At 46.3% G+C, this 72089-nt stretch overlaps 1 protein-coding gene across 2 annotated transcripts; it reads left to right on the top strand.

Moving 5' to 3' along the window:
- Window positions 1–2366: 2366 nt before the first annotated feature.
- LOC138652941 (ubiquitin carboxyl-terminal hydrolase CYLD-like) lies at window positions 2367–42696 on the top strand. 2 transcript variants are annotated; one of them, XM_069743161.1, is made up of 15 exons: window positions 2367–2445; window positions 5067–5555; window positions 21375–21644; window positions 23602–23668; window positions 24305–24498; window positions 24802–24964; window positions 25112–25247; window positions 25690–25800; window positions 26302–26393; window positions 32520–32586; window positions 33101–33233; window positions 33310–33418; window positions 39927–40045; window positions 41080–41287; window positions 41709–42696. In XM_069743161.1, exons 2-15 carry the CDS (start codon window positions 5109–5111, stop codon window positions 41891–41893), a joined length of 2301 nt encoding a protein of 766 aa, XP_069599262.1. In that variant the 5' UTR covers window positions 2367–2445; window positions 5067–5108; the 3' UTR covers window positions 41894–42696. The 2 variants fall into 2 exon arrangements, with proteins under 2 accessions (XP_069599262.1, XP_069599263.1); XM_069743162.1 differs by lacking the exon at window positions 2367–2445 and having other exon boundaries at window positions 4736–5555.
- The last annotated feature ends 29393 nt before the right edge of the window (window positions 42697–72089 follow it).

Consider the following 72089-nt stretch of genomic DNA (forward strand, 5'->3'; position numbering starts at 1 on the left):
GTCAGTATCACACAGGAGAGGATTAGATACACGGCTCAGCAGTCAGTATCACACAGGAGAGGATTAGATACACAGCTCAGCAGTCAGTATCACACAGGATAGGATTAGATACACGGCTCAGCAGTCAGTATCACACAGGAGAGGATTAGATACACGGCTCAGCAGTCAGTATCACACAGGAGAGGATTAGATACACAGCTCAGCAGTCAGTATCACACAGGAGAGGATTAGATACACGGCTCAGCAGTCAGTATCACACAGGAGAGGATTAGATACACGGCTCAGCAGTCAGTATCACACAGGAGAGGATTAGATACACGGCTCAGCAGTCAGTATCACACAGGAGAGGATTAGATACACGGCTCAGCAGTCAGTATCACACAGGACAGGATTAGATACACGGCTCAGCAGTCAGTATCACACAGGAGAGGATTAGATACACAGCTCAGCAGTCAGTATCACACAGGAGAGGATTAGATACACAGCTCAGCAGTCAGTATCACACAGGACAGGATTAGATACACGGCTCAGCAGTCAGTATCACACAGGAGAGGATTAGATACACGGCTCAGCAGTCAGTATCACACAGGATAGGATTAGATACACGGCTCAGCAGTCAGTATCACACAGGAGAGGATTAGATACACGGCTCAGCAGTCAGTATCACACAGGAGAGGATTAGATACACAGCTCAGCAGTCAGTATCACACAGGAGAGGATTAGATACACGGCTCAGCAGTCAGTATCACACAGGAGAGGATTAGATACACGGCTCAGCAGTCAGTATCACACAGGAGAGGATTAGATACACGGCTCAGCAGTCAGTATCACACAGGATAGGATTAGATACACGGCTCAGCAGTCAGTATCACACAGGAGAGGATTAGATACACGGCTCAGCAGTCAGTATCACACAGGATAGGATTAGATACACAGCTCAGCAGTCAGTATCACACAGGATAGGATTAGATACACGGCTCAGCAGTCAGTATCACACAGGAGAGGATTAGATACACGGCTCAGCAGTCAGTATCACACAGGACAGGATTAGATACACGGCTCAGCAGTCAGTATCACACAGGAGAGGATTAGATACACGGCTCAGCAGTCAGTATCACACAGGATAGGATTAGATACACGGCTCAGCAGTCAGTATCACACAGGAGAGGATTAGATACACGGCTCAGCAGTCAGTATCACACAGGAGAGGATTAGATACACAGCTCAGCAGTCAGTATCACACAGGAGAGGATTAGATACACGGCTCAGCAGTCAGTATCACACAGGAGAGGATTAGATACACGGCTCAGCAGTCAGTATCACACAGGATAGGATTAGATACACGGCTCAGCAGTCAGTATCACACAGGAGAGGATTAGATACACAGCTCAGCAGACAGTATCACACAGGATAGGATTAGATACACAGCTCAGCAGTCAGTATCACACAGGATAGGATTAGATACACGGCTCAGCAGACAGTATCACACAGGAGAGGATTAGATACACGGCTCAGCAGTCAGTATCACACAGGATAGGATTAGATACACGGCTCAGCAGTCAGTATCACACAGGAGAGGATTAGATACACGGCTCAGCAGTCAGTATCACACAGGAGAGGATTAGATACACAGCTCAGCAGTCAGTATCACACAGGATAGGATTAGATACACGGCTCAGCAGTCAGTATCACACAGGAGAGGATTAGATACACGGCTCAGCAGTCAGTATCACACAGGAGAGGATTAGATACACAGCTCAGCAGTCAGTATCACACAGGAGAGGATTAGATACACGGCTCAGCAGTCAGTATCACACAGGACAGGATTAGATACACGGCTCAGCAGTCAGTATCACACAGGAGAGGATTAGATACACGGCTCAGCAGTCAGTATCACACAGGAGAGGATTAGATACACAGCTCAGCAGTCAGTATCACACAGGACAGGATTAGATACACGGCTCAGCAGTCAGTATCACACAGGAGAGGATTAGATACACAGCTCAGCAGTCAGTATCACACAGGAGAGGATTAGATACACAGCTCAGCAGTCAGTATCACACAGGACAGGATTAGATACACGGCTCAGCAGTCAGTATCACACAGGAGAGGATTAGATACACGGCTCAGCAGTCAGTATCACACAGGATAGGATTAGATACACGGCTCAGCAGTCAGTATCACACAGGAGAGGATTAGATACACGGCTCAGCAGTCAGTATCACACAGGAGAGGATTAGATACACAGCTCAGCAGTCAGTATCACACAGGAGAGGATTAGATACACGGCTCAGCAGTCAGTATCACACAGGATAGGATTAGATACACGGCTCAGCTGCGGTTCCGTCTCCTCCTCTCTCCGCCCCGGTCGCTGCTGATTGGACGGAGCCTCTTCCTGCTGCCGGAGCTGCGGCCCTGATATCGGGGTCTCCTCCACCGCTAACTGTGAGTACAGGACCCCAATGTACAGAGGTGTCAGGAGCGAACACCCCCCACTGCTGAGACTTGTAGTTCTGGAGCCGCTGATTGGTCTGTGGATTTGGTGGTTACATTGTTTACAAATATTGTCACAAAGTATCAACACAACAACAACAAAGGAGGAGGAAGAGGAGGAGAGGGCGGGGACTGCTGACATACTCTGTGCTGCTGAGTAATGTGCTGAGAATGGAGATGTCACCTGCAGTCCCATGTAACACTACGTATAACACATTGATAAGTCCTTGATACGTTAGATGTCACCTGCAGTCCCATGTAACACCATGTATAACACCTTGATAAGTCCTTGATACGTTAGATTTTCCCTGCAGTCCCATGTAACACAACGTATAACACATTGATAAGTCCTTGATACGTTAGATGTCCCCTGCAGTCCCATGTAACACCATGTATAACACATTGATAAGTCCTTGATGCCTTAGATGTCCCCTGCAGTCCCATGTAACACCACGTATAACACATTGATAAAATGCTTGATGCGTTAGATGTCCCCTGCAGTCCCATGTAACACCACGTATAACACATTGATAAAGTCCTTGATGCGTTAGATGTCCCCTGCAGTCCCATGTAACACAACATATAACACATTGATAAGTCCTTGATGCATTCGATGTCCCCTGCAGTCCCATGTAACACCACGTATAACACATTGATAAGTCCTTGATACGTTAGATGCCCCCTGCAGTCCCATGTAACACCATGTATAACACCTTGATAAGTCCTTGATACGTTAGATGTCCCCTGCAGTCCCATGTAACACCATGTATAACACATTGATAAGTCCTTGATGCGTTAGATGTCCCCTGCAGTCCCATGTAACACCATGTATAACACATTGATAAGTCCTTGATACGTTAGATGTCCCCTGCAGTCCCATGTAACACCACGTATAACACATTGATAAGTCCTTGATGTGTTAGATGTCCCCCGCAGTCCCATGTAACACCACGTATAACACATTGATAAGTCCTTGATGCGTTAGATGTCCCCTGCAGTCCCATGTAACACCACGTATAACACATTGATAAGTCCTTGATGCGTTAGATGTCCCCTGCAGTCCCATGTAACACCACGTATAACACATTGATAATTCCTTGATGCGTTAGATGTCCCCTGCAGTCCCATGTAACACCACGTATAACACATTGATAAGTCCTTGATACGTTAGATGTCCCCTGCAGTCCCATGTAACACCACGTATAACACATTGATAAAATGCTTGATGCGTTAGATGTCCCCTGCAGTCCCATGTAACACAACGTATAACACATTGATAAAGTCTTTGATGCGTTAGATGTCCCCTGCAGTCCCATGTAACACAACATATAACACATTGATAAGTCCTTGATGCATTCGATGTCCCCTGCAGTCCCATGTAACACAACGTATAACACATTGATAAGTCCTTGATACGTTAGCTTGCCCCTGCAGTCCCATGTAACACCATGTATAACACCTTGATAAGTCCTTGATGCGTTAGATGTCCCCTGCAGTCCCATGTAACACCATGTATAACACCTTGATAAGTCCTTGATACGTTAGATGTCCCCTGCAGTCCCATGTAACACCACGTACAACACATTGATAAGTCCTTGATACGTTAGATGTCCCCTGCAGTCCCATGTAACACCACGTATAACACATTGATAAGTCCTTGATGCGTTAGATGTCCCCTGCAGTCCCATGTAACACCACGTATAACACATTGATAAGTCCTTGATACGTTAGATGTCCCCTGCAGTCCCATGTAACACCACGTATAACACATGGATAAGTCCTTGATACGTTAGATGTCCCCTGCAGTCCCATGTAACACCACGTATAACACATTGATAAGTCCTTGATGCGTTAGATGTCCCCTGCAGTCCCATGTAACGCCACGTATAACACCTTGATAAGTCCTTGATACGTTAGATGTCCCCTGCAGTCCCATGTAACACCACGTATAACACATTGATAAGTCCTTGATGCGTTAGATGTCCCCTGCAGTCCCATGTAACACCACGTATAACACCTTGATAAGTCCTTGATACGTTAGATGTCCCCTGCAGTCCCATGTAACACCACGTATAACACATTGATAAGTCCTTCATGCGTTAGATGTCCCCTGCAGTCCCATGTAATACCATGTATAACACATTGATAAGTCCTTGATGCGTTAGATGTCCCCTGCAGTCCCATGTAACACCACGTATAACACCTTGATAAGTCCTTGATACGTTATATGTCCCCTGCAGTCCCATGTAACACCACGTATAACACATTGATAAGTCCTTCATGCGTTAGATGTCCCCTGCAGTCCCATGTAACACCACGTATAACACATTGATAAGTCCTTGATGCGTTAGATGTCCCCTGCAGTCCCATGTAACACACTCGCCGTGTGCATGCCTGTGGTTGGTGCCGTGGGGTGTCTCCGCTCCCCACCATCGGGGACCCGCGGTCTTCTCCTCTCGTCCTGTATGGATCTTGGCCCAGGGATTACTTGGTGCTCAGAGCTGTCGGGGATTATGGCAGCCTTGCTGGGATTATGGGAATTACTGACACAGGAAATCTCTTTATCTCTGCAGGTGAGACCTGAGTGTCCGCGTCTCCTCCATCTGTAGGACATCATGGCCGAGGTCAGGGAGGTGGACGACTTCCTGATGTATTTCATCTTGTTGGAGAAGGTCCCGGTGGGCGCTCGGACGGTGGAGTCCGGTAGATTGTGCTGCATGAGTGAGGAGTCCTATATCCAGAAAGTGACCGAGGATCAGAGCATGGCCCACTCCCTCAGTGTCACGGTCATCGAGGAGAACGTCATGATAGATGTGGATGTCAATGTTCTTCAGCCTCTGAGCCAGAAAAAAGCCGCCCTCCTCCTGGCCATCCGCAACCCAACAGAGAGGCTGAACTGCTTCCTGGACAGGGGGCTCCTGGAGGATGTCCATGCCAAGGTCGGTCAGAGGGTCCTGGTGGAGCATGAGCAGAAGCTTTATCCAGCACTGGTTCATTACGTGGGCAACACCCTGGACACCAGCACCTTACTGCCCCCCGTCTATATTGGAGTGGAGCTGGAGGTGGGTGACATTCTGAGATGCCAGTGGTGTCGGGCCGGCCAAAGACTTCTCTGTCGTGGTCTCTACTATTGGGGGGGTGGGTGGTACTGTAAACCGAGGCGTAGGCGACCACTGGTGGATGGTCACCATAGGAGGATACGTGATGGGGCATGGGTGTCGTGGTATCAGTGAGGGGCAGCAATTCTTTGGGTTGGGCTACAGCACAGTTGGGTGTTAAGCACGGAGGATCTAGGAGGGGCTTTATGGTGCCACCATTTGTGGATGGGTTATGCTTTAAGCAGAAGTTTAGCAATGCACTTTAAGGTGGCTTCAGACTGTGGCCTATAAGTCCTTATAGAAAGAGGCACATTGGTTTCACTATGGGGGGTCATCCTCCCGAGGTCACTGAAAGCCGGCGATGGTTCTCATATCTATATATATATATATATACTAGATGGTGGCCCGATTCTTCCGCATCGGGTATTCTAGAATATGTATGTATGTATGTATATAGCAGCCACATAGTATATAGCACAGCCACGTAGTATATAGCACAGCTACGTAATATATAGCACAGCCACGTAGTATATAACACTGCCCACGCAGTATATAACACAGCCCACGCAGTATATAGCGCTGCCCACGCAGTATATAACACTGCCCACGCAGTATATAACACTGCCCACGCAGTATATAACACTGCTCACGCAGTATATAACACTGCCCACGCAGTATATAACACTGCCCACGCAGTATATAACACTGCCCACGCAGTATATAACACAGCCCACGCAGTATATAGCGCTGCCCACGCAGTATATAGCGCTGCCCACGCAGTATATAGCGCTGCCCACGCAGTATATAACTCTGCCCACGCAGTATATAACACTGCTCACGCAGTATATAACACTGCCCACGCAGTATATAACACTGCCCACGCAGTATATAACACTGCCCACGCAGTACATAGCGCTGCCCACGCAGTACATAGCGCTGCCCACGCAGTATATAACGCTGCCCACGCAGTATATAGCGCTGCCCACGCAGTATATAGCGCTGCCCACGCAGTATATAGCGCTGCCCACGCAGTATATAGCGCTGCCCAGGCAGTATATAACACTGCTCACGCAGTATATAACACTGCCCACGCAGTATATAACACTGCCCACGCAGTATATAACACTGCCCACGCAGTATATAACACTGCCCACGCAGTATATAACACTGCACACGCAGTATATAACACTGCCCACGCAGTATATAACACTGCCCACGCAGTATATAACACTGCCCACGCAGTATATAACACAGCCCACGCAGTATATAGCGCTGCCCACGCAGTATATAACACTGCCCACGCAGTATATAACACTGCTCACGCAGTATATAACACTGCCCACGCAGTATATAACACTGCCCACGCAGTATATAACACTGCCCACGCAGTATATAACACTGCCCACGCAGTATATAACACTGCCCACGCAGTATATAACACAGCCCACGCAGTATATAGCGCTGCCCACGCAGTATATAGCGCTGCCCACGCAGTATATAGCGCTGCCCACGCAGTATATAACGCAGCCCACGCAGTATATAGCGCTGCCCACGCAGTATATAACACTGCCCACGCAGTATATAACACTGCCCACGCAGTATATAACGCAGCCCACGCAGTATATAGCGCTGCCCACGCAGTATATAGCGCTGCCCACGCAGTATATAGCGCTGCCCACGCAGTATATAACACTGCCCAGGCAGTATATAACACTGCTCACGCAGTATATAACACTGCCCACGCAGTATATAACACTGCCCACGCAGTATATAACACTGCCCACGCAGTATATAACACTGCCCACGCAGTATATAACACTGCACACGCAGTATATAACACTGCCCACGCAGTATATAACACTGCCCACGCAGTATATAACACTGCCCACGCAGTATATAACACAGCCCACGCAGTATATAGCGCTGCCCACGCAGTATATAACACTGCCCACGCAGTATATAACACTGCTCACGCAGTATATAACACTGCCCACGCAGTATATAACACTGCCCACGCAGTATATAACACTGCCCACGCAGTATATAACACTGCCCACGCAGTATATAACACAGCCCACGCAGTATATAGCGCTGCCCACGCAGTATATAGCGCTGCCCACGCAGTATATAGCGCTGCCCACGCAGTATATAGCGCTGCCCACGCAGTATATAACACTGCCCAGTCAGTATATAACACTGCCCACGCAGTATATAACACTGCCCACGCAGTACATAGCGCTGCCCACGCAGTATATAACACTGCCCACGCAGTATATAGCACTGCCCACGCAGTATATAGCGCTGCCCACGCAGTATATAGCGCTGCCCACGCAGTATATAGCACTGCCCATGCAGTATATAACACAGGCACGTAGTGTATAACATTGCCCACGTAGTATATAACACTGCCCACGCAGTATATAGCGCTGCCCACGCAGTATATAGCGCTGCCCACGCAGTATATAGCGCTGCCCACGCAGTATATAGCGCTGCCCACGCAGTATATAACACTGCCCACGCAGTATATAACACTGCCCACGCAGTATATAACACTGCCCACGCAGTATATAACACTGCCCACGCAGTATATAACACAGCCCACGCAGTATATAGCGCTGCCCACGCAGTATGTAGCGCTGCCCACGCAGTATATAGCCCTGCCCAGGCAGTATATAACACTGCCCACGCAGTATATAACACTGCCCAGGCAGTATATAACACTGCCCACGCAGTATATAACACTGCCCACGCAGTACATAGCTCTGCCCACGCAGTATATAACACTGCCCACGCAGTATATAGCGCTGCCCACGCAGTATATAGCGCTGCCCACGCAGTATATAGCGCTGCCCACGCACTATATAGCGCTGCCCACGCAGTATATAGCACTGCCCATGCAGTATATAACACAGGCACGTAGTGTATAACATTGCCCATGTAGTATATAACACAGCCCACGTAGTATATAGCAGCCTCGCAGTATATAACACAGCCCAAGTACTATATAGCACTGTGGGAACCTTATCCCTGTTAAAAAAAAGAATGAAAATAAAAAATAGTTATATACTTACTCTCAGGCGTCCAGCGAAGCTATCCCGATGCGATGCGGCCGCAAGCTTCTTTTCCCAGCGATGCGTTGCGAAATTACCCAGATGACTTAGCGGTCTCGCGAGACCGGTAAGTCATCTGGGTAATTTCGCAATGCATCGCTGGGAACAGAAGCTGGCGGTAGCCTCGCGCGCATCGGTGGACGACGGAAGGTGAGTATATAATGATTTTTTATTTTTTTAATTATTTTTAACATTAGATCTTTTTACTATTGATGCTGCATAGGCCGCATCAATAGTAAAAACTTGGTCACACAGGGTTAATAGTGGCGGTAACGGACTGTGTTACACCGCGGCATAACGCGTTCCGTTAACGCTGCCATTAACCCTGTGTGAGCGCTGACTGGAGGGGAGTATGGAGGGGAGAATTTGCGGCCGGACTGTGCCCGTCGCTGATTGGTTGCGGCCTGCCAGCTGCGACCAATCAGCGGCACGGGATTTCCGTTACAGACAGACAAACAGACGGAAGTACCCCTTAGACGATTACATTGATAGATAACTAGTGTATGTATGTGTGTGTGTATGTGTGTATCGACGATGATGTCATAATGGTTGCCAATGAAAAGATGATGTCATAATAGGTTGCAATCGTGACGGTTATTTCAATGGTTGCCATGGTGACAATGATGTCGATATGTGTGTATGACGAGGTCATAATGGTTGCCATGGCAACGATGATGTCATAAAGGTTGCCATGGCGAAGATGATATCATAATGGTTGCTATGTTGACGATGATGTCATAATAGGTTGCCATGATGACTGTTATGTCATAATGGTTGCCATGGTAACGATGATGTCATAATAGGTTGCCATGGTGACTATGATGTAAGAATGGTTGCCATGGCGAAGATGATGTCATAAAGGGGATATGGGCACGGAACTATAAGATGGAGGATGTGTGATGGGTATATGGGCACAGGACTATGGGGAGGAGGATATGTATGATGGGTATATGGGCACGAGACTATGGGATGGAGGGTGTGTATGATGGGTATATGGGCATGGGACTATGGGATGGAGGATGTATGATGGGTATATGGGCATGGGACTATTGGATGGAGGGTGTGTATGATGGGTATATGGGCATGGGACTATGGGATGGAGGATATGTATGATGGGTATATGGGCACGAGACTATGGGATGGAGGGTGTGTATGATGGGTATATGGGCATGGGACTATGGGATGGAGGATGTATGATGGGTATATGGGCATGGGACTATTGGATGGAGGATATGTATGATGGGTATATGGGCATGGGACTATTGGATGGAGGGTATGTATGATGGGTATATGGGCACGAGACTATGGGATGGAGGATGTATGATGGGTATATGGGCATGGGACTATTGGATGGAGGATGTGTATGATGGGTATATGGGCACGAGACTATGGGGAGGAGGATGTATGATGGGTATATGGGCATGGGACTATTGGATGGAGGATGTGTATGATGGGTATATGGGCACGAGACTATGGGGAGGAGGATGTATGATGGGTATATGGGCATGGGACTATTGGATGGAGGGTGTGTATGATGGGTATATGGGCACGAGACTATGGGGGGAGGATATGTATGATGGGTATATGGGCACGAGACTATGGGATGGAGGATATGTATGATGGGTATATGGGCACGAGACTATGGGGAGGAGGATGTATGATGGGTATATGGGCATGGGACTATTGGATGGAGGGTGTGTATGATGGGTATATGGGCACGGGACTATGGGATGGAGGATATGTATGATGGGTATATGGGCACGAGACTATGGGATGGAGGATATGTATGATGGGTATATGGGCACGAGACTATGGGATGGAGGGTGTGTATGATGGGTATATGGGCATGGGACTATGGGATGGAGGATATGTATGATGGGTATATGGGCATGGGACTATGGAGTGGAGGATAATCGTTATAATTTGTTATAACTAACCACAGTTACTTACAATGCCCGGGCAACTCCGGGATCTTCAGCTAGCGGGGAATGGGTATGGCGTTTGGGTATAGAGCTGCTATCAGAGAGATGGTCTTAGGTTTAGGCGGAGGCCTATTTGGGTGTGAGAATTGTTCTTGATTAAGGTGTAGTGCTCTCATAACTTAAGTTGGGGAGGAGTACTGTCAAGGTTGACTTTTGGTTGGGGAGGAGTAAAGTTAATGTTGGCATTTAAATGGGAAGGTTAGGGTTTTTGGTTGCCTTTAGGCTGTTGAGGAGTAAGTAATGGCTTTAAAATTGGAAAGTAAGAAGATTATGTTTGCCTTTAGATCAAAGAATAGAGTTACAGTCGGCTCATGGTTGTTGGAGTTAAGATTAGAATTGCCTTTAGGATGAGGAAGAGTAGGTTTAGTGTTAGCTTTAAGCTGTGGAGTAGGGTTAGTGTTGGTTTTAGGCTGGGAGCAGTAGGGATAGTGCAGGGTTTAGGTTGGGGTAGCGTAGGGTTAGAGGAGGCTTTAGGTTAGAGAGTAGAATGGTTGGTTTTAGGCTGTGGAGGTGTATGGATAGGGTTGGCTTTAGGCTGAGGAGATGCAGGGTTAGGGTTGGCTTTAGGCTGAGGAGTAGTACGGTCAGGGTTGGCTTTAGGCTGAGGAGGAGTACGGTCAGGGTTGGCTTTAGGCTGAGGAGATGCAGGGTTAGGGTTAGCTTTAGGCTGAGGAGGTGTACGGTCAGGGTTGGCTTTAGGCTGAGGAGGAGTACGGTCAGGGTTGGCTTTAGGCTGAGGAGGAGTACTGTCAGGGTTGGCTTTAGGCTGTGGAGGTGCAGAGTTAGGGTTAGCTTTAGGCTAAGGAGGAGCAGGGTTAGAGTTGGCTTTAGGCTGAGGAGGAGTACAGTCAGGGTTGGCTTTAGGCTGATAAAGAGCATATTTAGTGCTTACTTTTTGGCTGAGGAGGAGTACATTTGGGGATGTCTTTAGATTGGAGAGCAGTAGGATTAATTTTGGCTTTAGGCTCAGGAGGAGTAGAGTTATCGCTGGCTTTAGATCACGTTCAGTATTTGGTCAGTATTTCACATCAGTAGTTGTAGCCAAAACCAGGAGTAGGTGATAAATGCAGAAGTGGTGATATGTTTCTATTGTATTTTACTTTGATTGTTTTGGCTTCTAAATACTGATATAAAATACTGACCAAATACTGACAGTGTATACGTGGCCTTAGGGTGAGGAGGAATAGGATTAGCATTGTCTTTAGGCTGGGGAAGAGTAGGGTTGACTTTTGCTAGATGCTGAGCAGGAGTAGGGTTCTCACTGGCTTTAGGCTGGGGAGTTGTGGGGTTAGCATTGGTTTCAGAGTGAAGAAGAGTAGGATTAGAATTGGTTTTAGGTTGACAAGTAGTAGGGTTAGCCCTGGCCTTAGGCTGAGGAGCATAAGTGTTAGTATTGGCTTTTGGCTGAGGAGAAGAAGGGTTAGTATTGGCTTCATGGTGAGGAGGATTAGGAATAGCCCTAGCTTTAGACTGAGGATGAGTAGGGTTAGCGCTGGCTTTAGACTGAGGAGCTGTAGGGTTAGCGTTGGATTTAGGCTGAGGAGTAGTAGGGTTAGCCTTGGATTTATGCTGAGGAGGAGAAGGGTTAGCCTTGGCTTCAGGCTGACGAGCAGTAGGACTAGGATTGGCTTTATGCTGAGTAGGAGTAAGGTTTTCTTTAGGATCTGGATGTAGGTTTGGCATTAGACTGGACATAGAAGAATATACAATTACTAGATGGTGGCCCGATTCTAACACATCAGGTATTCTAGAATATGTGTGTAGTTTATTTATGAAGTTTTCAGAATAATACAATTTATACACAGGATTCGGCCATCCGGGCGCAACCAATTAGCGAAGCGTGGTTCAAATTCCGTGCCAATTCGCGGCCGGACTGCGCCTGTCGCTGATTGGTCACGCCCAGCCGCGAATAATCAGTGAAGCCAGGGCCTGCTCCAGGTTTTTAAGGGCCCTGGGTGAAAGAGTCTCAGTGTGCCCCCCTCTTTAACACATACCACGATTCATGATGCACAGATACAGCAGAGAAATATGCCACAGCCAAGTAGCATACAGCTCAAGTAGTATATAACACAGCCCACGTAGTATATAACACAGCCCACGTAGCATATAGCACAGCCCACATAGTATATAGCACAGCCCACGTAGTATATAGCACAGCCCACGTAGTATATAGCACGGCCCACATAGTATATTGCCCAGCCACGTAGTACATAGCACTGCCCCATAGTATATAGCACAGACACGTAGTATATTGCACAGCCACGTAGTATATTGCACAGCCACGTAGTATATTGCACAGCCACGTAATATATTGCACAGCCACGTATGTTATGGCCGGCAATCAGGCAACACAGCGTGCAGTAATCAGCGCACATACAGAGATCTGGCAATAACCAAAAACAATAGGACGAGCTCTGAGACGTGGAATCTCTGTAGACTGCAGTACCTGAACTATCCTCACACAACTGAAAGCAGCAGTGGATTGCGCCTATCAACTACCTATGCAACTCGGCACTGCCTGAGGAGCTGACTAGCCTGAAGATAGAAACACAAGCCTGACTTACCTCAGAGAAATACCCCAAAGGAATAGGCAGCCCCCCACATATAATGACTGTTAGCAAGATGAAAAGACAAACGTAGGAATGAAATAGATTCAGCAAAGTGAGGCCCGATATTCTAGACAGAGCGAGGATAGCAAAGAGAACTATGCAGTCTACAAAAAACCCTAAAACGAAAACCACGCAAAGGGGCAAAAAGACCCACCGTGCCGAACTAACAGCACGGCGGTGCACCCCTTTGCTTCTCAGAGCTTCCAGCAAAAGTTAATAGCAAGCTGGACAGAAAAAACAGAAAACAAACTAGAAGCACTTATCTAGCAGAGCAGCAGGCCCAAGGAAAGATGCAGTAGCTCAGATCCAACACTGGAACATTGACAAGGAGCAAGGAAGACAGACTCAGGTGGAGCTAAATAGCAAGGCAGCCAACGAGCTCACCAAAACACCTGAGGGAGGAAGCCCAGACACTGCAATACCACTTGTGACCACAGAAGTGAACTCAGCCACAGAATTCACAACAGTACCCCCCCCTTGAGGAGGGGTCACCGAACCCTCACCAGAACCCCCAGGCCGACCAGGATGAGCCACATGAAAGGCACGAACAAGATCTGGGGCATGGACATCAGAGGCAAAAACCCAGGAATTATCTTCCTGAGCATAACCCTTCCATTTGACCAGATACTGGAGTTTCCGTCTAGAGACACGAGAATCCAAAATCTTCTCCACAATATACTCCAATTCCCCCTCCACCAAAACAGGGGCAGGAGGCTCCACAGATGGAACCATAGGTGCCACGTATCTCCTCAACAACGACCTATGGAATACATTATGTATGGAAAAGGAGTCTGGGAGGGTCAGACGAAAAGACACCGGATTGAGAATCTCAGAAATCCTATACGGACCAATAAAACGAGGTTTAAATTTAGGAGAGGAAACCTTCATAGGTATATGACGAGAAGATAACCAAACCAGATCCCCAACACGAAGTCGGGGTCCCACACGGCGTCTGCGATTAGCGAAAAGCTGAGCCTTCTCCTGGGACAAGGTCAAATTGTCCACTACCTGAGTCCAGATCTGCTGCAACCTGTCCACCACATAATCCACACCAGGACAGTCCGAAGACTCAACCTGTCCTGAAGAGAAACGAGGATGGAACCCAGAATTGCAGAAAAATGGAGAGACCAAGGTAGCCGAGCTGGCCCGATTATTAAGGGCGAACTCAGCCAACGGCAAAAATGACACCCAATCATCCTGGTCAGCGGAAACAAAACATCTCAGATATGTTTCCAAGGTCTGATTGGTTCGTTCGGTCTGGCCATTAGTCTGAGGATGGAAGGCCGAAGAAAAAGATAGGTCAATGCCCATCCTACCACAAAAGGCTCGCCAGAACCTCGAGACAAACTGGGAACCTCTGTCAGAAACAATATTCTCAGGAATGCCATGTAAACGAACCACATGCTGGAAGAACAAAGGCACCAAATCAGAGGAGGAAGGCAATTTAACCAAGGGCACCAGATGGACCATTTTAGAAAAGCGATCACAGACCACCCAAATGACCGACATTTTTTGAGAAACGGGAAGGTCAGAAATGAAATCCATCGAAATATGTGTCCAAGGCCTCTTCGGGACCGGCAAGGGCAAAAGCAACCCACTGGCACGTGAACAGCAGGGCTTAGCCCTAGCACAAATTCCACAGGACTGCACAAAAGCACGCACATCCCGTGACAGAGATGGCCACCAGAAGGATCTAGCAACCAACTCCCTGGTACCAAAGATTCCTGGATGACCGGCCAGCACCGAACAATGAAGTTCAGAGATAACTCTACTAGTCCACCTATCAGGGACGAACAGTTTCTCGGCCGGACAACGATCAGGTTTATTAGCCTGAAATTTCTGCAACACTCTCCGCAAATCAGGGGAGATGGCAGACACAATGACTCCTTCCTTGAGGATACTCGCCGGCTCAGATAACCCCGGAGAGTCGGGCACAAAACTCCTAGACAGAGCATCCGCCTTCACATTTTTAGAGCCCGGAAGGTATGAAATCACAAAATCAAAACGAGCAAAAAATAACGACCAACGGGCCTGTCTAGGATTCAAGCGCTTGGCAGACTCAAGATAAGTAAGGTTCTTATGATCAGTCAAAACCACCACGCGATGCTTAGCACCCTCAAGCCAATGACGCCACTCCTCGAATGCCCACTTCATGGCCAGCAACTCTCGGTTGCCCACATCATAATTACGCTCAGCAGCAGAAAATTTCCTGGAAAAGAAAGCACATGGTTTGAACACTGAGCAACCAGAACCTCTCTGTGACAAAACCGCCCCTGCACCAATCTCAGAAGCATCAACCTCGACCTGGAACGGAAGAGAAACATCAGGTTGACACAACACAGGGGCACAGCAAAAACGACGCTTCAACTCCTGAAAAGCTTCCACGGCAGCAGAAGACCAATTAACCAAATCAGCACCCTTCTTGGTCAAATCGGTCAATGGTCTGGCAATGCTAGAAAAATTACAGATGAAGCGACGATAAAAATTAGCAAAGCCCAGGAATTTCTGCAGACTTTTTAGAGATGTCGGCTGAGTCCAATCCTGGATGGCCCGAACCTTAACCGGATCCATCTCGATAGTAGAAGGGGAAAAGATGAACCCCAAAAATGAAACTTTCTGCACACCGAAGAGACACTTTGATCCCTTCACGAACAAGGAATTAGCACGCAGTACCTGGAAAACCATTCTGACTTGCTTCACATGAGACTCCCAATCATCTGAGAAGATCAAAATGTCATCCAAGTAAACAATCAAGAATTTATCCAGATACTCACGGAAAATGTCATGCATAAAAGACTGAAAAACAGATGGAGCATTGGCAAGTCCGAACGGCATCACCAGATACTCAAAATGACCCTCGGGCGTATTAAATGCCGTTTTCCATTCATCTCCCTGCCTGATTCTCACCAGATTATACGCACCACGAAGATCAATCTTAGTAAACCAACTAGCCCCCTTAATCCGAGCAAACAAGTCAGAAATCAATGGCAAGGGATACTGAAACTTAACAGTGATCTTATTAAGAAGGCGGTAATCAATACACGGTCTTAGCGAACCATCCTTCTTGGCTACAAAAAAGAACCCTGCTCCCAATGGTGACGACGATGGGCGAATATGTCCCTTCTCCAGGGACTCCTTCACATAACTGCGCATAGCGGTGTGTTCAGGTACGGACAAATTAAATAAACGACCCTTAGGGAATTTACTACCAGGAATCAAATCGATAGCACAATCACAATTCCTATGCGGAGGTAGGGCATCAGACTTGGACTCTTCAAATACATCCTGAAAGTCCGACAAGAACTCTGGGATGTCAGAAGGAATGGATGACGAAATAGACAAAAATGGAACATCACCATGTACTCCCTGACAACCCCAGCTGGTTACCGACATAGAGTTCCAATCCAATACTGGATTATGGGTTTGTAGCCATGGCAACCCCAACACGACCACATCATGCAAATTATGCAGTACCAGAAAGCGAATAACTTCCTGATGTGCAGGAGCCATGCACATGGTCAGCTGGGCCCAGTACTGAGGCTTATTCTTGGCCAAAGGTGTAGCATCAATTCCTCTCAACGGAATAGGACACCGCAAAGGCTCCAAGAAAAATCCACAACGTTTAGCATAATCCAAATCCATCAGATTCAGGGCAGCGCCTGAATCCACAAACGCCATGACAGAATATGATGACAAAGAGCACACTAAGGTAATGGACAAAAGGAATTTGGACTGTACAGTACCAATAACGGCAGAGCTATCGAACCGCCTAGTGCGTTTAGGACAATTAGAAATAGCATGAGTAGAATCACCACAATAGAAACACAGTCTGTTCAGACGTCTGTGTTCGTGCCGTTCTACTTTAGTCATAGTCCTGTCGCACTGCATAGGCTCAGGCTTACTCTCAGACAATACCGCCAGATGGTGCACAGATTTACGCTCGCGCAAGCGACGACCGATCTGAATGGCCAAGGACATAGACTCATTCAAACCAGCAGGCATAGGAAATCCCACCATTACATCCTTAAGAGCTTCAGAGAGACCCTTTCTGAACAAAGCCGCTAGTGCAGATTCATTCCACAGAGTGAGTACTGACCACTTTCTAAATTTCTGACAATATACTTCTACATCATCCTGACCCTGGCATAAAGCCAGCAGATTTTTCTCAGCTTGATCCACTGAATTAGGCTCATCGTAAAGCAATCCCAGCGCCTGGAAAAATGCATCAACATTACTCAATGCAGAATCTCCTGGTGCAAGAGAAAACGCCCAGTCCTGTGGGTCGCCGCGCAAAAAAGAAATAATAATCAAAACCTGTTGAATAGGATTACCAGAAGAATGAGGTTTCAAGGCCAAAAATAGCTTACAATTATTTCTGAAGCTCAGGAACTTAGTTCTGTCACCAAAAAACAAATCAGGAATCGGAATTCTTGGTTCTGGCATCGATTTCTGATCAATAGTATCTTGAATCTTTTGTACATTTACAACGAGATTATCCATTGAGGAGCACAGAGCCTGAATATCCATGTCCACAGCTGTGTCCTGAAGCACTCTAATGTCTAGGGGAAAAAAAAGACTGAAGACAGAGCTAAGAAAAAAAAATGATGTCAGGATTTCTTTTTTCCCTCTATTGGAAATCATTGGTTGGCTCCTTGTACTGTTATGGCCGGCAATCAGGCAACACAGCGTGCAGTAATCAGCGCACATACAGAGATCTGGCAATAACCAAAAACAATAGGACGAGCTCTGAGACGTGGAATCTCTGTAGACTGCAGTACCTGAACTATCCTCACACAACTGAAAGCAGCAGTGGATTGCGCCTATCAACTACCTATGCAACTCGGCACTGCCTGAGGAGCTGACTAGCCTGAAGATAGAAACACAAGCCTGACTTACCTCAGAGAAATACCCCAAAGGAATAGGCAGCCCCCCACATATAATGACTGTTAGCAAGATGAAAAGACAAACGTAGGAATGAAATAGATTCAGCAAAGTGAGACCCGATATTGTAGACAGAGCGAGGATAGCAAAGAGAACTATGCAGTCTACAAAAAACCCTAAAACGAAAACCACGCAAAGGGGCAAAAAGACCCACCGTGCCGAACTAACAGCACGGCGGTGCACCCCTTTGCTTCTCAGAGCTTCCAGCAAAAGTTAATAGCAAGCTGGACAGAAAAAACAGAAAACAAACTAGAAGCACTTATCTAGCAGAGCAGCAGGCCCAAGGAAAGATGCAGTAGCTCAGATCCAACACTGGAACATTGACAAGGAGCAAGGAAGACAGACTCAGGTGGAGCTAAATAGCAAGGCAGCCAACGAGCTCACCAAAACACCTGAGGGAGGAAGCCCAGAGACTGCAATACCACTTGTGACCACAGAAGTGAACTCAGCCACAGAATTCACAACACACGTAGTATATAGCACAGAGATGTAGTATATAACACAGCCCATGCAGTATATAACACAGGCCACGTAGTATAGAGCACAACGATGTAGTATATTGCCCAGCCGTGTAATATATACCACAGCCACGTAGTATATAGCACAGAGACGTAGTATATAACACGGCCCACACAGTATATAACACAGCCCACGTAGTATATTGCCCAGCCACGTAATATATTGCACAGCCACAATATCCAAAAAAAGAAAGAAATGTCCAGCTTCACCGAGTCCGTAAAAAAGCGATTTCTTTATTAACAAACTTTGAACATGGAGGATACAGACTTCAGCACAACCATATGGGTAAGAATCTCAACGCGTTTCTGGAGACTAGGCTCCCTTAATCATGACATTCTAAAAGACCCATGTATCCCACTTAAATAACCCTACACCGGAAAGCACACCGGTGGGATAAGTGATTGACGTAACTGATTTAAATAGTGGGCGTGAGATGAACATGTATTGAATGTTGCCCAACACAGTAATCTATCTGAACAACATACATATATAAAACAAAAAATGACAACAAAGCAAAAATATACAAATGATTGTACAAATTTAAAAAGATTTACACAATGAAATCTATAAATAATAAAATGTACATGTATAAAAAATTATTATTGTAAATTTGGACAATTATGCCTACATTTGTAGATAAACCAATAACTTTATTACAGCAGCAAATGTAAACTAGCAAAATTACAAAAGAAAAAAGAATTCAAAAAATTTAATACAAGAGGCAAGAGCAAAAATGTTCATGAGTAAGTATAATCGCAGGCTCGAGACGCAACAAGTGTGCTTGTGGCACTGAAATAATAGGTACTTGTATGTTTTGACATATACTAAGCTTACTCAGCTGGATCAATACAGAAATTATTGACAGAGAAGGAGAGAGAACCACGGACTATTCTGAAGTGCGAAGATACTCTTATTAATAATCTTTTAATAATCTTTGCTTTTTAATTTTAATAATCACAAGCTTATATTGCACAATATATTGACTACCTTTGTGCTTTTTTTCTATGGGTTTTCCACATACAAGCACACTTGTTGCGTCTCGAGCCTGCGATTATACTTACTCATGAACATTTTTGCTCTTGCCTCTTGTACTAAATTTTTTAAATTCTTTTTTCTTTTGTAATTTTGCTAGTTTACATTTGCTGCTGTAATAAAGTTATTGGTTTATCTACAAATGTAGGCATAATTGTCCAAATTTACAATAATAATTTTTTATACATGTACATTTTATTATTTATAGATTTCATTGTGTAAATCTTTTTAAATTTGTACAATCATTTGTATATTTTTGCTTTGTTGTCATTTTTTGTTTTATATATGTATGTTGTTCAGATAGATTACTGTGTTGGGCAACATTCAATACATGTTCATCTCACGCCCACTTTTTAAATCAGTTACGTCAATCACTTATCCCACCGGTGTGCTTTCCGGTGTAGGGTTATTTAAGTGGGATACATGGGTCTTTTAGAATGTCATGATTAAGGGAGCCTAGTCTCCAGAAATGCGTCGAGATTCTTACCCATATGGTTGTGCTGAAGTCTGTATCCTCCATGTTCAAAGTTTGTTAATAAAGAAATCGCTTTTTTACGGACTCGGTGAAGCTGGACATTTCTTTCTTTTTTTGGATCTTGCACGCCTGGACACAGCGGGTCCGTGCTCCCGAGGTTTGGTTGCTGAATCACGGGTGAGCTGGTTTATGTTCCTTCTTACAGCCACAAAATACATTGCACAGCTACGTAGTATATAGCACAGCAACGTACTATATAGCACAGCCACGTAGTGTATAGCACAGCCCGTGCAGTATATAACACAGGCCACATAGTACAGAGCACAGTGATGTAGTATATTGCCCAGCCATGTAAGATATAGCACATAGACGTAGTATATAGCACATAGACGTAGTATATAGCACAGAGACGTAGTATATAACACAGCCCATGTAGTATATAACAGCCCACATAGTATATAGCAATGTGGGCACCATATCCCTGTTAAAAAAAAGAATTCAAATAAAAAATAGTTATATACTCACCTTACGGCGGCCCCCAGATCCAGCCCAGGCGTTTACCGATGCTCCTCGCGACACTCTGGTCCCAAGAATGCATTGCGGTCTCGCGAGATGTTGACGTAGCGGTCTCGAGACCGCTACGTCATCATCTTGCGAGACCGCAATGCATGGAACGGAGCCTCGCGAGTAGCAGCGGGAAAGGCGACGGAAGGTGAGAATATAATTTTTTATTTTGTTTATTATTTTTAACATTAGATCTTTTTACTATTGATGCTGCATAGGCTGCATCAATAGTAAAAAGTAGGTCACACAGGGTTAATAGCAGCATTAACGGACTGCGTTACACCGCGGCATAACGCGGTATAACGCAGCCATTAACCCTGTGTGAGCGCTGACTGGAGGGGGCACTGACAGAGAGTAGGAAGGGGCGAATTCGTGGCCGAACTGTGCCCGTCGCCTACCGGCCGCGACCAATCAGCGACGCGGGATTTCCGTGACAGACAGACAGACAGAAGTGCCCCTTAGACGATTATATATATATAGATATTGGGGGCTTCTTGTTATATGTAAAGTAATGGGTTCCTTGTATTGACATTGTATTGGTTATTCCACAGGGTGAAGGTGAAGGTCGTGGTAACATGGACGGCTCTTATAAAGGGGTGACGTTCTTCAAATGTAAGAAGAAATGTGGCCTCCTTTTACCTTTTAATAAGGTCTTGTACTCTGGGGCGCCTTCTCCAAATGATTCGGTGTCCACATATCCACAGCCTGTTACCGGTAATCCAAAGGACAATGTGTCATTCTTTGTGGAGGATTCTTTACAGCGAGGAATAGATATCACCTTAAGTAATCAGGCTGCTGCTGGCGTTGTGGAAGTCTTACCGGTAAGTATGTCACTTAGGGTTTATGTGCTCACAGATCTCGGGGCATGAAGGGTATCGGAATATGTCACTGGAAACACAAAAGAAGTCATCCACATCCCTCCTGTACCTACATCATCAACCAAGAAGACGGAATAATCCCAGGAGGAGTAACGTCATGGTTGGCTTTATACCAGGGAAGAGTAAAGATAAGGTTGGCTGCAGGATTTGCAGAGCTAGGGTTATGGCTGAGTTTAATTTGGTGAGACATATGGTTAGGGTTAGCTTTAGGGCAGATAAGATTAGGGTTACGGTTGGCTTTAAGATAGAAATGAGTAAGGTTGGGTTTGTCTTTAGGCTTGGATGGAGTATGGCTAGGTTTGACTTTAGGCCAGGTAGGTGTAAGGATAGTGTTGGCTTTAGGTTATAGAGGTGCAGGGTTAGGGTTGGCTTTTGGCTAGGGAAGAGTAAGGTTAGGGTTGGCTTTAGGATAGGGTGGAATAGCCTTGGATTTAAGGTTAAGAGTATGGTTAGGGTTGATTTTAGACACGAGGAACAGAGTTAGAGTTAGCTTTAGACTGGAGAAGCACAGCTAGAGTTAGCTTTGGCTCAGGAAGAGTGTGGTAGAATTGGCTTTGGGTTAGGCAGGGATAGGATTAGTATGGACATTAGACTGAGGAGAAGTGTTAGTGTTGGCTTTAGGCTGAGGAGATGTAAGATTACGTTTGGCTTTAGGCTGGGAAAGCACAGATTTGCTATTGGATGTAGCCTGGTGAGGAGTAGGGTTGGACTCGGGTTGGGCAGGAATAGGATTGGTGATAAGTAGGGTTAAGGTTATTGTAGTAGGCATGGCTCATATCCTGGTCTCAGAGTATAGGAATTACTTTAGACCAATCCTTTTGGAGGTGAGTTGTTGGATATGAAAGCAGCTTGAGATGATGGCCAAGTCCCCGCCGTACGCCCCGTGTAATATCTGCCGATATGGTGCCATTGCTCCTTCCTTACGATATATATTGATATTTATTATTTAGCCCTCATTGATAAGTGTGGTGCTAAGATCTAACATGGGGGTGGGGGGATGGGGATCCTGCTTGGACACTTCCTGTAGAAGTCCATCTCTGTAGGTGGAATATCTGAAGAGCCTCCACTGTCGGTGACTTCCTGTAGATTTTCGCGGAGGCTTCATGGCTAAGTGAAAGAGTTAAGCATAAAGATATGTATTACTCTGGTCCGGCTCCCAGTCCGGACTCTGCATCATTGCACTGGTACCGCGGCGCCTGCAGCTGACATAGAGGACTGGGCCGGACCGGTCACTAAAAAAGAAAAAAAAAGTGAAATGCTGAAAAAACAGAAGAGGAAGTGAAAGAAAAACGCTTTATTTAATTCTTCACTTTCTCCTGCGTGATCCCACACATTATATCAAGCGTTTACCAGAAGTATTAACCCCTTGTGTCATATTTGGTCACTGTGCACAGGGGCAATCTGAAGGACTTCCGGAGGCAGGAGATTGATCGTTGTCACCCTGTGTACTTTGAGACATTATGATTTTTATTTTCTAAACCCCCTCAAGCTATGAACACTGGGGCAAATAAGTTTTCACTTCCTGGAGCAAATTCTCCCGTGTGAATGGAAAGTTTGTGCAGGATGTCGACCCTGGTGGTCCTGTGTAGGTGTGGATTTCTGTCCAGTTGGGAAATCAGACAATTCTCCTGCAGGGTTTCAGCCATTATTTGTTCAGATTTTGCAGCTTTGTTTTACCGTCTTCCATCCTATTGATTGCTGCTGCTGCTTCCACCATATTTTACGTTGGGGATTGTGTTTTTTGTTTTTCCTTTCTGCCCAGTGTTTAGCTCTTTTTAGACCATAGACGCCGTTACCCCATCATTACACAGTATAGGCATGGTGATTGTGAGCGGGATGGATATCATGGGATTGTTTGCCACTGTTGTCACTGTATTCACCTTTCCATCATGCATGGCAGGAGGAGACCCCGGCCAATGAGTCGCTGAAGATTCCCCTGGACTCCATAGTGAAGGAGGAAACTCCAGGTACGTTACAGAAGAAAAAACTGCATTGCTGGGATATTCAGTTCCCTACCGCTCTCCTGCTGTTATAGTGACCCCAATCTCTATGTAGTCAGCTATAGATTTGAGATAAACCAGGGGCTCCGCAGGGGTGGGGCTGTCAGGACACAATGTTAGGAAGTTGCCTGAGACAATACAAAACAAAGAATAATTTCATATGTGTATTCATTATTTTGTACATTTCCTGTTGCTTGTGGGAGGGTCTTAGGTCAGGGGCTCCTCAGGGGCGGTGCTTCCCAGGGCTGAAATAGCTGTTTATATTAATAACCATATAATAAATTTATGCGACTTGGGCAATTGTCACGTGGTGTCAAGTAAGCTAAACTCTTGTGTAATAAAAGTTTTCAATCATTCCATTTTTCTTTGTTTTTTTCAATTTCTCACTTTTTCACGTTTTTGATGCATGTCTGTGAATAAAACCTTCTTATTTACATGTGTCACCCCGGGGTTATGATGATGAATGTGTCCATTCATTGACAGGAAGCAGAGATCTTATCAATCTTAATAATGAGAAATGGAAACACAACTAGGGTCAAAGCGTTTGCTTTGAGATGTTTTTGGCGTCACTTGTCGGCAGCTTCTTGTCTCTTTTGCTGGTAGATCCTCGGAGCCCGGTGCTGGACGGGAAGTCTCCCGGTAAGGAGGAGCCCGGGACGGTGAACGGTAATAAGAGGCCCCTGGAGGTGGACTCCCTGGTGCAGATTCAGTATCAGGAAGGGGAGCTGGCCTTCGGGATGATCCGGTGGTTGGGATACGTGCCGCAGATGGACGACTTCATGGCTGGAGTGGAGCTGGTAATATATCGCCTTCATCTGAAACAATGCTTCAGGGACCTGGAAAGAGGACGGCTCACTGTCCTGCACCGACACTAACACACTGAAATACTCTGTGCTGCTGAAGATCCTGCTGCCTAGAGACTGTAACTCTGTCTGTGACCCCTCATATTCTCAGTAACACCCCTCCTGAAATACTCTGTGCTGCAGGGGTCCCTGCTCCCCTCGCAGTGTGATTCTCGGTCTGTAGCCTCCTCCTTTCCCCATTTCCTGTCCATCCGCCTGCGCTGATGAATCCTGACCTTATGTTTCCTGGTCCTGCAGGAAGAAGACAGAGGCTGCACCGACGGCAGCTGGTTCGGACACCGGTATTTTTTCTGCCCACCGAAAAGAGGACTTTTTATAAAGTTAAAGGTCTGTCAGCCGGACACCCGTTTCCTGTCCGGTAAAGACTGTCCTCCAAAGAGCCTGGAGAGCCCAAAACACAGTGAGTTTACTCCTCCACCGACACATAGTAACAGAAGCCCTGCTGTACCTCCCCTGATCTGTCACTCTGGTTCTGTGGTGTCATGTAGTGTAGTGACTATGCAGCACACATACCTCGCTGGTTACAAGAATTTTTTTTCCTCCCCAGGTAGAAATGAGAGTCGCAGGATGCCGGGGAAGGTTCCTCCCCTGCAGGGCACGGCGGCCGTGGAGATATTAGAAGGAGATATGAAGGGTATTCAAGGTCATTGCAATTCCTGCTACATGGATGCCGCACTTTTCAGGTAGCTCAGAGGTAGTCAAAAGCGCATCACTTGCTTAAAGTAACTTGGGGGTGGTCCTTGGCTGGCCGGGTGCTCCTCAGGGGTGGGGCAGAAAAAATAGAAATAGTAATTTCATACTACTAAAAATATTTCTTTGCAGTTCCTTGTATATGGATGGTCTCGGGTAACTAGGGGGAGGTTCTGGATTGGTGGGTGCTCCTCAGGGGCGGGGACAGTTCTGCAGGATACAGAATCATACGAATTCCTGAGACAAGAAAAACCAAACAAACTGTTTTTTTTATGTGGATATATTTAGTTGCTATTTTAAGGCTATTTCTTTGCAAGTTTTCGGTAACTCGGGGGTGGTCCTCAGGTCAATAGATCTTTTCAGGGGGCTATAGATGTATTCTGCTTTGGTAAACGTCACGAGTTTGTTCTTTCTCTTCTTTCCTCTGTTTTGCAGTCTCTTCTCCTGTAGTTCTGTGCTGGATTCTCTACTGTTCAAGCCTTCTTCTATTCCTAATGGAAAAATCCAACAAACCCTGAGGGAAGAAATTGTTAACCCCTTGCGCAAGTGAGTGAGGAAGATAATGGTTTTTGCTTTATTTCTGTGGGCACATTAGTAGATTGAGAAGAATAGAAATTTACATTTTCATCTTTCCTTTATTTTATTCTTATTTTTAATTTTTTTTACAGATTTAAAAGTATTTTTTGGGCTAATTCATCACTTTCTGCAATTAGATAATTTGCATTGCCCCCCCCTATAGAAACATGGTATCTTCCGTGCCAATAAAGGTTTTATTCACTGCATAATAGGAAGTTCTGCGACTTTCTTCCATACTCTCCATTCTCAGTATTTTCTGTGCTCAGGATCTCTGCTTGCTGTCAGTGATCGGGAACGTACTTGTTCACATCCAGAGCCAGAAATATATGTGCAATGTGGCGATAATATACCCTGATATGTCACTGTCAGCCGGTCGGGGGCATGAGAAAGCTGTATGAATTCACCATAGAAGCCCTGACAGATGATTGTACCAGTGAGAGATTTCCCATAAAGCGGCTTCATCCCTTACAGGATCGGCTATGTGTCCGCGGACAGTGTGATGAACCTGCGCCACCAGCTGATGGAGGAGAGTCAGTGCCCGAGCTTCACCACCTCCGAGAAAGGTAGAATCACTGCCGTGCAGGGCACCATGATAAGGCGAATATAGGCACACAGTGGGTGCGGAAAGTATTCACACCCCTTTACATGTTCCACTCTTTGTTTCATTGCAGCCATTTGGTAAATTCATAAAAGTTCATTTTTTTCTCATTAATGTACAGTCTGCACCCATCTTTACTGAAAAAAACTGAAATGTAGAAATTTTTGCAAATGTAATAAAAAATAAAAACTGAAATATCACATGGTTATAAGTCTTCAGCCCCTTTGCTCAGTATTGAAGAGAAGCACCTTTTGAGCTCGTACAGCCATGAGTCTTCTTGGGAATGATACAACACGTTTTTCACCCCTGGATTTGGGGATCCTCGGCCGTTCTTCCTTGCAGATCCTCTCCAGGTCCATTAGGTTGGATGGTGAACGTTGGTGGACGCCATTTTCAGGTCTCTCCAGAGATGCTCCATTGGGTTTAGGTCAGGACTCTGGCTGGGCCGGTCAAGAATGGTCACAGAGTTGTTCTGAAGCCGCTCCTTTGTTATTTTAGCTGTGTGCTTAGGGTCATTGAACCTTCGGCCATGTCTGAGGTCCAGAGCACTCTGGAAGAGGTTTTCATCCAGGATGTCTCTGTACTTGGCCACGTTCATGTTTCCTTCAATGACAACTAGTCGTCCTGTCCCTGCAGCTGACAAACACCCCCATAGCATGATGCTGCCTCCACCATGTTTCACTGTTGGGATTGTATTGGGCAGGTGATGAGCAGTGCCTGGTTTTCTCCACACATACCGCTTAGAATTATCACCATAAAGGTCTATCTTCGTCTCATCAGACCAGAGAATCTTATTTCTCATAGTCTGGGAGTCCTTCATGTGTTTTTTAGCAAACTCTATGCGGCTTTCACATGTCTTCCACTTAGGAGAGGCTTCTGTCAGGCCATTCTGCCATAAAGCCCGACTGGTGGAAGGCTGCAGTGATAGTTGACTTTGTAGAACTTTCTCCCATCTCCCTACTGCATCTCTGGAGCTCAGCCACAGTGATCTTGGGGTTCTTCTTTACCTCTCACCAAGGCTCTTCTCCCACGATTGCTCAGTTTGGCTGGACGGCCTGGTCTAGGAAGACTTCTGGTGGTCCCAAACTTCTTCCATTTATGGATTATGGAGGCCACTGTGGTCTGAGGAACCTTGAGTGCTGCAGAAATTCTGTAACCTTGGCCAGATCTGTGCCGTGCCACAATTCTGTCTCTGAGCTCCTTGGCCAGTTCATTTGACCTCATGATTGTCATTTGGTCTGACATGCACTGTGAGCTGTGAGGTCTTATATAGACAGGTGTGCACCGCTCCAAATCAAGTCCTGTCAGTGTAATTACACACAGCTGGACTCCAAAGAAGGAGTAGAACCATCTCAGGGAGGATCACAAGGAAATGGACTTAAATATGAGGGTCTGAGCAAAAGGGTCTGAAGACTTATGACTAGTGTTGAGCATTCCGATACCGCAAGTATCGGGTATCGGCCGATACTTGCGGTATCGGAATTCCGATACCGAGATCCGATATTTTTGTGATATCGGGTATCGGTATCGGAAGTGTAAAATAAAGAATTAAAATAAAAAATATTGTTATATTCACCTCTCCGGCGGCCCCTGGACATCAGCGCGAGGATCCGGCGTCCGGCACGGCTTCTTTCTTCAAAATGCGCGCCTTTAGGACCTGTGGTATGACGTCCCGGCTTCTGATTGGTCGCGTGCCGCCCATGTGACCGCCACGCGACCAATCAGAAGCCGCGACGTCATTCCTCAGCTAAAGTCCTAGAATGAGCGCCTTTTAGGACCTGAGGAATGACGTCGCGGCTTCTGATTGGTCGCGTGGCGGTCACATGGGCGGCACGCGACCAATCAGAAGCCGGGACGTCATTCCACAGGTCCTAAAGGCGCGCATTTTGAAGAATGAAGCCGTGCCGGACGCCGGATCCTCCCGCTGATGTCCAGGGGCCGCCGGAGAGGTGAATATAACAATATTTTTTATTTTAATTCTTTATTTTACACTTTAATATGGATCCCAGGGCCTGAAGGAGAGTTTCCTCTCCTTCAGACCCTGGGATCCATGAGGATACATTCCGATACTTGATGTCCCATTGACTTGTATTGGTATCGGATATCGGTATCGGCGATATCCGATATTTTTCAGGTATCGGCCGATACTATCCGATAACGATACTTTCAAGTATCGGACGGTATCGCTCAACACTACTTATGACCATGGGATATTTCAGTTTTTCCTTTTTATTAAATTTGCAAAAATTTCTAAATTTCTATTTTTTTCAGTCACGATGGGCTGCAGAGTGTACATTAATGAGAAAAAAATGAACTTTTTTTGAATTTATCAAATGGCTGCAATGAAACAAAGAGTGAAAAATTTAAAGGGGTCAGAATACTTTCCGTACGCACTGTATATCTATAGAACTCCTGGACCATACTGAATGCTCCAAAGCTGTACTCAATATTCTACTGGTGCAGTCACTGCGTACATATATTACATTACTGATCCTGAGTTACATCCTGTATTATACCCCAGAGCTGCACTCAATATTCTGCTGGTGCAGTCACTGCGTACATATATTACATTACTGATCCTGAGTTACATCCTGTATTATACTCCAGAGCTGCACTCAATATTCTGCTGGTGCAGTCACTGTGTACATACATTACATTACTGATCCTGAGTTACATCCTGTATTATACTCCAGAGCTGCACTCACTAGTCTGCTGGTGCAGTCACTGTGTACATACATTACATTACTGATCCTGAGTTACATCCTGTATTATACCCCAGAGCTACACTCACTATTCTGCTGGTGTAGTCACTGTGTACATACATTACATTACTGATCCTGAGTTACCTCCTGTATTATACTCCAGAGCTGCACTCACTATTCTCTTGGTGCAGTCACTGTGTACATACATTACATTACTGATCCTGAGTTACATCCTGTATTATACTCCAGAGCTGCACTCACTAGTCTGCTGGTGCAGTCACTGTGTACATACATTACATTACTGATCCTGAGTTACATCCTGTATTATACTCCAGAGCTGCACTCACTATTCTGCTGGTGCAGTCACTGTGTACATACATTACATTACTGATCCTGAGTTATATCCTGTATTATACCCCAGAGCTGCACTCACTATTCTGCTGTGCAGTCACTGTGTGCATACGTTACATTACTGATCCTGAGTTACATCCTGTATTATACTCCAGAGCTGCACTCACTATTCTGCTGGTGCAGTCACAGTGTACATACATTACATTACTGATCCTGAGTTATATCCTGTATTATACCCCAGAGCTGCACTCACTATTCTGCTGGTGCAGTCACTGTGTGCATACGTTACATTACTGATCCTGAATTACCTCCTGTATTATACCCCCGAGCTGCGCTCACTATTCTGCTGGTGCAGTCACTGTGTACATACATTACATTACTGATCCTGAGTTACACCCTGTATTATACCCCAGAGCTGCACTCACTATTCTGCTGGTGCAGTCACTGTGTACATACATTACATTACTGATCCTGAGTTATATCCTGTATTATACCACAGAGCTGCACTCACTATTCTGCTGGTGCAGTCACTGTGTGCATACGTTACATTACTGATCCTGAGTTACCTCCTGTATTATACCCCCGAGCTGCGCTCACTATTCTGCTGGTGCAGTCACTGTGTACATACATTACATTACTGATCCTGAGTTACACCCTGTATTATACCCCAGAGCTGCACTCACTATTCTGCTGGTGCAGTCACTGTGTACATACATTACATTACTGATCCTGAGTTATATCCTGTATTATACCACAGAGCTGCACTCACTATTCTGCTGGTGCAGTCACTGTGTACATACATTACATTACTGATCCTGAGTTATATCCTGTATTATACTCCAGAGCTGCACTCACTATTCTGCTGGTGCAGTCACTGTGTACATACATTACATTACTGATCCTGAGTTACATCCTGCATTATACTCCAGAGCTGCACTCACTATTCTGTTGGTGTAGTCATTGTGTACATACATTACATTACTGATCCTGAGTTACATCCTGTATTATACCCCAGAGCTGCACTCACTATTCTGCTGGTGCAGTCACTGTGTACATACATTACTGATCCTGAGTTACCTCCTGTATTATACCCCAGAGCTGCACTCACTATTCTGCTGGTGCAGTCACTGTGTACATACATTACATTACTGATCCTGAGTTACACCCTGTATTATACCCCAGAGCTGCACTCACTATTCTGCTGGTGCAGTCACTGTGTACATACATTACTGATCCTGAGTTACCTCCTGTATTATACCCCCGAGCTGCGCTCACTATTCTGCTGGTGCAGTCACTGTGTACATACATTACTGATCCTGAGTTACCTCCTGTATTATACCCCAGAGCTGCACTCACTATTCTGCTGGTGCAGTCACTGTGTACATACATTACATTACTGATCCTGAGTTACATCCTGTATTATACCCCAGAGCTGCACTCACTATTCTGCTGGTGCAGTCACTGTGTACATACATTACATTACTGATCCTGAGTTACCTCCTGTATTATACTCCAGAGCTGCACTCACTATTCTGCTGGTGCAGTCACTGTGTACATGCATTACATTACTGATCCTGAGTTACATCCTGTATTATACTCCAGAGCTGCACTCACTATTCTGCTGGTGCAGTCACTGTGTACATACATACATTACTCATCCTGAGTTACATCCTATATTATACCCCAGAGCTGCACTTACTATTCTGCTGGTGCAGTCACTGTGTACATACATTACATTACTGATCCTGAGTTACCTCCTGTATTATACTCCAGAGCTGCACTCACTATTCTGCTGGTGCAGTCACTGTGTACATGCATTACATTACTGATCCTGAGTTACATCCTGTATTATACTCCAGAGCTGCACTCACTATTCTGCTGGTGCAGTAACTGTGTACATACATACATTACTCATCCTGAGTTACCTCCTGTATTATACCCCAGAGCTGCACTCACTATTCTGCTGGTGCAGTCACTGTGCACATACATTACATTACTGATCCTGAGTTGCCTCCTGTATTATACTCCAGAGCTGCACTCACTATTCTGCTGGTGCAGTCACTGTGTACATGCATTACATTACTGATCCTGAGTTACATCCTGTATTATGCTCCAGAGCTGCACTCACTATTCTGCTGGTGCAGTCACTGTGTACATACATTACATTACTGATCCTGAGTTGCCTCCTGTATTATACTCCAGAGCTGCACTCACTATTCTGCTGGTGCAGTCACTGTGTACATGCATTACATTACTGATCCTGAGTTACATCCTGTATTATGCTCCAGAGCTGCACTCACTATTCTGCTGGTGCAGTCACTGTGTACATACATTACATTACTGATCCTGAGTTACATCCTGTATTATACCCCAGAGCTGCACTCACTATTCTGCTGGTGCAGTCACTGTGTACATGCATTACATTACTGATCCTGAGTTACATCCTGTATTATGCTCCAGAGCTGCACTCACTATTCTGCTGGTGCAGTCACTGTGTACATACATTACATTACTGATCCTGAGTTACATCCTGTATTATACCCCAGAGCTGCACTCACTATTCTGCTGGTGCAGTCACTGTGTACATACATTACATTACTGATCCTGAGTTACATCCTGTATTATGCTCCAGAGCTGCACTCACTATTCTGCTGGTGCAGTCACTGTGTACATACATTACATTACTGATCCTGAGTTACATCCTGTATTATACTCCAGAGCTGCACTCACTATTCTGCTGGTGCAGTCACTGTGTACATACATTACATTACTGATCCTGAGTTACATCCTGTATTATACTCCAGAGCTGCACTCACTATTCTGCTGGTGTAGTCACTGTGTACATACATTACATTACTGATCCTGAGTTACATCCTGTATTATACCCCAGAGCTGCACTCACTATTCTGCTGGTGCAGTCACTGTGTACATACATTACATTACTGATCCTGAGTTACATCCTGTATTATACTCCAGAGCTGCACTCACTATGTATGTTATTATATTATGGAAAGTTTAGTTGCTTTCTTCCTTCTTAGATCCGGAGGAGTTCCTCACTCTCATCATGCATCGTATCTTGGGCGCAGAACCTCTCTTAAAGCTGCAGTAAGTTTTATGGTAGCATAGAACCTAAGGGGTAAGGTTTTTCCTTGTCACTTTCCATAAGGAGCGACCTTATTTCTTAAATCCCAGTCTTAACTTCTCAATTCCTGAAATCGGATCTCATACTTTGCCCTGATGAGGGGCAAAACCCTGAAACTCAGTGTCTGGCAAATTGGCTGATTTGGCTTTTATCCTAAGTCCTATTGCAAGGTGCGTTAATGGGTCGATATTGACTTCCAATAGGTGGCGCTAGAGTTCAGGTCCTCTTCTTCTGGAGGGGAGTCTGAGACCACCTTTTACCCATCAGCCCAACTATCCTCCTACAATGACCAGAATGTTGGCACAACGTGTGGTATGTTACAGTTGTATCCAGTCTGGGTGTCTGAAAGCTGATAGACTGGATACAATTGTAACAAACCCTCAGCAATGAGAAGTAAGGTCAGAACAGGTAGAGCTCTTGTACTGTGATTTCTATGGAGAAGCCCTTTAAGGGTCTCTTGGTTTCTCCTCCTGGCAGGTCTGAGGGTCAGCGGGTCCAGGAGTGTCACTGCCATCAGATCTTCATAGAGAAGCAGCAGGAGATGACGGTGCCCAACGTGCAGCAGCTCCTGGAGCAATCCTTCCATCACTCCCAGCTGAAGCTGGCGGAGGTAGGTGTGGGCGCGTCTATTACTCCCTGTTATCAGCCATGGTTAGAGGCTTTCTCTGTGATGATGTCCTCCACAGGTCCCGTCCTGCTTCATTCTCCAGATGCCGCGGTTTGGGAAGGAATACAAGATGTTCAGTAAGATCGTCCCGTCTCTGGAGCTGGACGTCACCGATCTTCTCTCTGACAGTGAGTGCGCAGCGCTGCCGTGTCCGTCCTAGAAACACATCGTCCTGGAGTCTCCTGTGTAAACACTGAGCTGATACATTGCAACAATCCGGCAGCTGTGAGAGCAGAACGAGGCCGAGAGATTCCACCTACTGCAAACAAAAACGTGACGTACAAATACACATCACAGCCCCGAGAGGAAACAGTGGTGGATGATGGAAATCACCGGACGGAGACACGGTATCAGCCCCCATTGCCCCATTCCAGACCCCATTGTTCCACTCCAGACCCCATTGCTTCATTCCAGACCCCATTGTTCAATTCCAGCCTAAATTGTTCCATTCCCGCCCCATTGTCCTATTCCAACCCCCATTGCTCCATTATAGACCCCAGTGTCCTTTCCAGCCCTGATTGTTCCATTCCTGCCCCCATTGTTCCATTCCTGCCCCCATTGTTCCATCCCAAACCCCATTGCTCCATTTGAGCCTCCATTGTTCCATTCCAGCCCCCAGTGCTCTATTCCAGTCCCCATTGTTCCATTACAGCCTCCATTACTCCATTCAAGCCCCCATTGCTCCATTCCAGCCCCTGTTGCTCCATTCCAGCCCCCATTGTTCCATTCCAGCCCCCATTGTTCCATTCCAGCCCCCATTGCTCCATTCCGGCCCCCATTGCTCCATTCCAGCCCCCGTTGCTCCATTCCAGCCCCCGTTGCTCCATTACATACCCCATTGCTCCATTACAGACCCCATTGTTCCATTCCAGCCCCCATTGTTCCATTCCAGCCCCCATTGCTCCATTCCAGCCCCCATTGCTCCATTCCAGCCCCCATTGCTCCATTACAGACCCCATTGTTCCATTCCAGCCCCCATTGCTCCATTCCAGCCCCCGTTGCTCCATTCCAGCCCCCATTGCTCCATTACAGACCCCATTGTTCCATTCCAGCCCCCATTGCTCCATTACAGACCCCATTGCTCCATTACAGACCCCATTGCTCCATTCCAGCCTCCATTGCTCCATTCCAGGCCCAATTGTCCCATTCCAGCCCCCATTGTTCCATTCTAGCCTCCATTGCTCCATTCCAGCCTCCATTGCTCCATTCCAGCCCCCTTTGTTCCATTCCAGACCACATTGTTCCATTCCAGCCCCCTTTGTTCCATTCCAGCCCCCATTGTTCTATTCTTGCCCTCATTGTTCCATTCCAGCCCCCATTGCTCCATTCCAGCCCCCTTTGTTCCATTCCAGCCTCCATTTCTCCATTCCAGCCCCCATTGCTCCATTCCAGCCTCCAGTTTTCGATTCCAGCTCCCATTGCTCTATTCCAGCCTCCATTGCTGCATTCCAGCCTCCATTGTTCCATTCCAGACCCCATTGTTCCATTCCCGCCCCCATTGTTCCATTCCAGCCCCCATTACTCCATTCCAGCCTCCATAGTCTCATTGCAGACCTCATTGTTCTATTCCAGCCTACATTGCTCCTTTCCTGTCCCCATTGCTGCTTTCCATCCTCCATTGTTCCATTCCAGCCCCATTGCTCCATTACAGACCCCATTGTTTCATTCCAGCCCCCATTGTTCCATTCCAGACCCCATTGCTCTATTACAGACCCCATTGTTTCATTCCAGCCCCCATTGTTCCATTCCAGCCCCCATTGTTCCATTCCAGACCCCATTGCTCTATTACAGACCCCATTGTTCCTTTCCAGCTCCCATTTTTCCATTCCAGCTCCCATTGCTCCATTTCAGACCCCATTGTTTCATTCCAGCCCCCATTGTTGAATTCCAGACCCCATTGTTCCATTCCTGCCCCATTGTTCCATTCCAGCCTCCATTGCTCCATTCCAGCCCCCATTGTTCCTTTCCACCCCCCATTGTTCCTTTCCAGCCCCATTGTTCCATTCCAGCTCCCATTGTTCCTTTCCACCCCCCATTGTTCCATTCCAGCCCCAATTGTTCCATTCCAGACCCCATTGTTCCATTCCAGCTCCCATTGTTCCTTTCCACCCCCCATTGTTCCTTTCCAGCCCCCATTGTTCCATTACAGCTTCCATTGTTTCATTCCAGCCCCCATTGTTCCATTACAGCTTCCATTGTTTCATTCCAGCCCCCATTGCTCCATTACAGAGCCCATTGATCCTTTCCAGCCTCCATTGCTCCATTCCAACCCCCATTGTTTCATTCCAGCTCCCATTGTTCCATTCCAGCCTCCATTGTTTCATTCCAGCTCCCATTGTTCCATTCCAGCCTCCATTGTTTCATTCCAGCTCCCATTGTTCCATTCCAGCCCCCATTGTTCCATTTCAGGCTCCATTGTTCCATTCCAGCCTCCATTGCTCCATTCCAGCCCCCATTGCTCCATTCCAGCCTCCATTGTTCTATTCCAGACCCCATTGCTCAATTCCAGCCCCCATTGTTCCATTCCAGACCCCATTGTTCCATTCCAGCCTCCAGTTCTCTATTCCAGCCCCCATTGTAACATTCCAGGCTCCATTGCTCCACTGGAACCTCCTTTGTTTCCTTCCAGTCCCATTGCTCCATTTGAGCCTCCATTGTTCTATTCCAGCCCCAATTGTTCTATTCCAGCCTCCATTATTCCATTCCAGCCCCCAGTGCTCTATTCCAGCCCCCAGTGTTCTATTCCAGCCTCCATTATTCCATTCCTGCCTCCCTTGTCCAATTCCATCCCCCATTGTTCCATTCCAGCCTCCATTGTCCTATTCCAGACCCCATTGCTCCTTTCCAGCCCTCAGTTCTCTATTCCATCCCCCATTGTTCCATTCCAGCCTCCATTGTCCTATTCCAGACCCCATTGCTCCTTTCCAGCCCTCAGTTCTCTATTCCAGCCCCCATTGTTCCTTTCCAGCCTCCATTGCTCCTTTCCAGCCTCCATTGCTTTATTCCAGCCTCCATTGTTCCTTTCCAGCCTCCATTGCTCCTTTCCAGCCTCCATTGCTCCATTCCAGCCTCCATTGCTCCATTCCAGCCTCCATTGCTTTATTCCAGCCTCCATTGTTCCTTTCCAGCCTCCATTGCTCCATTCCAGCCTCCATTGCTCTATTCCAGCCTCCATTGTTCCTTTCCAGCCTCCATTGCTCCATTCCAGCCCTCAGTTCTCTATTCCAGCCCCCATTGCTCCATTCCAGCCTCTATTGTTCCTTTCCAGCCTCCATTTCTCCTTTCCAGCCTCCATTGCTCCTTTCCAGCCTCCATTGCTTTATTCCAGCCTCCATTGTTCCTTTCCAGCCTCCATTGCTCCTTTCCAGCCTCCATTGCTCCTTTCCAGCCTCCATTGCTCCATTCCAGCCTCCATTGCTCCATTCCAGCCTCCATTGCTTTATTCCAGCCTCCATTGTTCCTTTCCAGCCTCCATTGCTCCATTCCAGCCTCCATTGCTCTATTCCAGCCTCCATTGTTCCTTTCCAGCCTCCATTGCTCCTTTCCAGCCTCCATTGCTCCTTTCCAGCCTCCATTGCTCCATTCCAGCCTCCATTGCTCCATTCCAGCCTCCATTGCTTTATTCCAGCCTCCATTGTTCCATTCCAGCCTCCATTGCTCCATTCCAGCCTCCATTGCTCTATTCCAGCCTCCATTGCTCCATTCCAGCCTCCATTGCTCTATTCCAGCCTCCATTGCTCCATTCCAGCCTCCATTGCTCTATTCCAGCCTCCATTGCTCCATAACAGTCTTCATTGCTCTATTCCAGCCTCCATTGTTCCTTTCCAGCCTCCATTGCTCCTTTCCAGCCTCCATTGCTCCTTTCCAGCCTCCATTGCTCCATTCCAGCCTCCATTGCTCCATTCCAGCCTCCATTGCTTTATTCCAGCCTCCATTGTTCCTTTCCAGCCTCCATTGCTCCATTCCAGCCTCCATTGCTCTATTCCAGCCTCCATTGTTCCTTTCCAGCCTCCATTGCTCCTTTCCAGCCTCCATTGCTCCTTTCCAGCCTCCATTGCTCCATTCCAGCCTCCATTGCTTTATTCCAGCCTCCATTGTTCCATTCCAGCCTCCATTGCTCTATTCCAGCCTCCATTGCTCCATTCCAGTCTCCATTGCTCTATTCCAGCCTCCATTGCTCCATAACAGTCTTCATTGCTCTATTCCAGCCTCCATTGTTCCTTTCCAGCCTCCATTGCTCCATAACAGTCTTCATTGCTCTATTCCAGCCTCCATTGCTCTATTCCAGCCTCCATTGCTCCATAACAGTCTTCATTGCTCTATTCCAGCCTCCATTGTTCCTTTCCAGCCTCCATTGCTCCATAACAGTCTTCATTGCTCTATTCCAGCCTCCATTGTTCCTTTCCAGCCTCCATTGCTCCATAACAGTCTTCATTGCTCTATTCCAGCCTCCATTGCTCTATTCCAGCCTCCATTGCTCCATAACAGTCTTCATTGCTCTATTCCAGCCTCCATTGCTCTATTCCAGCCTCCATTGCTCTATTCCAGCCTCCATTGCTCCATTCCAGTCTCCATTGCTCTATTCCAGCCTCCATTGCTCCATAACAGTCTTCATTGCTCTATTCCAGCCTCCATTGCTCTATTCCAGCCTCCATTGCTCCATAACAGTCTTCATTGCCGTCTTGCTCTGCACCTTCAGCTCGGTGGTGTGCGGTCAGTGGACACTTGTAGTCGGACGTCTGGCTCCATAGCCTCTGATGGTTTGTGTAGACCCTGACATCTTGGGTCAGTGAGTGACGTCCAATGTGACTTTTAACATGGAACCAGCGGTGCGGCCATTTCTCCAAAGTGTCCCAGGAGATGTCCCAACATAACAACCCCAGACCACATGCTCCTCGTGCTACTGTGAGCCGCCTGCGTGGCCTAATGGTGCCCCCATGGCCGCAGGGTCTCTTATTGAGCCCATCGGGGACGCCATGAAGCACATTCAGTGCGGCAGAACCTTCCTCAGACGACCATTAATAACCCAGTGACGTCTCCATCCTGTAGTTACCATCAATGCGTCACTTTTCCTTCTTGGTGTGGTAATCTCAGTGTTGTGGCCATGTGAGGGTCACCGCGGAATGCGGCCGTGGTGGGATCATAAACAATGCAGGTTCCCACCAGGATTCTGAGCGTCTACAGATTCCAGGACCCTCCATAAAAATAAGCCACTATTTTTATCTCATCCGTAAAATAAAAAATTGCGTCTCTGATGTTTTTTTTTTTAAGCTGGAAAGTCTTGAGATTTTTATGACTGAATTTATCGCCCATGTACAGTTCACAATGAAGGCGGCTGATGGACGTCACCGTCACTCAGGACATGTGGGCTGTAGACGCATCGCTAACAGTCCTAATGATTTATTATGGTCATCTAATGTGCCCCCTCACCCCCCCAAAAAAAAGAGACGTGCAAAGAAAACGTGTCCATTCACTGACAGCAAGCAACGAGCTATCTGATCAATCTCAACATTCGGGCCTTGTTTCCAGTACGAGCCTTAATTCTGTGTTGCCCTTAGCAACCAATCAGAGCCCAGCTTTCATGTTCTTAACAGCTCTGGTAAAATGGAAGCTGCACTGTGATTGGTTGCTATCGGCAGCAGAAACTGAAGCGCTAATGTCTGGATTTGGGGGAACGGTCAGTGTCGTCTTCCAGGAGCCATGACTTTATTTCTCCCCCGACATAACCCAGTGTGCGCTTGTGTCTTTGTGGGACGAGTTGTAGTTTTAAATGATGACATTCACTTATAATATACTGATAATATAACGCCACCTTTATTGTTTTTTTTTCACATTTAAGGTTTTAATTTTGAAGCACAAAAGCCATGGTAACACGATTCTCCACATCATTATGATTTTGTTGATTACAAACTTGTAAATATATATATATGTATATATATATATATATATATATATTATATGTTTTAGACACTTAAAAAAAAAAGAAAGAAAACAAATATAATTTAATATAATATATATATATATATATATATATATATATATATATATATATATATATATATATACCGTACTCATTTACTTTGTTTCACCATTTTCTGAGTGCCGTAACTTTTTTATTTCTCCATTTGATCTGTATGCTGAGGCGCATTTTTCGTTGGTAAAATTTTGGGGGTAAATGCGATGTTTTTTGGTTACTTTTTATGGCCTTTTTCGCATGTTCCATGTTGAGAAGGAATTTAATAAAAAATCCCCAAATGCGAATATTTCATATAAAATAGTAAAATTATAAAAATAATTCCTAAAAGTCCTCAGGATCTCAGTCACCTGCAGATTTATATTAATCTTAGTCAGTGTGAAAATTGAAGACTAAATTATAAAAAAAAATTAAATCCCATTCAGAAAATTGCTGCTTTCAATATGAGAGGGATAGAAATAAAAACAAATTATGTGTTTTGCAAAGGGGCCGTGTTACTTATGGGTTGGTGGAAACGTATGGTGCATCAGAGATCACCGGAATTTTCCGCTATACGGAGACTGCGTTACATCGGACGCGGCCGCTCCTTTCATTGTGGATTTGCCGCTTATTTTCTCTCCAGATTTGCATATATAGGTTTGTCGTCCTTTGTGTGTTGCCAGGTCCCCGGGAATGTGTGGTGTGCGGGAACCTGGCCACTCATGAATGTGCCGAGTGCTTCAAGGACGTCATCCTCTCCGACCACGGCCTCAAGCAGTACTGCCTGGTGTGCAGTAAGCAGGTACTATACGCACGCAGGCGCGACCTGTGTGTTTTCTCTCAGCTAGTGCATGGAGATGACTCTCATGTACTGTATGCATAGATATGGGGGATTACCGCTGTCCTGTCTCTATGTAACACACATTCAGAAGCAGCAGCGTTGAGGATGTTACAGAGCAAAAATGAGCAGTGTAGCTGTGAATTCAGCTCTGGAAAGAGATAAATTGGCAGCATCATGGAGTACATTATACATCAGTCCTGAGCAATGTAGCTGTAAATCCAGCTCTAGGACAAGATAAAACATTTACTAGAATGCAGTAGTAGCTTGGAGAACATAATAGATCCGTGAGAAGTGTAACAGTGAATCCAGATTTGGATTGAGATAAAACACTTACTAAAATGCAGCAGGAGCCTGGAGGAAATTTTACAGCAGTTCTGAGCAATGTAGCTGTAATCCAGCTCTAGGATAAGATAAAACACTTACTAAAAAGCAGTGTAGTCTGGAGGACTTCATATAGCTGTAATGAATAGTATACCTCTGAATCAAGCTCTGTGTACAGATAAAATTCTGCCTAGAAAGCAGTAGCAGCATAGAGGACATTATGCTGCAGTACTGAACAATGTAGCTGTGAATCAAGCTCCTCAATTAAATAAAGCACTTACTAGAATTCAGCAGAAAACTGGGGGACAATATACATCAGTGAGGATTATAGCAGTGAATCCAGCTCTCCATTGAGATAAAACTCTGACTAGAAAGCAGCAGCATTGAGGACTTGATACTGCAGTACTGAACAGTGTAGGGCGGAATTAAAACTGACTAGAAAGCAGCAACATGTGACTAACACTACAGTACTGAAGAGTGTAGCTGTGAATCCAGCTATGGGGAGAGAATAAACACTAGAAAGCAGCCATAGCATTTAGGACAGTGTTGTAGGTAGATCCCCAGTAGAGCTGTAGAGTGGAGTGGCCAAATAGTAACAGTAAGGAAGGTCACAATGTGCACCCGTGGCAGCCCACTAACGCGTATCACCAGATCTCCTACGTTTACTCCTAAAGGTCCACTCTCATCACAAGAGGAAGGATCACAGACCCGTCCCTCTGAAGATCCCAGAAAGCTTCCTGAAGGCATCAACCAAGATCCCGCGGGAGATCCTGGAGCTGTTCGCGGTGCTGTGCATAGAGACCAGTCACTACGTCTCCTTCGTGAAGTACGGGGCGGAGAAGGGCAGCTGGATGTTCTTCGACAGCATGGCCGACCGATTTGGTGAGCGGGTTGTGATCACTCGATCAATGAGAGTATCGTCGTGTTCCACTCTTAAAGGAGAACTCCTCTGAAATGTGTCGTGTCTCCGCCTGCGCTCAGTGAGTGTGAACAAGGTAATAGCCGGACGTGATCGTGTCTTGGGGTTATGAGGGTCACGGCTCGCGAGAAGAGAGTTCTGTGCGGCTGTGGGGTCATCACACTGAGAGGATGACGGTTCCCATTCACTGACATCAAGCGGAGATCTAAAAATCCCAAGAAAACAAAGGATATTATAATGTTGTCAAGCTTTTCATTAACCCCTTCCAGCACCTTCTTCTGGAAACGTTCTTCCCGTGGGAAAGTGCTTGTACATGGGGCTGCACTGTGCATTCTTATACATGTGATGGAAGCCTGAGTGCGCCACTTGTTATTGTTTCCGCAGGGAGTGAGAATGGCTACAACATCCCGCGAGTAACCCTCTGTCCAGAAGTGGCCACTTACCTGGCGGCTCCGCTGCCCGATCTCATGAAGCAGAATCCTCGCGAAATGAAAGGGGTGGCCAACCGCCTCTTCTGTGACGCCTACATGTACATATACCAGAGTAAGAGGATGGCCCTGTATAAGTGAGGGGCGGCCGGAGCATCCGAGGCCGGGCAGTGGGTGGCATCCGTCTGATGAAGGGGTCGATGGTGCCATCTCCTCCTATCATCCGCTCTGCGGTGGGATGTATCGGGGGAATATTCAGGAATCCTTCATTCTCAGGTCTCCTTCCTCCAGATGTTGGACAGTATCCAGGGCCTGGAGACCGGTCAACTGCTCCAATACTGGAATTATAGCACCACGGCCGACCCGAGGTGAAGAGGGATGGGGCAAACCGGCTGTGAGGGATGGGGCGAACCGGCTGTGAGGCATGGGGTAACCCCGGCTGTGAGGGATGGGGCGAACCGGCTGTGAGGGATGGGGTAACCCCGGCTGTGAGGGATGGGGCGAACCGGCTATGAGGGATGGGGCGAACCGGATGCGAGGGATGGGGTAACCCCGGATGCGAGGGATGGGGTAACCCCGGCTGTGAGGGATGGGGCGAACCGGCTGTGAAGGATGGGGTAACCCCGGCTGTGAGGGATGGGGCGAACCGGCTGTGAGGGATGGGGTAACCCCGGCTGTGAGGGATGGGGTAACCTCGGCTGGTCACCCACTGAGGGACGGCTCCGCTGCAGTCAGTGGGGGCCGTCGCGTAGACAGCGTCTTCTGATTTTTGATACAATGTCTCAGGGAGGTAACATATTTATTACAACGTGTCAATAATAGTAATGATGTTATTAGCGGCCGGCAGGGAACTTCCGACGTTCTTGGGGTCAGCAGAAAATGCGGTCAGAAAACTTTTCAGATTATTGAAACTTTTTTTTTAAAAATAAAATCTTCCTACACTTCTCATAGTTTTATAATAAGAGTTCAGAAGCAATCTGTGAATGCTGGGACTTGTAGTGTTTCAGCATGGGTTGTGGACATTGCGCATTCAGCGCTTCTCTCCTTTGCCCTGCGCTGTACATGTGCAACATGGGGGATTGTATCTGACTCCTATCCTGGCTGACACCTTAGATGCCACCCGTCAATAGTGACAGCAGGGTCCTGAGGGGCTGCCATGAACGAGCTGCCAGGAAGTATCATATTGACAGGCACACATGTTACATTGCACCACAAATGTAAAAAGAAAAGGCGTTAACATAAAAAAACAAGTAAAAAAACTCAAAAAAGTCACTTTCTCTGCGTCCTTACGAGAATTACTAGAAAGTGATTGCTTTTTCAGTTTTATAACTGGGATGTAATTCAGCTGTTTAACCACCAGAGGTCAGTGTTGTTACATGGGAGAAAATCCTGCAGGAAAATAATGACCCACAGCTGAGAATGATTCCTCTACCTGGTCTCTTAATATCCGCTGTGACCGGGGTTGCCCTTTAAGTGATGGCTCCAGTGCCTCAGTATAACAGCGGTCATCAGCTCATTGAAAACCTGCATTATCGGAGGCGTCGCTGAAGTCGGACTCCCGTCCCGTCTACTCTCCTTGGCCGAGTCGCCAAGACACAAATCATAAAATCTCGTCTATTTTTATTTCTATCATCGACTATTTACAGGGAGAACAGTGGACCTTAAGAGGTTAAAGATTGTGCAGCCAAGTTTCGGTACCTGCTGACTTTGGGCTCTAGACCAGTTATTACCCCTCTGTGGAGGGAAACAAGGGACGGTCCAGGGGCAGAACTTGGGGCCAAAACATGATATTGTCCCCTCCGAGTTCCTACATAGGATCCGGTAACTGGATTTAGTAACATAGTAACATAGTTAGTAAGGCCGAAAAAAGACATTTGTCCATCCAGTTCAGCCTATATTCCATCATAATAAATTCCCAGATCTACGTCCTTCTACAGAACCTAATAATTGTATGATACAATATTGTTCTGCTCCAGGAAGACATCCAGGCCTCTCTTGAACCCCTCGACTGAGTTCGCCATCACCACCTCCTCAGGCAAGCAATTCCAGATTCTCACTGCCCTAACAGTAAAGAATCCTCTTCTATGTTGGTGGAAAAACCTTCTCTCCTCCAGACGCAAAGAATGCCCCCTTGTGCCCGTCACCTTCCTTGGTATAAACAGATCCTCAGCGAGATATTTGTATTGTCCCCTTATATACTTATACATGGTTATTAGATCGCCCCTCAGTCGTCTTTTTTCTAGACTAAATAATCCTAATTTCGCTAATCTATCTGGGTATTGTAGTTCTCCCATCCCCTTTATTAATTTTGTTGCCCTCCTTTGTACTCTCTCTAGTTCCATTATATCCTTCCTGAGCACCGGTGCCCAAAACTGGACACAGTACTCCATGTGCGGTCTAACTAGGGATTTGTACAGAGGCAGTATAATGCTCTCATCATGTGTATCCAGACCTCTTTTAATGCACCCCATGATCCTGTTTGCCTTGGCAGCTGCTGCCTGGCACTGGCTGCTCCAGGTAAGTTTATCATTAACTAGGATCCCCAAGTCCTTCTCCCTGTCAGATTTACCCAGTGGTTTCCCGTTCAGTGTGTAATGGTGATATTGATTCCTTCTTCCCATGTGTATAACCTTACATTTATCATTGTTAAACCTCATCTGCCACCTTTCAGCCCAAGTTTCCAACATATCCAGATCCATCTGTAGCAGAATACTATCTTCTCTTGTATTAACTGCTTTACATAGTTTTGTATCATCTGCAAATATCGATATTTTACTGTGTAAACCTTCTACCAGATCATTAATGAATATGTTGAAGAGAACAGGTCCCAATACTGACCCCTGCGGTCCCCACTGGTCACAGCGACCCAGTTAGAGACTATACCATTTATAACCACCCTCTGCTTTCTATCACTAAGCCAGTTACTAACCCATTTACACACATTTTCCCCCAGACCAAGCATTCTCATTTTGTGTACCAACCTCTTGTGCGGCACGGTATCAAACGCTTTGGAAAAATCGAGATATACCACGTCCAATGACTCACCATGGTCCAGTCTATAGCTCACCTCTTCATAAAAACTGATTAGATTGGTTTGACAGGAGCGATTTCCCATAAACCCATGCTGATATGGAGTTAAACAGTTATTCTCATTGAGATAATCCAGAATAACATCCCTCAGAAACCCTTCAAATATTTTACCAACAATAGAGGTTAGACTTACTGGCCTATAATTTCCAGGTTCACTTTTAGAGCCCTTTTTGAATATTGGCACCACATTGGCAGGCAATTAGAAAGTTATCAGTCAGGATAACCCTAACCTCTTATACCATGGAGTTTGGTGGAGACGTAATCAATTCCAAAAAGTATGTTTTAGGCAAAGCAGACACTGCACTACCAGAAGATTACCATCCCCACAGTGAGGTATGATGTGGCAGCATTGTACAACAGCAGAAGATCACCATCCCCACAGTGAGGCATGGTGGAGGCAGCATTGTGCATTACTAGAAGATCACCATCCCACAGTGAGGCATGGTGGAGGCATCATTGTGCATTACTAGGAGATCACCTTCCCCACAGTGAGGCATGGTGGGGGCAGCATTGTTCATCACCAGAAGATCACCATCCCAACAGTGAGGCATGGTGGGGGCAGCATTGTTCATCACCAGAAAATCAACATCCCCACAGTGAGGCATGGGGGCAGCATTGTTCATCACCAGAAGATCGCCATCCTCACAGTGAGGCATGGTGGGGGAAGCATTGATCATAACCAGATCACCATCCCCACAGTGAGGCACGATGTGGCAGCATTGTTCATCACCAGAAGATCACCATCCCCACAGGCATGGTGGGGGCAGCATTGTTCATCACCAGAAGATCACCATCCCAACAGTGAGGCATGGTGGGGGCAGCATTGTTCATCACCAGAAAATCAACATCCCCACAGTGAGGCATGGTGGGGGAAGCATTGATCATAACCAGATCACCATCCCCACAGTGAGGCACGATGTGGCAGCATTGTTCATCACCAGAAGATCACCATCCCCACAGGCATGGTGGGGGCAGCATTGTTCATCACCAGAAGATCACCATCCCCAGAGTGAGGCATGGTGGGGGCAGCATTGTTACTCACCAGAAGATCACCATCCCCACAGTGAGGCATGATGGGACAGTATTGTTCATCACTAGAAGATCACCATCCCCACAGTGAGGCATGGTGGGGGCAACATTGTTCATCACCAGGTCACCATCTCCACAATAGGGCATGGTCTGGGCAGCATTGTGCATTACCAGTAGATCACCATCCCCACAGTGAGGCATGGTGGGGGCAGCATTGTTCATCACCAGAAGATAGCCATCCCCACAGTGAGGCATAGTGGGGGCAGCATTGTTCACCAGAAGTTCACCATCCCCACAGTGAGAAATGGTGGGGCAACATTGTTCATCACCAGAAGATCACCATCCCCACAGTGAGGCATGGATGGGGTGCATTGTGCATCACCAGTAGATCACCATCCCCACAGTGAGGCATGATAGGGCAGCATTGTTCATTACTAGAAGATCACCATCCCCAGAGGCATGGTGGGGCAGCATTGTTCATCGCCAGAAGATCACCATCCCCAGAGTGAAGCATGGTGGGGGCAGCATTGTCAATCACTAGAAGATAACCATCCCCACAGTGAGGCATGGTGGGGGCAGCATTGTTTATCACCAGAGGATCACATCCCTACAGTAAGGCATGATGGGGCAGCATTGTTCATCACCAGAAGATCACCATCCTCACAGTGAGGCATGGTGTGGGCAGCATTGTTCATCACCAGAAGATCACCTTCCCCACAGTGAGGAATGGTAAGGGCAGCATTATTCATCACCAGAAGATTACCATCCCCACAGTGAGGCATGGTGGGGGCAACATTGTTCATCACCAGAAGGTCACCATCCCCACAGTAAGGCACGGTCTGGGCAGCATTGTGCATTACCAGTAGATCACCATCCCCACAGTGAGGAATGGTGGGGACAGCATTGTTCATCACCAGAAGATCACCATCCCCACAGTGAGGCATGGTAGGGGCAGCATTATTCATCACCTGAAGATCACCATCCCCACAGTGAGGCATGGTAGGGGCAGCATTGTTCATCACCAGATTACCATCCCCACAGTGAAGCATGGTGGGGGCAACATTGTTCATCACCAGAAGATCACCATCCCCACAGTGAGGCATGGGGGGGAACATTGTTAATCACCAGAATATCACCATCCCCACAGTGAGGCATGGTGGGGGCAGCATTGTGCATTACCAGTAGATCACCATCCCCACAGTGAGGCATTGTTCATCACCAGAAGATCACCATTCCTACAGTGAGGCATGGTGTGGGTGCATTGTGCATCACCAGTAGATCACCAACCCCACAGTGAGGCATGAAGGGGCAGCATTATTCATTGCCAGAAGATCGCCATCCCCACAGTGAGGCATGGTGGGTCAGCATTGTTTATTGCTGGAAGATCACCATCCTCAGAGTGAGGCATGTGGGGGAAGCATTGTTCATCACTAGAAGATCATCCCCACAGTGAGGCATGGTGGGGGCAGCATTGTTTATCACCAAAAGATCACCATCTCCAAGGTGGGGCATGGTATGGGGCAGCATTGTTCATCACCCGAAGATCACCATCCCCACAGTATGGCATGGTGGGGGCAGCATTCTTCACCTGAAGATCACCATCCCCTCAGTGAGGCATGGTGGGGGCAGCATTGTGCATTACCAGTACATGACCATCTCCACAGTGAGGCATGGTGGGGGCAGCATTGTGCATTACCAGTAGATCACCATCCCCACAGTGAGGCATGGTGGGGGCAGCAATGTTCATCACCAGAATATCACCATCTCCACAGTGAGGCATAATGTGGGCAGCATTGTTCATCACCAGATCACCATCCCCACAGTGAGGCATGGTGGGGGCAGCATTGTGCACTACCAGTAGATCACCATCCCCACAGTGAGGCATGGGGGGCAGCAATGTTCATCACCAGATCACCATCCCCACAGTGAGGCATGGTGGGGGCAGCATTGTTCATTGCCAGAAGATCACCATCCCCACATTGAGGCATGGTGGGGGCAGCATTGTTCATCGCCAGAAGCTCTCCATCCCCACAGTGAGGCATGGTGGGGGCAGCATTGGTCATTGCGAGAAGATTGCCATCCCCACAGTGAGGCATGATGTGTGCAGAATAGTGCGCTGGGGATGTTTTTAAGCAGCTGGAACTGGGGCTTTAGTTAAGGTGGAAGGTATTGTCCAAATATAAGACAACTTTACACCTTCAGGTTTCTGCTAAAAGCTGAAGATGAAGAGAAATTTCACGATTGAGTGACAACTACCCTAAGCGAACTCCAAATCAGCAAATGAACGGCTTCACCGGCAGAAGATGGATTTTCTGAAATGGCCGAGCTCAGACCTGAACTCAAGGGGCAATCTGTGGTGACCTGAAGAGGGCGCTGTACACAGATGTCCCCGCAATCTATGGTGACCTGAAGAGGACGATGCACACAGGAGATGTCCCCGCAATCTGTGGTGACCTGAAGAGGATGCTGTACACAGGAGATGTCCCGCAATCTGTGGTGACCTGAAGAGGATGCTGTACACAGATGTCCACGCAATCTGTGGTGACCTGTGGTGACCTGAAGAGGACGATGCACACAGGAGATGTTACCGCAATCTGTGGGGAACTGAAGAGGGCGCTGTACACAGGAGATGCCCCCGCAATCTGTGGTGACATGAAGAGGACGCTGTACACAGATGTCCCCGCATTCTGTGGTGACCTGAAGAGGGCGCTGTACACAGGAGATGCCCCGCAATTTGTGGTGACCTGAAGAGGGCGCTGTACACAGGAGATGCCCCGCAATCTGTGGTGACCTGAAGAGGGTGCTGTACACAGGAGAGGCCCCCGCAATCTGTGGTGACCTGAAGAGGACGCTGTACACAGGAGATGCCCCACAATCTGTGGTGACCTGAAGAGGACGCTGTACACAGGAGATGCCCCACAATCTGTGGTGACCTGAAGAGGGCGCTGTACACAGGAGATGCCCCACAATCTGTGGTGACCTGAAGAGGGCGCTGTACACAGGAGATGCCCCACAATCTGTGGTGACCTGAAGAGGACGCTGTACACAGGAGATGCCCCCGCAATCTGTGGTGACCTGAAGAGGACGCTGTACACAGGAGATGTCCCCGCAATCTGTGGTGACCTGAAGAGGACGCTGTACACAGGAGATGTCCCCGCAATCTGTGGTGACCTGAAGAGGACGCTGTACACAGGAGATGTCCCCATAATCTGTGGTGACCTGAAGAGGGCGCTGTACACAGGCGATGTCCCCGCAATCTGTGGTGACCTGAAGAGGACGCTGTACACAGGAGATGTCCCCGCAATCTGTGGTGACCTGAAGAGGACGCTGTACACAGGAGATGTCCCCGCAATCTGTGGTGACCTGAAGAGGACGCTGTACACAGGAGATGTCCCCGCAATCTGTGGTGATCTGAAGAGGACGCTGTACACAGGAGATGTCCCCGCAATCTGTGGTGACCTGAGGAGGGCGCCGTACACAGGAGAGGCCCCGCAATCTGTGGTGACCTGAAGAGGACGCTATACACAGGAGATGTCCCCGCAATTTGTGGTGACCTGAAGAGGGCGCTGTACACAGGAGATGCCCCCGCAATCTGTGGTGACCTGAAGAGGATGCTGTACACAGGAGATGTCCCCGCAATCTGTGGTGACCTGAAGAGAGCGCTGTACACAGGAGATGCCCCCGCAATCTGTGGTGACCTGAAGAGGACGCTGTACACAGGAGATGCCCCGCAATCTGTGGTGACCTGAAGAGGACGCTGTACACAGGAGATGTCCCCGCAATCTGTGGTGACCTGAAGAGGACGCTGTACACAGGAGATGCCCCCGCAATCTGTGGTGACCTGAAGAGGGCGCCGTACACAGGAGAGGCCCCGCAATCTGTGGTGACCTGAAGAGGACGCTGTACACAGGAGATGTCCCCGCAATCTGTGGTGACCTGAAGAGGACGCTGTACACAGGAGATGTCCCCGCAATCTGTGGTGACCTGAAGAGGACGCTGTACACAGGAGATGTCCCCGCAATCTGTGGTGACCTGAAGAGGACGCTGTACACAGGAGATGTCCCCGCAATCTGTGGTGACCTGAAGAGGATGCTGTACACAGGAGATGTCCCCGCAATCTGTGGTGACCTGAAGAGGACGCCGTACACAGGAGATGTCCCCGCAATCTGTGGTGACCTGAGGAGGGCGCCGTACACAGGAGAGGCCCCGCAATCTGTGGTGACCTGAAGAGGACGCTATACACAGGAGATGTCCCCGCAATCTGTGGTGACCTGAAGAGGACGCTGTACACAGGAGATGTCCCCGCAATCTGTGGTGACCTGAAGAGGACGCTGTACACAGGAGATGTCCCCGCAATCTGTGGTGACCTGAAGAGGATGCTGTACACAGGAGATGTCCCCGCAATCTGTGGTGACCTGAAGAGGACGCTGTACACAGGAGATGTCCCCGCAATCTGTGGTGACCTGAAGAGGACGCTGTACACAGGAGATGTCCCCGCAATCTGTGGTGACCTGAAGAGGACGCTATACACAGGAGATGTCCCCGCAATCTGTGGTGACCTGAAGAGGACGCTATACACAGGAGATGTCCCCGCAATCTGTGGTGACCTGAAGAGGGCGCTGTACACAGGAGATGCCCCCGCAATCTGTGGTGACCTGAAGAGGACGCTATACACAGGAGATGTCCCCTCAATCTGTGGTGACCTGAAGAGGGCACTGTACACAGGAGATGCCCCCGCAATCTGTGGTGACCTGAAGAGGACGCTGTACACAGGAGATGCCCCGCAATCTGTGGTGACCTGAAGAGGACGCTGTACACAGGAGATGTCCCCGCAATCTGTGGTGACCTGAAGAGGACGCTGTACACAGGAGATGCCCCCGCAATCTGTGGTGACCTGAAGAGGGCGCCGTACACAGGAGAGGCCCCGCAATCTGTGGTGACCTGAAGAGGACGCTGTACACAGGAGATGCCCTCGCAATCTGTGGTGACCTGAAGAGGACGCTGTACACAGGAGATGCCCCGCAATCTGTGGTGACCTGAAGAGGGCGCCGTACACAGGAGAGGCCCCGCAATCTGTGGTGACCTGAAGAGGACGCTGTACACAGGAGATGCCCCCGCAATCTGTGGTGACCTGAAGAGGACGCTGTACACAGGAGATGCCCCGCAATCTGTGGTGACCTGAAGAGGGCGCTGTACACAGGAGATGTCCCCGCAATCTGTGGTGACCTGAAGAGGACGCTGTACACAGGAGATGCCCCCACAATCTGACAGATGTGGAGCTGCTGCAATGAGGAGTCGGCAAGGATCGCGTATTCTAGATGTGCCGCACTGATGGACCCCGACCCAAAAACACTGAACGCTGCCAGAAACTCACCAAAGTGTAAGGGTGTGTAGATTTATACAACCACGTTGTCTTAGGTCTTAATTTTAGTTTTTCAGCCGGTAAAGATTTCAGTTTATGTTTCAGTTGAATTGAAGGTGGGACAAGTTCTGAAATTATTTTTTTTTTTTAATATGACAAAACATAACACTGTAACAGGGGTGTGTAGACTTTTTATATCCGCTGTAAATGTAACTGGAATACCGAGACGCACAACAAATGAAATATCTGACAGGTTTGTCATCCCCTCCCCCGCTACTTCTCATTATAACGCTGCCTTTACGTAGTGAGGACGAGGTGCAAGAAATAGTGCTGTCACCCCGCGATCGAGACAAGACAATGCCCCAGCGCTGCCACGTGAGAACATTATGGCTATGGCTGCGGAGTCCAACAGTGGAGGAGTTAATCAGGTTTCCTGGCAGTTCGGCCCCCGAGCACTAGATGGCAGTGTTGCTCTGCAGTGATGGCGGCGTTTCCCCCCCCCAGCAGTTTATAGTTGAAGTAACATTGTTTCACTGACAACATATGCTTGGTCATCAATTTTTCACAAGCCTCTGGGAAGAAAGCGTCTCCTGCGCGAGACCCGATCTCCGCTTCTCTGGACAGTTCTTCCATCCGCCAGAGATTTCACTCCAGGGCTCCGGACCGCGCGCCATTTATAATACTGGTGTGATATATGACTATTATATCAGCGATGGCATCACCGGGGCGGAATGATAAGTCATTGATAAAGAATATATTTTTTTTGGGGGGGAATTTTAAAACTTCTTACACTAAAATTCACAGTAATTTTCTGAATCTGAAATAGTCCTTAGGCCATGTTCACACGTTCCTGATTTCCCTGCTGTTTTTTCTGCACTAAAAACCGCAGCTCTTGGCAGAAAACGCAGGTGCGTTTTTTGATGCGTTTTTTGATGCGGTTTTTAGTGCGGTTTTTTATGCAGTTTTCTGTGCAGAGTCTGTGTGTTTTCTAGGAAGTTTTTTTAGGGTTAAAATGGCTGAAAATACCCTAACCCTACCCCTAACCCTACCCCTAACCCTACCCCTAACCCTAACCCTACCCCTAACCCTAACCCTACCCCTAACCCTACCCCTAACCCTAGTTCTAACTGTAGTGGGGGGAGAAAAAAAAAATTCTTTATTTTATTATTGTTACTACCTATGGGGGTGATAAGGGGGGGGGAGGGGGGGGGTCATTTACTCTTTTTTTATTTTGATCACTGTGAGGTTATCGCAGTGATCAAAATGTGCCTGGAACGAATCTGCCGGCCGGCAGATTCGGCGGGCGCACTGCGAATGCACCCGCCATTTTGGAAGATGGCGGCGCCCAGGGAGAAGACCGAAGGAAGGACACCGGGAGGCCCGGTAAGTATAAGGGGGGAGATGAGGGCACGGGGGGGGGGGGCGTCGGAGCATGGGGGGTGGGATTGGGGCACGGGGGGACAGCCACACTCCGCCCACGCACTTCCTGCTGCAGCGGTTCTGCACCACAAACCGCAGAAAACCCGCAGATATTTTTTTCGTCTGCGGGTTTTACCCTCACAATGGAGGTCAATGGGTGCAGAACCGCTGCAGTTCCGCACAAAGAAGTGACATGGTACTTCTTTTTTACCGCAGCTATTCAGCGTTACTTTTTTAGTGAATTTCCGCATCATGTGCACAGTGGTTCCTGTTTTCCATAGGGTACATTGTACTGTACCCTGCATGGAAAACAGCTACGGACCCGCAGCGGCAAAATCGCGGCGGTTCCGCAGTAAAAACCGCATTGTGTGAACATGGCCTTAAAGGTCTTGCGGAGCGGAGATCCCTTTAACGTGCTCTCATCTTGTAGGACGTGTGATAAGACACCAAGAGTGTCTCTCTCTGGAGGACCCGGCTCACTTGTGCAGTCTATTGATATCAGTACACAGCATGTAATACTTCAGGTCTCCTGCGGGGGAGCTGCAGTAGAAGTGAGCACGTGATTTCAGGTTCCCCTGCGGATCACAGCTGATCGCCGAGGATTCCAGCCCTGATCAGCCTGATTTCTAACAAAAAGTGAACGTTTTATTCTTCTGTGCTCAGCACCAGGGCAATCGAACTGACCTATCACTGTGTAATGGTATTATGTAGCCACTGTATGGTGGTATTATGTAGGCTCTGTATGGTGGTATTATGTAGGCTCTGTATGGTGGTATTATGTAGGCTCTGTATGGTGGTATTATGTAGGCTCTGTATGGTGGTATTATGTAGGCACTGTATGGTGGTATTATGTAGGCTCTGTATGGTGGTATTATGTAGGCTCTGTATGGTGGTATTATGTAGGCTCTGTATGGTGGTATTATGCAGGCTCTGTATGGTGGTATTATGTTGGCTCTGTATGGTGGTGTTATGTAGGCACTGTATGGTGGTGTTATGTAGGCACTGTATGGTGATAATATGTAGGCTCTGTATGGTGATGTTATGGAAGCGCTGTATGGTGGTATTATGTTGGCTCTGTATGGTGGTATTATGTAGGCTCTGTATGGTGGTATTATGTAGGCTCTGTATGGTGGTATTATGTAGGTTCTGTATGGTGGTATTATGCAGGCTCTGTATGGTGGTATTATGTAGGCTCTGTATGGTGATAATATGTAGGCTCTGTATGGTGGTGTTATGGAAGCGCTGTATGGTGGTATTATGTTGGCTCTGTATGGTGGTATTATGTAGGCTCTGTATGGTGGTATTATGTAGGCTCTGTATGGTGATAATATGTAGGCTCTGTATGGTGGTGTTATGGAAGCGCTGTATGGTGGTATTATGCAGGCTCTATATGGTGGTATTATGTAGGCACTGTATGGTGGTATTATGTAGGCACTGTATGGTGGTATTATGTAGGCTCTGTATGGTGGTATTATGTAGGCTCTCTATGGTGGTATTATGTAGGCACTGTATGGTAATAATATGTAGGCTCTGTATGGTGGTATTATGTAGGCACTGTATGGTGGTATTATGTAGGCTCTGTATGGTGGTATTATGTAGGCTCTGTATGGTGGTATTATGTAGGCACTGTATGGTGGTATTATGTAGGCGCTGTATGCTGGTATTATGTAGGCTCTGTATGGTGGTATTATGTAGGCTCTGTATGGTGGTGTTATGTAGGCTCTGTATGGTGGTATTATGTAGACTCAGTATGGTGGTATTATGTAGGCACTGTATGGTGGTATTATGTAGGCTCTGTATGGAGGTTTTATGTAGGCTCTGTATGGTGGTGTTATGTAGGCGCTGCATGGTGGTGTTATGTAGGCTCTGCATGGTGGTATTATGTAGGCGCTGCATGGTGGTATTATGTTGGCTCTGTATGGTGGTATTATGTAGGCTCTGTATGGTGGTATTAGGTAGGCTCTGTATGGAGGTTTTATGTAGGCTCTGTATGGTGGTGTTATGTAGGCTCTGTATGGTGGTGTTATGTAGGCTCTGTATGGTGGTGTTATGTAGGCTCTGCATGGTGGTATTATGTAGGCGCTGCATGGTGGTATTATGTTGGCTCTGTATGGTGGTATTATGTAGGCTCTGTATGGTGGTATTAGGTAGGCGCTGTATGGTGGTGTTATGTAGGCACTGTATGGTGGTATTATGCAGGCTCTGTATGGTGGTATTATGTAGGCTCTGTATGCTGGTATTATGTAGGCGCTGTATGGTGGTATTATGTAGGCACTGTATGGTGGTATTATGTAAGCTCTGTATTATGTAAGCTCTGTATGGTGGTGTTATGTAGGCTCTGTATGGTGGTATTATGTAGGCTCTGTATGCTGGTATTATGTAGGCTCTGTATGCTGGTATTATGTAGGCGCTGTATGGTGGTGTTATGTAGGCACTGTATGGTGGTGTTATGTAGGCACTGTATGGTGATAATATGTAGGCTCTGTATGGTGATGTTATGGAAGCGCTGTATGGTGGTATTATGTTGGCTCTGTATGGTGGTATTATGTAGGCTCTGTATGGTGGTATTATGTAGGCTCTGTATGGTGGTATTATGTAGGTTCTGTATGGTGGTATTATGCAGGCTCTGTATGGTGGTATTATGTAGGCTCTGTATGGTGATAATATGTAGGCTCTGTATGGTGGTGTTATGGAAGCGCTGTATGGTGGTATTATGTTGGCTCTGTATGGTGGTATTATGTAGGCTCTGTATGGTGGTATTATGTAGGCTCTGTATGGTGATAATATGTAGGCTCTGTATGGTGGTGTTATGGAAGCGCTGTATGGTGGTATTATGCAGGCTCTATATGGTGGTATTATGTAGGCACTGTATGGTGGTATTATGTAGGCACTGTATGGTGGTATTATGTAGGCTCTGTATGGTGGTATTATGTAGGCTCTCTATGGTGGTATTATGTAGGCACTGTATGGTAATAATATGTAGGCTCTGTATGGTGGTATTATGTAGGCACTGTATGGTGGTATTATGTAGGCTCTGTATGGTGGTATTATGTAGGCTCTGTATGGTGGTATTATGTAGGCACTGTATGGTGGTATTATGTAGGCGCTGTATGCTGGTATTATGTAGGCTCTGTATGGTGGTATTATGTAGGCTCTGTATGGTGGTGTTATGTAGGCTCTGTATGGTGGTATTATGTAGACTCAGTATGGTGGTATTATGTAGGCACTGTATGGTGGTATTATGTAGGCTCTGTATGGAGGTTTTATGTAGGCTCTGTATGGTGGTGTTATGTAGGCGCTGCATGGTGGTGTTATGTAGGCTCTGCATGGTGGTATTATGTAGGCGCTGCATGGTGGTATTATGTTGGCTCTGTATGGTGGTATTATGTAGGCTCTGTATGGTGGTATTAGGTAGGCTCTGTATGGAGGTTTTATGTAGGCTCTGTATGGTGGTGTTATGTAGGCTCTGTATGGTGGTGTTATGTAGGCTCTGTATGGTGGTGTTATGTAGGCTCTGCATGGTGGTATTATGTAGGCGCTGCATGGTGGTATTATGTTGGCTCTGTATGGTGGTATTATGTAGGCTCTGTATGGTGGTATTAGGTAGGCGCTGTATGGTGGTGTTATGTAGGCACTGTATGGTGGTATTATGCAGGCTCTGTATGGTGGTATTATGTAGGCTCTGTATGCTGGTATTATGTAGGCGCTGTATGGTGGTATTATGTAGGCACTGTATGGTGGTATTATGTAAGCTCTGTATTATGTAAGCTCTGTATGGTGGTGTTATGTAGGCTCTGTATGGTGGTATTATGTAGGCTCTGTATGCTGGTATTATGTAGGCTCTGTATGCTGGTATTATGTAGGCGCTGTATGGTGGTGTTATGTAGGCACTGTATGGTGGTATTATGCAGGCTCTGTATGGTGGTATTATGCAGGCTCTGTATGGTGGTATTATGTAGGCTCTGTATGCTGGTATTATGTAGGCTCTGTATGGTGGTATTATGTAGGCTCTGTATGCTGGTATTATGTAGGCTCTGTATGGTGGTATTATGTAGGCTCTGTATGCTGGTATTATGTAGGCTCTGTGTGGTGGTATTATGTAGGCACTGTATGGTGGTGTTATGTAGGCACTGTATGGTGGTATTATGCAGGCTATGTATGGTGGTGTTATGTAAGCACTGTATGGTGGTATTATGTAGGCTCTGTATGGTGGTATTATGTAGGCTCTGTGTGGTGGTGGTATGTAGGCTCTGTATGGTGGTGTTATGTAGGCGCTGTATGGTGGTGTTATGTATGCGCTGTGTGGTGGTATTATGTAGGCGCTGTGTGGTGATGTTATGTAGGCTCTGTATAGTGGTATGTAGGCTCTGTATGGTGGTATTATGTAGGCTCTGTATGGTGGTATTATGTAGGCGCTGTGTGGTGGTGTTATGTAGGCTCTGTATGGTGGTATGTAGGCTCTGTATGGTGGTGTTATGTAGGCGCTGTATGGTGGTGTTATGTAGGCGCTGTGTGGTGGTATTATGTAGGCTCTGTATGGTGGTGTTATGTAGGCTCTGTATGGTGGTATGTAGGCTCTGTATGGTGGTGTTATGTAGGCGCTGTATGGCGGTGCTATGTAGGCGCTGTGTGGTGGTATTATGTAGGCTCTGTATGGTGGTATGTAGGCTCTGTATGGTGGTGTTATGTAGGCACTGTATGGTTGTGTTATGTAGGCTCTGTATGGTGGTATTATGTAGGCTCTGTATGGTGCTATTATGTAGGCTCGGTATGGTGGTATTATGTAGGCTCTGTATGGTGATAATATGTAGGCTCTGTGTGGTGGTATTATGTAGGCTCTGTATGGTGGTATTATGTAGGCTCTGTATGGTGCTATTATGTAGGCTCGGTATGGTGGTATTATGTAGGCTCTGTATGGTGATAATATGTAGGCTCTGTATGGTGGTATTATGTAGGCTCTGTATGGTGATAATATGTAGGCTCTGAGTGGAGGCTTTATGCAGGCTCTGTATGGTGGTATTATGTAGGCGCTGTATGGTGGTATTATGTAGGCGCTGTATGGTGGTATTATGTAGGCACTGTATGGTGGTATGTAGGCTCTGTATGGTGCTATTATGTAGGCTCTGTATGGTGGTATTATGCAGGCTCTGTATGGTGGTATTATGCAGGCTCTGTATGGTGGTATTATGCAGGCTCTGTATGGTGGTATGTAGGCTCTTTATGGTGGTATTATGTAGGCTCTGTATGGTGGTATTATGCAGGCTCTGTATGGTGGTATTATGCAGGCTCTGTATGGTGGTATGTAGGCTCTGTATGGTGCTATTATGTAGTCTCTGTATGGTGGTATTATGCAGGCTCTGTATGGTGGTATTATGTAGGCTCTGTATGGTGGTATTATGTAGGCTCTGTATGGTGGTATTATGCAGGCTCTGTATGGTGGTATTATGCAGGCTCTGTATGGTGGTATTATGCAGGCTCTGTATGGTGGTATGTAGGCTCTGTATGGTGGTATTATGTAGGCTCTGTATGGTGGTATTATGCAGGCTCTGTATGGTGGTATTATGCAGGCTCTGTATGGTGGTATGTAGGCTCTGTATGGTGCTATTATGTAGGCTCTGTATGGTGCTATTATGTAGGCTCTGTATGGTGGTATTATGTAGGCTCTGTATGGTGGTATTATGTAGGCACTGTATGGTGGTATTATGCAGGCTCTGTATGGTGGTATTATGTAGGCTCTGTATGGTGGTATTATGTAGGCTCTGTATGGTGGTATTATGCAGGCTCTGTATGGTGGTATTATGCAGGCTCTGTATGGTGGTATGTAGGCTCTGTATGGTGGTATTATGTAGGCTCTGTATGGTGGTATTATGCAGGCTCTGTATGGTGGTATTATGCAGGCTCTGTATGGTGGTATGTAGGCTCTGTATGGTGCTATTATGCAGGCTCTGTATGGTGGTATTATGCAGGCTCTGTATGGTGGTATGTAGGCTCTGTATGGTGCTATTATGCAGGCTCTGTATGGTGGTATTATGCAGGCTCTGTATGGTGGTATGTAGGCTCTGTATGGTGGTATTATGTAGGCTCTGTATGGTGGTATTATGTAGGCTCTGTATGGTGGTATGTAGGCTCTGTATGGTGGTATTATGCAGGCTCTGTATGGTGGTATTATGTAGGCTCTGTATGGTGGTATTATGTAGGCTCTGTATGGTGGTATTATGCAGGCTCTGTATGGTGGTATGTAGGCTCTGTATGGTGGTATTATGTAGGCTCTGTATGGTGGTATTTTGCAGGCTCTGTATGGTGGTATTATGCAGGTTCTGTATGGTGGTATGTAGGCTCTGTATGGTGCTATTATGTAGGCTCTGTATGGTGGTATTATGCAGGCTCTGTATGGTGGTATTATGCAGGCTCTGTATGGTGGTATGTAGGCTCTGTATGGTGCTATTATGTAGGCTCTGTATGGTGGTATTATGCAGGCTCTGTATGGTGGTATTATGCAGGCTCTGTATGGTGGTATGTAGGCTCTGTATGGTGCTATTATGTAGGCTCTGTATGGTGGTATTATGTAGGCTCTGTATGGTGGTATTATGCAGGCTCTGTATGGTGGTATGTAGGCTCTGTATGGTGGTATTATGCAGGCTCTGTATGGTGGTATTATGTAGGCTCTGTGTGGAGGTTTTATGCAGGCTCTGTATGGTGGTATTATGTAGACTCTGTATGGTGGTATTATGTAGACTCTGTAGAGTAGTTATTATTTGAGCACTATATGATGATGTTATATGAACACTGTATGGTGACACAGTTGAGCAGTACACAGAGTAGTTATTTCAGCACGGTATAAATGTTACATGGACACTGTATGGTTTGAGCACTGTATAGATGTTATAAGGACAGTATGTTGATATTTAGTACTGGATCTTGATATTATATGGACACTATGGTTTGAGCACTGTATGGTTGTTATGTGGACATGGTATGGTAGGATTCAGAACTAAGCTTTTACTTGAAATCAATTACAGTAAAATTATTGTACAAATATTTCTGCACACTGCAGCATAAGTCGGAATTCACACCTTCCATTTTTTTTTTTATTGTGCTTTTGGCAATTTTTCCTGCAACAATATAAAAGTACAGATGTGGTGATATTATGTTTCCAATCGCCCAAGGCGACGATCTGCTTTGTGGGTGACGTACGGCATTATTGTTTTGCCCCTGTATATTGGCATTCTTTGGGCAGAGTGAATTGTATATCTGTGCTATCCGGCATCGTGCGGCTGCATTATATCAGCATTGTATGGCGATATTTATTGCAGCACTATCTGCCATTCCACATTATTTTCTGATTGACATATATCGCTTTTGTTCTATACGGTATTATTTTTTCGCTACTGTTTATTAAGCTATTGCTTTATTTTAGCAACGTAAAATGGTAGTTTTGTCACTTTACGGCGGCATTATATTGTCATTGTGTAAGAATATTATATCAGCGCCATTGAGCAGTATTTCTTTCAGGATAGTGTAGCAGTACAATTTGTTCTGTGAATGACGGACATAACTTCGGCACTCTATGGCGGTGTTATTTGTGCACTATAATACCGTTGCAACTTTTGGATTTAACATATATTTATAAAATAAGCATCTTTTATGATTTTCTAGTGTTCAGGGTAAATACTGGGGGTTGCAGAAAACCTATTTTTGCAGCATTGACGCTTTCCTGCAGTAAATGCGGGATTGTAAGGGTTAAGTCCCAACACGACAAACTTTTTACATTATGTGTAGGCAATAACCCTGAATCTCCCCAGAGCTCTGGCGCCAGTAAACAACCCGCACTTTAATTAGAAAGAAAGCCAAACGAGAGAATGCAACCAGCGCCCCCCAGTCCACATTATAGTAACATAGTAACATAGTAACATAGTAAGGCCGAAAAAAGACATTTGTCCATCCAGTTCAGCCTATATTCCATCATAATAAATCCCCAGATCTACGTCCTTCTACAGAACCTAATAATTGTATGATACAATATTGTTCTGCTCCAGGAAGACATCCAGGCCTCTCTTGAACCCCTCGACTGAGTTCGCCATCACCACCTCCTCAGGCAAGCAATTCCAGATTCTCACTGCCCTAACAGTAAAGAATCCTCTTCTATGTTGGTGGAAAAACCTTCTCTCCTCCAGACGCAAAGAATGCCCCCTTGTGCCCGTCACCTTCCTTGGTATAAACAGATCCTCAGCGAGATATTTGTATTGTCCCCTTATATACTTATACATGGTTATTAGATCGCCCCTCAGTCGTCTTTTTTCTAGACTAAATAATCCTAATTTCGCTAATCTATCTGGGTATTGTAGTTCTCCCATCCCCTTTATTAATTTTGTTGTCCTCCTTTGTACTCTCTCTAGTTCCATTATATCCTTCCTGAGCACCGGTGACCAAAACTGGACACAGTACTCCATGTGCGGTCTAACTAGGGATTTGTACAGAGGCAGTATAATGCTCTCATCATGTGTATCCAGACCTCTTTTAATGCACCCCATGATCCTGTTTGCCTTGGCAGCTGCTGCCTGGCACTGGCTGCTCCAGGTAAGTTTATCATTAACTAGGATCCCCAAGTCCTTCTCCCTGTCAGATTTACCCAGTGGTTTCCCGTTCAGTGTGTAATGGTGATATTGATTCCCTCTTCCCATGTGTATAACCTTACATTTATCATTGTTAAACCTCATCTGCCACCTTTCAGCCCAAGTTTCCAACTTATCCAGATCCATCTGTAGCAGAATACTATCTTCTCTTGTATTAACTGCTTTACATAGTTTTGTATCATCTGCAAATATCGATATTTTACTGTGTAAACCTTCTACCAGATCATTAATGAATATGTTGAAGAGAACAGGTCCCAATACCAACCCCTGCGGTACCCCACTGGTCACAGCGACCCAGTTAGAGACTATACCATTTATAACCACCCTCTGCTTTCTATCACTAAGCCAGTTACTAACCCATTTACACACATTTTCCCCCAGACCAAGCATTCTCATTTTGTGTACCAACCTCTTGTGCGGCACGGTATCAAACGCTTTGGAAAAATCGAGATATACCACATCCAATGACTCACCGTGGTCCAGCCTATAGCTTACCTCTTCATAAAAACTGATTAGATTGGTTTGACAGGAGCGATTTCTCATAAACCCATGCTGATATGGAGTTAAACATGGAGTTATCTTATATGTCGCACCCCCATCTCCGCACCCCTCCCCCGCACTCCGAGTCCGTCCTGCCAAGATTCGCCTGGTGTCAGCAGATCTGCCGAGGTCAGGCCAGTGGGTTTTTATTAATTTGATTAATAAAGTGCACGTCATCGGGGTAATTAGCAAGTAATTGGGAATGACAAGGATGTCAGAGATTGTCCCTCGAAGGAGAGAGCGTTTCCTCCCTGTGTAAATTACCCGCGCCTCTCAGCGCCATTAATTAGGAGTCAGACAGGAATGGTGGATGCTCCTGTAGTCGCAGGTAAATCGTACGCTCCACTCACCTGCTCCATCAGGCATCGGAGACCCTCACACGCCCCATAATGGAAAGCTCCATCCCAGGGGGCTCAGCCATCACCACTGCCCCGATTCACGGCCATTAATTGCTGCATCAATCTACCACTTGTGTAATTAATGAACTTCCCTCCCCGAGAAGCAATTATCTCACACCTTAAATAATATTGGTGTTATCCCTTTAAGACATAAATTAGTTATGTGACAATAAACAGCAGAGCATGTCCAACATTACACCGCAATCTCCTAAAAGGGAGGAATTATCTACAAACTATCAGGAAAACAGGAATCCTGTAATACAATACTGCCCCTATGTACAAGAATGTAACTACTATAATACTGCTCCTATGTACAAGAATATAACTACTATAATACTGCACCTATGTACAAGAATATAACTACTATAATACTGCCCCTATGTACAAAAATATAACTACTATAATACTGCTCCTATGTACAAGAATATAACTACTATAATACTGCTCCTATGTACAAGAATATAACTACTATAATACTGCTCCTATGTACAAAAATATAACTACTATAATACTGCTCCTATGTACAAGAATATAACTACTATAATACTGCTCCTATGTACAAGAATATAACTACTATAATACTGCTCCTATGTACAAGAATGTAACTACTATAATACTGCCCCTATGTACAAGAATGTAACTACTATAATACTGCCCCTATGTACAAGAATATAACTACTATAATACTGCTCCTATGTACAAGAATATAACTACTATAATACTGCTCCTATGTACAAGAATGTAACTACTATAATACTGCCCCTATGTACAAGAATGTAACTACTATAATACTGCCCCTATGTACAAGAATATAACTACTATAATACTGCTCCTATGTACAAGAATATAACTACTATAATACTGCTCCTATGTACAAGAATATAACTGCTATAATACTGCCCCTATGTACAAGAACATAACTGCTATAATACTGCTCCTATGTACAAGAATATAACTACTATAATACTGCTCCTATGTACAAGAATATAACTACTATAATACTGCTCCTATTTACAAGAATATAACTACTATAATACTGCTCCTATGTACAAGAATATAACTACTATAATACTGCTCCTATGTACAAGAATATAACTACTATAATACTGCCCCTATGTACAAGAATGTAACTACTATAATACTGCCCCTATGTACAAGAATATAACTACTATAATACTGCTCCTATGTACAAGAATATAACTACTATAATACTGCTCCTATGTACAAGAATATAACTACTATAATACTGCCCCTATGTACAAGAACATAACTACTATAATACTGCTCCTATGTACAAGAATATAACTACTATAATACTGCTCCTATATACAAAAATATAACTACTATAATGCTGCCCCTATGTACAAGAATATAACTACTATAATACTGCCCCTATGTACAAGAATATAACTACTATAATACTGCTCTTATGTACAAGAATACAACTACTATAATACTGCTCCTATGTACAAGAATATAACTACTATAATACTGCCCCTATGTACAAGAATATAACTACTATAATACTGCCCCTATGTACAAGAATATAACTACTATAATACTGCTCCCTATGTACAAGAATATAACTACTATAATACTGCCCCTATGTACAAGAATATAACTACTATAATACTGCCTCTATGTGCAAGAATATAACTACTATAATACTGCCCCTATGTGCAAGAATATAACTACTATAATACTGCCCCTATGTACAAGAATATAACTACTATAATACTGCCCCTATGTACAAGAATATAACTACTATAATACTGCTCCCTATGTACAAGAATATAACTACTATAATACTGCCCCTATGTACAAGAATATAACTACTATAATACTGCCCCTATGTACAAGAATATAACTACTATAATACTGCCTCTATGTGCAAGAATATAACTACTATAATACTGCCCCTATGTGCAAGAATATAACTACTATAATACTGCCTCTATGTACAAGAATATAACTACTATAATACTGCCCCTATGTACAAGACTATAACTACTATAATACTGCCCCTATGTACAAGAATATAACTACTATAATACTGCTCCTATGTACAGGAATATAACTACTATAATACTGCCCCTATGTACAAGAATATAACTACTATAATACTGCCTCTATGTGCAAGAATATAACTACTATAATACTGCCCCTATGTACAAGAATATAACTACTATAATACTGCCTCTGTGTGCAAGAATATAACTACTATAATACTGCCCCCTATGTACAAGAATATAACTACTATAATACTGCTCCCTATGTACAAGAATATAACTACTATAATACTGCCGCTATGTACAAGAATATAACTACTATAATACTGCCCCTATGTACAAGAATATAACTACTATAATACTGCCTCCTAGCTGTGAGGTTGTGTGTTGGTAGCTCTCCTGATGTCTGGAGCAAGCCCAGGGAGGGGCCACCCTGGGCGGGGAAGCTCCCCAGGCAAGGCCCAGGCTTCTCGGCCTACACTGGGACAAGGCTCCCAGACCTCTCTGAATGGGAATGTTAATCCCAAAGCCTCTGTGAGACCGGTGAATGCAGCGGCCAAAGCTGCAGCAGTTCTGTGAAGGAAGAAAAACTTGCAAGTAAAGTTTTGGGAGGAAAATCTACTCCAAGTCCAGCAAAGAAGCCAGAAGGTAAAGTGTTGGTGAGTGATGTTCCACAGCACAGTATGAAGTCCTGTAACTCCCCGGTTAGTCAGCAGCCCCTGCCTGAGGCACAGGTGAGATCGGTCTCAGCTGTACCAATCACCTCTCCTGCATCCAGGCAGAGACGGACGTCTTTGGAAAGACAGACCATCCAGGAGAACTTGCAGCAACATGGCAGTGTGGCGCTGTCAGGACGCACCCGGTCACAGTCAGGTGGCAGCGATAAACCTGCTGTGGAGCCGGCATCCAGCCGAGGAGCCACAAAGCCATCTGTGGTGGAACCGCACAAGACTGTGTTCAAAGCCCCTGTACCCGTGGTGAAGGCAAAACCTGTGCAGCCGGCGCGTGCACCCGAGCTGCAGCTAGCGGACGAGATACCAGGACTTGTCAGAAAACTGGGTGAGTTACAGCAGCAAAAAAAAGCGCTGCAAATGGAAGTAGACTTTATCTATAGTCTAAAGACCACTAATCCTGCCAGTAATGATGTGTATGACCTGAGCCTGAACACGCTGGGGGTGCAGCTGGCAAGTGTGGTGCAGGACATTGAGTCTGTGCTGGAGGGCATGGGGCCCCTGGCGGAGACCTACAGGAACCGGGAGCGGTTCGCCTCCTATAAGCAGGACTGTGCTGTAGAGACCGGGACCCCCCAGCAGCGGACACGGCCAGTGTTACAGGCTGCCCGCTTCTGCTTCCAGGAAGGAAAAAAACTGCAGCAGCAAGCAGCTGAGTGTGAACAGGAGCTTGCACTTCAGACTCCAACAGAGGCACCACAGGTCCCAGAATGCCCCATGCAGGAGCCGGACTGTATTTGTGAGACTGTTTGTGCTGCTGAGGCAGCTGAGTGTGAACAGGAGCTTGCACTTCAGACTCCAGCAGAGGCACCACAGGTCCCAGAATGCCCCACGCAGGAGCAGGACATTATATGTAAGACTGTTTGTGCTGATGAGGCCGAGGCTGAGGCACAGACTGGGGCTGGTGATGTTGTGCCCATGGGGTCGGGGGTTGGGGAGGCTTCACATTCTGTCATGGACATGGCACTGTCTGATAATGATGCTGCTAATAATAATGTGCATGATATGTGTGACTATCCCCCATTACCATCTAGTCCACAAGGTGTGGCAGCCCCCCCTGCTGCAGACCCTCTCCCTGTCAGTCGGCCCAGTGTGGCCCGGCAGGTGCCCCCCAGGAATGCCTGGAGCCGCGGCGCCCCATCCTTCACTTCCAGCGCCAGATATACCGGCCAGACTTTTAAGCGCATTAATGTGGTGCGGTTTAAGTACATAGGTGCCAAGGAGGATCTGCCACAGCGCAGGTATGTGGTGAGAGAGCTGCTATGCGGCCAGATGGGGTTCGTGGTAAATGAGATACTGGCGGTGTCCAATCTTCTGGACAGACAGGGCTATGAGGTCAGCTTCAAGCTGCAGTGTGACCTGGACAGGTTCTCGGCCAATTACCCCATGTTCAGAGATGCTGAAGGCTGGAATAAGTTTATATTGGTTCCTGTCTCCAGGCCGGACACTGTTACAGTAAACATCACCTTCTGGAATGAGGCCGTTCCCCCACAGGACATCGAGGTTTGGCTCCGGAGACACTGTGACCTCGCCTCTGGACTCTCCAAGGTCAGAGATGAGGATGGTATCTGGACAATGGGGTGGAAAGCTGTGGTGAAACTGCGGCAACTCAATAACATTACTGCCCATTTACCCAACTCCTTCTTCATTGGGAGGGAGAAGGGAAGATGTTATTACCCCGGGCAGCCCAGAAAGTGCTTCAAATATGGTGGGAAAGGTCATCTGGCCAACGCCTGTACTGTGGTGAAGTGCAGCCTGTGCGGGGATATCGGCCATGTCGCTGTGGATTGCCGGGATGTTAGGTGCAACCTCTGCGGTAAGATGGGCCACCCTCACAGGGACTGTCCAGACGCCTGGCATAATATCTGCAGAGTCTTCCCTGATGAGGCTGTACTAGCAGGGGCAGAGGCTCAGGAGGATGAGGATCTGGTGGCAGGGGCGCATGAGGGGGAGGATTTAATGTCAGGAGAGATGGTGACCAGCCCAGATGCACAACAGGAGTCCACTCATAAGCAGGGTATAGAGGGTGCAGAGGGGAACTTGGAGGTCGCTCCTCAGGTCCAGCGGCCTCAGGTAGCCCCCCCTTCAGCATCACTGTCTGAATCTGATGACTGGAGCGTTAATCACAATAAAAGGAAGAAAAAGAGCACGTCCTCCCGTAAACCTGAGGCAGAATATGACGCCCGTCAGAGTGCTACCAGGAAGGTTCAGAATTGTGCAGGAGTGATGGTTGTGTCCAACAAGTATGGGGTTTTATCGGAGTCTAATGATGATGATTATGAGACAGAGTTGAGGAAAGTTGATGCAGAGTGTGACAGGGACATAGAGGACCACCCTCCGTCAAAGCGGAAGCCTTTATCTGTGGACCCTCAGGTAGAGTCTGACATGGACACCGGTGGTGGACCGAACATCCCTGACTCATGATGATGGCAGTTACTGTGCTCCTTCTCTATTGTGTTGTGATGGCGGGGTTCTCATTAACACTAACCTCAAGTAATGTTAACAGTATTAAGGCAAGGAGGACGAGACATGTGGTGTATGAACATCTCACACATCTGGACACCGATGTCATTTTCCTGCAGGAGACACGACTGACATCTCTGGGGCTTATGAGAGAGGCTGAGAGGGAATGGCGGTGCGGTCCTTCTTTCTGGTCACTGGCTGTGGAGCCTTACGCCGGAGTCGCTGTCCTGTTTAACACCAATGATGTGACTGTGCATAGGATGACGGAGGTGGTCATGGGAAGATGTTTGGTCCTGGAAGTCACTATTCATAGGAGGCGACTCCGGCTTATTAACATCTATGGGCCACAGACAGTGACTGACAGGATCCAGCTGTTTAATAACGTTAAGCCTTACCTCTTCACTTCTCTTCCGGTGGTGATGGCAGGGGACTTTAATGCCATACTGACATCAGGTGACAGTTCCTCGGGCAGGACAGTGACCAGGGACGGTAAGGTCCTACATAACATTATAATGCAGGCTGGACTGACTGACGTTTTCGCACAGGGAGGTCGACAGCCAAAATTCACATATTCATGTTCCAACAGGAGCAGTAGGATAGATTTTGCTTTTGTGAGTCCTACTGAGGCTGTTGACACCCTGAGTGAGAAGGTTGTCCCTTACTCTGATCACCTCGCCTTGTGTTTCTGTCTGGGGACCTCTAACCGTCCGGAGATCGGTAGAGGGTTGTGGAAGCTCAATTCCAGTCTCCTGGATGATGCTTATGTTCAGAGTCGTGTCTACTCCCTTATCCAGCTTCATCTAGATAGGGTTGACTTCTATGATAACATAACCGACTGGTGGGAGGACGTCAAGGAGGATATCAGATCCCTCTTAAAGAGACTGTCAGTTAATAAAGGGAGGAATAAGTACAGCCAGTACCTAAAGCTGCGTAAAGCATTGGAGTCACTATATTCGGTGGGCGGGGATGACAAAGTGAAGATCGACCAACTGAAATCTGAGATAAGGCAGTATCAGTATAGTAGGTATACCTCCCTGGTTCTTGAACGGGATTATGGGTCCTTGGGGGCCCCTGATCCCTTTGAGAATTGCAGGGAGACGGTAGTCAAAAAAAAAAAAGTGGTCACGGGTCTCACTGACTTCCAGGGTGTATTGCAGGATTCACGGGAGGGTATCCTGGAGGTGGTGAGATCTTACTATGCTGACTTGTTTCAGAGGAAGGTTTTGGATAAAGATAAGATGGCTCAATTCTTGGAGGCAACTCCTGCGCCTGATACTAATGATCTGGACTTTTCTCCTTTGACAGCAGAGTTAACGGTGGAGGAAGTTAAGGAGGCTATTGATAAATTACATCTGAAGAAGGCACTAGGTCCAGATGGCATAACAGCAGAATTTTATAGGAAATTCAGAGACCTCCTGGCTCCAATCCTCGTGGATGTGTATAGAAGTTGTCTAGAAAATCACCTGATGCCTCCATCCATGAGAGTGTCCTCGTTGATTCTGCTGTCTAAAGGTAAAGAGCCGAGCGACATCAAGAACTGGAGGCCGATTGCCCTCTTGAATGTGGACAGGAAGATTCTAGCAAAGATCCTGTTTTCTAGATTAGTCTGTTTGTCCCCAGCACTGTTGGCAGGCTCTCAGTTTGGCACAGTAAAAGGGCGGAACATCTCTGGAGCAGTCATCTCGATACGGGAGATGTTTGAGAGATGTATAGCCCTGCGGTGTGGGAAATATATTGTTAGTCTGGACCAAGCTAAAGCCTTTGACAGGGTTGATCATGACTATCTGTGGGCCACTTTGTCAAAGTACGGTATTCCGGGACAATTTGTGGATTGGCTGAAGACATTGTACAGAGAGGCGGTGAGCTTTCCTCTGATTAATGGTTGGCAGGGTGACACTTTTGGAGTTGAGGCAGGGGTGAGACAGGGTTGCCCACTGAGTCCCCTCCTGTACGTTTTTGCCCTAGACCCGTTTCTGAGGTCACTGCAGGAGTGTGATTTTCAGGGGGTGCCGGTCCCCCATTGCCTGCCTCTGAATGTTGTTGCCTATGCGGATGATGTGACGTTGGTGATCTCTAATCCTCGAGAGGTGCAGATGTTATCTGCGTCTATCAGAAGTTACTCAGAGGCCTCCGGGTCTCTGGTCAACCTTGAGAAGAGTCAAGCTCTGTGGACATTAGATACTGATCCCAGCTATGATCTGCGGCAGTTTGCCAAAGCCTCCACCCATATTAAGATCCTCGGCGTTAAATTTGGGAGGGATGATAATGCCACGCTAAATTGGGAGGAGAAATTGGAAGCTGGAAATGCAAAGGTTCAGCGATGGAAGAACTGGAGGCTGACCTACAGAGAAAGGGTCGCAATGTTGAAGACTTATCTGGTCCCTGTTTTCTTGTATGTCTCTGTCATTTTCCCTTTGCCAGAATCTTTCTCAGCGAGGCTCTTCAGCCTGTTCTTCCAGCTCTTGTGGGGGAATAGGTTGAACCTAATAAAGAGGGGAATAACCTACCTACGGCGGAGAGAGGGTGGGCTGGATATGTTGAATCCAAGGGTTTTCTTTGACTCCTTGTTTCTAAAGGTAAATTTTGGGAACATGGACTCAAACAGTAGCTCCCTGTGGGTAAATAGTATCAGGTACTGGATATTGCCTTTTGCAGAATCTTGGGTGCGAGGCGGCAGTCTCAAGAGGAGGAGATGGACAGGTGACCACCTCCCCCAGTATCTGGACTACGGTCTGAAGTGTGTTAGGAGGTGGGGACTGGAGAAGTCTTACATTGAGAGCAGTACGAGAAGAGACCTGTATGCTCATGTATGTAGGACTTTCTTTTACTCTCCACTGGCCTTGAGAGATTGTGTCACCACCACCCTGCAGGAAAGCCTTAGGTTCCTAAACGGGAAAAGACTCCCTCCTAAACTGTTTGACGTCACTTGGCTTTCGCTGCATAGTCGGCTCTTTGTCAGGGGGAACCTGAAACATCTTAGTGTCTCCGATCGGAATTGTCCCCTTGGTTGTCAGCAGGAGGAGACTATGGAGCACTTTATATGTGATTGCTGGGGAGGGAGGAAGATCTGGGAGGAAGTGTCTGATAATCTAAAAATCCCCAGACTGCGGACTCTAAAGTATTCTGACATTATCTATGGTGTCCCCTCCACTGTTAGTAACATCGACAGAGAGACGATGTACATTATAATAAGCGTCATCAAATACTATCATTGGCACATGAGAACCCGGGTGTCACTGCACAATGAGCTGTTCGATCACACCGCTGCGGCTGGTCAGGTTATGTCAGAACTCCGGTGGAAAAAATCGCTAGAAGTTGGAAGGAGTCAGAGAAATAATAAGTTATGGAGGAATGTAAAATTCAGTTAAGAAATATGATTTTTTTTTTTTTGCTTAATTTTTCTTCTTCCTCCAGGTGTGGACACTTTCATTTATGTATGAATATGACCTGATTATTTAGTATTTGTGTATATATAACCTAAGTGAATTGTGTTTTGTAATTCTGGGTGATTTTTGTTTTTATTTGTATTTATGTTTGGTTTTTATAATAAAAATTGCCCCTATGTACAAGAATATAACTACTATAATACTGCCCCTATACACAAGAATATAACTACTATAGTACTGCTCCATGTACAAAAATATAACTACTATAATACTGCCCCTATGTACAAGAATATAACAACTATAATACTGCTCCTATGTACAAGAGATATAACTACTATAATACTGCTCCTATGTACAAGAATATAACTACTATAATACTGCCGCTATGTACAAGAATAACTACTATAATACTGCCCCTATGTACAAGAATATAACTACTATAATGCTGCTCCTATGTACAAGAATATAACTACTATAATACTGCTCCTATGTACAAGAATATAACTACTATAATACTGCCCCTATGTACAAGAATATAACTACAATAATACTGCCCACTTTGTACAAGAATATAACTACTCTAATACTGCCCCTATGTACAAGAATATAACTACTATAATACTGCTCCATGTACAAGAATATAACTACTATAATACTGCCCCTATACACAAGAATTTAACTACTATAATACTGCTCCATGTACAAGAATATAACTACTATAATACTGCCCCTATGTACAAGAATATAACAACTATAATAGTGCTCCTATGTACAAGAGATATAACTACTATAATACTGCTCCTATGTACAAGAATATAACTAATATAATACTGCCGCTATGTACAAGAATATAACTACTATAATACTGCCCCTATGTACAAGAATATAACTACTATAATGCTGCTCCTATGTACAAGAATATACCTACTATAATACTGCCCCTATGTAAAAGAATATAACTACAATAATACTGCCCACTTTGTACAAGAATATAACTAATATAATGCTGCTCCTATGTACAAGAATATAACTACTATAATACTGCTCCTATGTACAAGAATATAACTACTATAATACTGCTCCTATGTACAAGAATATAACTACTATAATACTGCCCCCTTTGTACAAGAATATAACTACTATAATACTGCCCCTACATGCAAGAATATAACTACTAGAATACTGCTCCTGTGTACAAGAGTATAACTACTATAATACTGCTCTTATGTACAAGAATATAACTACTATAATACTGCTCCTATGTACAAGAATACAAC

This window comes from Ranitomeya imitator, unplaced genomic scaffold, assembly GCF_032444005.1.
Source record: "Ranitomeya imitator isolate aRanImi1 unplaced genomic scaffold, aRanImi1.pri SCAFFOLD_749, whole genome shotgun sequence".
Classification (NCBI taxonomy): Eukaryota; Metazoa; Chordata; class Amphibia; order Anura; family Dendrobatidae; genus Ranitomeya; species Ranitomeya imitator.

Coding starts and splice junctions, on each gene's coding strand:
- LOC138652941 (XM_069743161.1), top strand. CDS start 5,109: ATGGCCGAGGTCAGGGAGGTGGACGACTTCCTGATGTATTTCATCTTG. Junction 5,556..21,374: donor ATATTGGAGTGGAGCTGGAG/GTGGGTGACATT, acceptor GTTATTCCACAG/GGTGAAGGTGAAGGTCGTGG. Junction 21,645..23,601: donor GCGTTGTGGAAGTCTTACCG/GTAAGTATGTCA, acceptor CATGCATGGCAG/GAGGAGACCCCGGCCAATGA.